The following is a 72089-nucleotide window of genomic DNA, read 5'->3' as shown; positions in this document are numbered from 1 at the left end:
AAAGATTACAAGCATGCTTACATATCTAAACTCCCCCTCAGCCTGATACCCCAAGGTTGGTTGCACAAGATGAAAGGATTGAATTGAGGAGAAGAACTCACTCAAAACGATCAAGTGTAACAGTACAGAGTACTGTTACATTTATAGACAATCCAAACCACTGAAACATCTCAGCTGACGTCACCAAGAAAGTGACATCTAACAACCTAACAAACACTATCTACTGATCTACACAACTACTGCTTTGCTAACTACTGATATTTCATTACATTTCGTGAGATGAATAAAACTGCTGCTGCATCGTTCTACTGTTGTGAACCCAGCAGTACTTGTCATGATCGGCAGTGCTTGACTCAAGGCAGCAGATTGAACAGCAGGGCTTTTGGTCTTCATCAGTCCTTGAATGGAACAACAGTTGTAGGTCAGCAGATGTTGATAGAAGCAGTACTTTGGAGTATAGCAGATGTTGGAGCCACAGTCAAGGGGAAAGCTTATAGTAAACAGTTGCTTATTGTGAGTCCGCTGTTGTGATCCGGTTTTGGCTTTCATTATCTATTCCTCTGGTAGGGTTCAATCCCAACAATCTCCCCCTGGAACAGATAATGCCAAAACCCTTCATTATTCTGGACCTTTATTTCTCATCAGTAGTTCCTGAGCTTGCCTCTTAAATTCTTCTTCAAAATTCTTGGAACTTGTGTCATCATCATCCCTACACAGTGTAAGTTCAAGGAGATCCTGCAAATCTTCAACACTAAGGCCTAGTGCATCTTTCCATGATATGTACTTCACTTCACCGTTGGTTCTGACCAGAGTCAATACGTGGGTCTTTTGATCAGATATCCACTTTAGTATTTTTAAACCTAATGGGTTTCTTGGGAGTGATTTATTCTTAGATGAGTTTGGAGATGATGGCCTTGTGAACACTTGCAGACTTTCAGACATTCTTTTGAAGGCCATCTCAATGACATTGTTAGCAGCAGCTATGTCTTCTGCAGTCTCTTTTTCGATCAGCTCTTGCCTTTCAAAGTCTGTCATGCCTGTCGAAGTGTTTGGTGATGCAGGCTTGGTTAATACCTTTTTAAAAAGGTTTTGAAGCTTTGTTGAGTTCTCTTCTTTTAGACCCATTTTCATGATGGCATCCTGTACTCAGCTTCCTTTTCTTTGACCTATTCTTCAGACAGTTGTTTTCCTTCTTCTTGGTTTGTCACAAGAATAGGATTGTCTGCTGATTTGAACATTGTTCTGAGGTTTTCTGTCTGCTGTTCAAGCTTCATCATTTGTTCAAGCTTCTTTGAAGTGCTTGAAACATTTATCTTTCTTTTCTTTAGCCTTTCATAGGCTTCATCAGTCTGCTGTTTTGACCATTTTGCTATGGCATCAGCAGTGTCTACTTTAGCATCTACCAATTCCTGTTTCCTCTTTTTATATTCAGAAGTAAGATCAGCAATTAGCTTTTTATATTTGTTCCAGTTTGGAGCTGTCTTCTTCTTACTTGGGTCACCTTTAATCCTTTCAATCCTGTTTGCTTCATGCTTCAGAGCCACTATTGGCCATTCTTCAAATTGGCTTTCTTCAGCTGGATAAAATTTTTCTTTCATGATATATGCAATAAGTTCTTTTCTTATCGCCTTTCTTTGATCTGTCTTTTCTTTGCTCAGAACTTGTGCATAATCTTCCATCAGCTTAACTTTTGTAAGTAGGAACTCCAATCTTTTAGAAATGGCTTCATCGCCTTGATCTTTACATTCGAGTTTAGCTCGAATCTTTGCTTGCCTTGCTTTCATTTCAAGATATTCATCCATGTCTTCTGGAACTATGAAGCCTATGAGAGAAGGAAATTTTCTTTTTGAAGGATCATCCTCGGTGTAGAATTGTTTCATCTCATTCTTTACAGCAACTAGTTCCAATGGATATTTTCCAGCAATAGGATCAAATTTTTCATCGGTGGCTTGAGTTGTTTCTCTTTTTCTTTTGTAAAGCTTTGTGGATGAAAAGGATTTTGCTTGTGACATAGGAATGGTGAGAGCAGTGGTGGATGATTGACTAACAGCAGTTGAAACAACTGGTGTTTCAACCGCTGTTGTCATTACAACTACTGATGTATCAGCAGATGTCTTCTGCTTTTGAGCAGGGTTGTGATGGCAGTTGTTTGAGTTGTGATGAGTGGCTGACTAACAGTAGTTGGAACAACAGGTGTTTCAACCACTGTTGTCATTACAACAGATGTCGTAACATTTATTGTCTTCTGCTTTTTGGCAGGAGGTGATGATGGGGTGGCTGTTTTTGATGGTGATGATGGTTTTGGTGCTGTAGACACAGATGGTGGTGGAGCAGTAGTTGTGGTGGTGTGTGTTGATACGGCAGTTTTGGTTTGGCTACTTTCTGGCTCAACATATATACCATCATCAATTCCCTTTTTCTTCCACTTGATCTTCTCCCCCTTTTTGGCATTATCTGAGAAGGGTTCGTTCATGAAGAGAACAGTGGAGGGAACTTTTCCAGAGGCACTTTGAATGTGAGCTTTGATAGCTTTGATATCTGCTTGGGTATCTTTGAATCTTGATTCCACCATATTTGTCAGCTTTTGAACATGTATAGCATGCTGCTGATCTGCCATCTACTTTTGTCTTTCCAGCAGTGGTTGGAACATGTTCCATAACTCATTTGCAGCAGGTGCCTGTTGAGCAGGTGCTTGAGCTGGAAGAGCAGTGGATTGGGCTTTCTGAGCTTTTAACAGCTGCTGCACCTTCTCCTTTATTTCAGCAACTGAGGTTTCCAGGTTTTCAACCCTGTCCGTCAATTCCTGGTATTTTGAATCATCACCTGAATTAACAGGATCATCCAAATCCCCACCAGCAGTGGTTTTACCAATGTATGACTTAGGAACAAAGTCCCAAAAATCAGCCATTGATGCCCCTTGTTCTTGGTACTGGGGACTTCTTTCTTCAGCACTTGATAACCTTTTGATGTTACCAGTAGTTAAAACAATCTTACTGGTGGTTCTCAGTGGTGCTATTGAAGAAATTGCCTTCAAGGGAGTCTTATGAATGTAACCATTGTCCAAATGCAAACCAGTGGGTTCAACATTTGTAGTGGCTGCTCCACTTGAACTACTGACAGGAATTACTTGTAATTCCTGCAGTGTAACCTCCTCAGTTGTTGCTGGGATAACAGAGATATCAACATCAGACCCAGTCACTTGTGGGAGTATACTCTCAGTGATAGGTGTTTGAGAGGAACTGGTTTGTGTCTGAGTAATACCAACTGTATGCAACAAAGGTATCATGGATTGTGGTAATATGGATGGTGAGGGTGAAGGGGTTGAAAGAGACATGTCCTTGGGATTAAGACTGTGGAAGATGGATCCGAATGGGTCCAGAGCTTCATATTGTGGGGTCCCTGTGCTTACAACCTGATCCTTTTGTGAGGATGCAGGAGGAGTTTGAGGCAAGGGTTGAGATCTTTCTTCCATCTGCTGTGAGGAAGTAGCAGCAGTGGTTATTTATGACTTTTGTGCTGTCACTGGCATTGACTCTGGGATCTCATCTTCCAGAAGTGCCTTTGTTTTGGGTTTGGTGGGCTTTCTGGATGTTTTCTTTTTGGTCTTTTTAGTGGTGGCAGGTGTGGGTTTCAAAACAGTGGGTGTGCTGCTTTGATCACCTGGAGCAGTGGGCTCAGCAGCAGATACCTGAGGAGCAGTTTCATCTGCTAAATTCTGCTCAGGCACCTCTGCTTTTGTTTTTATTGGTGCCAACATTCTAGAGAATGTTTCAGGTGTTAAACAGTTTATTTTAAAAGAAGCACCTTGTTTGGGCAATTCTGCATCTTTCTTTACAAATTTTTGTTCAAAATAGTAGCTTAGAAATCTTGGAAAGAGCAGAAATGCTTTATTATCAACGTTTTTCACCAAATCATCAAATATATCCTGGGAATAGTTAAAATTTTCATTATTTAAAATTGCATACCCCAGGCATTGAATTTTTTATGGTATTTCATTAAAAGACGTTGTTTTATTAGAAACATACATCAATAGAGTGTGAAACAAAAATCTGGGTGCAGAAGGGAAATAACCCTTTTGTAAGGTATCCCTTTTTGGTTGCTCTGCATAGCCCCTATTCATGAAATCCTTTTTCAACTCGGTTTTAGAAAATGAGGTTTTACCTTTCAAGTCATCGAGTTTGAAGATTTCAGAAATAGATTGTGGAGAGATTTGAATCTTCTTACCCTGTATCGAGGAGTTGATGGCTGTGACGATGTCTCCTTGTTTTTCAAGGGTGACATTTTTCCAGAACTCTCTCTGGGTTTGAAGATAAATGGGAGCGTCTGCTATTAACAAAGTTTTATACTTTGATGCAGATAAGGTATCAATGATGGAGTCGAAGGTGTTGTCAGTTGTGGGTTTTGTGAGTATACCCACATAATTGTGAGGGGCTTTGTAACGGATTTCTGTGGTTTCAGCGGCCATTTGAGTGGCGTCTGTTGGGGTGGAGGAAGAAGATGGTTTTGATTTTGACTTCGATTTTGGTTTCGTCATTTTTGATGAAGAAGATCGAAGAAAGTTTTTGTGAGAAAGAGTGGGAAACTGCTTTGAGAAGAGAATTTTGGAATTCAATTCGACAGTGTGAGCCCCTGTTTGGGTTTAATCAGGGTTTTATTTTAGGGAAAAAGTGAATGCTGATGTGGCAGCGGTTATAACGATCTGACGACTAAAAAGCTGACCACGTGTCAACACCTGATGAAAGAGTAAATAATGGAGGACAGTTGTTTTGACAGCCACTGATGGATCAACCATCAGTAGTTACAACGGTAACAAAATGAGGCAGTGGATGATTTTTACTATCAGTGGATATTATATCAGTAAATAGAACAATGATTTTGAACATCAGTGTTTTTCAAGATTTTCAAGGAGCAGGGGTTGACTTTCAGCAGTGGACAGACTTTAGAGAGCAGATGTTGAGGCACAACAGCATTTAAGGTACAACAGTGATAGAAAGCAATAATGAAGGTCATTAGTATAACAACTGTTTGTGCAGCAGTGTTTTGACTTTTGACAAATAATTTTAGCATCTGCTTGAACAGAAGTGGGTATTGATTTTTCCTTGTGTAAACACAATATCATGTCCAACATCTGTTTACCTTCAGAAATGCTATACTCAACAATTTACATTTTGGATGTAAATTCTCAACTTTAAATTGCCAGCAGTTATCTCAGAAATCTTTGTTCAAGGCTTTGCCACATGTTCATTTTCCCTGATAGTGGTTCAGCATCCCAGATGATGAAGACTTTTCTACCAAGGCTACTCAATTTGTGTCTAATTATTTGAAGTGGAACATGAGTATCTCAGTAGTTGAAAATCAATTTGCAATCAATTTTTGATCTGTGACAAACAAACTTGAGCTTAACATGACTTTGACATGTGTGCCATTTCCTTTTGATCAGATTTAGGGATAGAAATTTCACACAAAAATAAGGAAATTATATCCTGACCGGAGAGAAAACTTTTACTATCAAAAATGAGTAAAAGTCCAAAATATATTATTAAAAAAATGAAGTAATATATCTGGTTTTATTTGAGAAAAACACCTTAAGAAATAGTTAAAGGATGCTTTGAAAATCATCAAAAGGATCTGACAGCTTTTCAAATAAGAACATGATCATATCATTCTCAAGTTATTTTGACCATTGTTTAGGGTCATTTTCTTGACAATTGATTGTAAATTCTTCTTTTAAGGTCAATCACTGGAGATGCCAATGTTACCTGAACGATTCCTGTATTTGATGAAAGCACACAGTTGCATGATGACCACTGTTTACCCAACTTTGACCTCACAAGTGTTTTATACTTATACTCTTTTTCTTTTGGTTTCAAAAACTTTGAGATAAGCACACTTTTGAGTTTTGTTTATTTTCTTCTTCCCTTTTTACCCTTCCCATTCATAAGTAATAAATTACTTACTGGGAGGTTTTTATGAAAGAATCCTCAATCCAAAATCATTTTCAGCAATGTTTTGAGAGATCTGGCCACATTTGTACATGTTTTATTACCAATTCTCACATTACATATGATTTGGACTGTTTTGACCCCAGATTTTCTTCATGTGTTTTGACAGAGTTGATTTGGTCCTTTTTAGGATTCTCAACCTGCCTTGTAACACATAGGATTTCATGACTAAAGTTTTATTTCCCTCTTTCTAAGTTAGCAAAACACTAGTGTTTATTTTGAACATAGGTTTTGTTAACCTGAGGTTCATACTTTAGCATAAAACATGATGAAATCATCACAAATTCCATAACAACAGTTGAAATCAATTTTGAATGAATATAATCATATCATAGTTACCAGATCTGGGGACTATGAGTGATTTGTGCATGACATCACTAGTTGTATGAGATTTGTGAATCTTATGACATCTTGGTTGTTTTATAGAGTATCAGATTTATCATTTTGAACATGATTTCTCTTGCTCTGTTTTTCAACAAAATGCAATCAACCTTAGTATCAATAAATTTTTGAGCTGAACTGTTATGTCAAATTGATTGTTAGATCGAATTTGACTGTCCAGGCTCTGATACCAATTATTAGGATCGGAGGCTGTCATGATTGTGCTTGTTTGTGAGAATTTGACAAATCAATGAATATAAAGCAATGTAAAGTGCAGCGGAAATGGATACAAACTTTATAAACACAATCAAAGAAGAGAATAGTTTGATAAACACATGCTTTCTCATTAAATCGAATGAATACAATGAAAATCAAAAGATTACAAGCATGCTTACATATCTAAACTCCCCCTCAGCCTGATACCCCAAGGTTGGTTGCATAAGATGAAAGGATTGAATTGAGGAGAAGAACTCACTCAAAACGATCAAGTGTAACAGTACAGAGTACTGTTACATTTATAGACAATCCAAACCACGGAAGCATCTCAGCTGACGTCACCAAGAAAGTGACATCTAACAACCTAACAAACACTATTACTGATCTACACAACTACTGCTTTGCTAACTAATGATATTTCATTACATTTCATGAGATGAATAAAACTGCTGCTGCATCGTTCTACTGTTGTGAACCCAGCAGTACTTGTCATGATCGGCAGTGCTTGACTCAAGGCAGCAGATTGAACAGCAGGGCTTTTGGTCTTCATCAGTCCTTGAATGGAACAGCAGTTGTAGGTCAGCAGATGTTGATAGAAGCAGTACTTTAGAGTATAGCAGATGTTGGAGCCACAGTCAAGGGGAAAGCTTATAGTAAACAGTTGCTTATTGTGAGTCCGCTGTTGTGATCCGGTTTGGCTTTCATTATCTGTTCCTCTGGTAGGGTTCAATCCCAACATGTTGTTATGGTGGTGAGTGGTGGGTGAAGTGTGAGAGAGGTGGTGTGCCAAGGGATGAGTTGCAAGAGCTCCAAACACTCCTATTTATAGGCTGAACAGAAGCCCGGGCACGGCCCCGTGCCCGCTGGGCACGGCCCCGTGTCCATCTGACACTCTCTCTCTTCATTAATTGTAATTCGCAATTACAATAAATGCACCTGCAGCAACCTGACCACGCCCCCGTGTCTGCTGGGCACGGCCCCGTGGTGGGCAATAGAAGCTTCTATAGGTGTTAGGGCTGGATTTTTATTATAGGTGATCCTAACACGTGATCCTAACCAGTGATCCTTGTTTCTTTGGCAGACAGTGATCCTCAGCAGGACTTCAGGATCAGGATCATGGGACATTATAGGATCCTCATACTAATGATCATCTTCGCTTAATGCAATGTTATTTTTGCAGGAATATCTAGCAGGATACGCTCTAAGCAACATGATCAAGGGACGCGTCTTCACAATTATGGCAAGAGCTTAATCAGAGATAGACGTTGCACAGGATATGGAAACATGGCTTGATTCATGGGCAGCAATTTAGGCTAGATTGTCTTTTATTTCTAAAGGGGTAATGAGCTGATAATTAGTCCTTTTACCTAAAATAGGTCACCTACACTTGTATAAATACCACTTGTTAGGGCTAGATTTTTATCATAGGTGATCCTTACATATGATCCTAACCAGTGATCCTTGTTTCTTTGGCAGACAGTGATCCTCAGCGGAACTTCAGGATCAGGATCACGGGACATTACGGTGATCCTTATACTAACGGTCACCTTCGCTTACTATAATATTGTTTTGCAGGAACATCTAGCAGGATATGCTCTAAAGACCATGATCCAAGGACGCGTCTTCACAAATATGGCAAGAGCTAAATCGAAGAAAGACGTTGCACAGGATATGGAAACTAGGCTTGATTTATGGGCAGCAATTTAGGCTAGATTATCTTTATTTCTAAAGGGGTAATGAGCTGATATTTAGTCATTTTACCTAAAATAGGTCACCTACACATATATAAGTACCACTCTTCTTCATTCGGAAGGGGACACACGAACATACAAGGCAACTCTCACACACTTAGACACCAAAAGCAATAGTGATCCTTGTACTCAGCTCATTATCATCCAAAGTTGTAATCATATTTTTGTTATATTGAAGTTGGTGATCGGTAGTTGCCATCACCCGAGGTTTTTTATGCCGGAGATCATTCATTGATCAAGGGCTTTTTCCTCGTATAAATCATTGTGTCTTTGCATCTTCATCACAGAAGTGATCCTTTACTTTCATAATTAACCAAGCATCATACCCCGTTTTCATAAAGTTTGGTTACATTATCCTTGTGTGATTTTTGACCAAAACAGTTTGGCGCCCACCGTGGGGCAATTGGTGCTTCATTCATAAGAAAATCTTTTGTTCGAAATCATTTCAAAGAATTACATGGCTTCATCATTGAAGAACACGTCCACGGCGATGTCTGCGGTCACCTCATCACAGATCACCTTGCCTCCTCCACCGGCAGGATCTCAGAAAAATACTGAGAAGAGATCAACTCTCACTTTCTCTAAACCTCTATCTTCTTCTGCTATGAATTCTTCTATTCCCAGTACTAGTGATGTATTTGCTTTAATTTTGCAGATGAAGGATCGTATGCAGCGGCAAGATGAAACCAACGAAAGGATCCTCAGGGAAATTGGAGATCTCAAAAGACAAAAGAAAGCGGCAGAGGATCATTCTCCACTGATGCCCAAATCCTTGAGCTTCGATACTCCAATAATCACTTCCCAGCCATCAGGGATCCCGGACGTGCAAATCATAGGGGAGTCAAGAGGATCACGTCTCAACTCGGCAGCAATGACTCAGACATCAGATTCGCATTTTCAGCCAATAGGATCCTATCCTCAATACACGGGATCCTTCATGAATCCGGGAGCCTATCCGGGGGCACAGCAGTTTCAAGGATCCTACTTTGTTCCAGGATCATTCCAGGGCCAAGGATCCTCCTTTGTTCCAGGATCATCCCAGGTTCAAGGATCCTCCTTCGTTCCAGGATCATCCCAGATACCAGGATCCTTACAGATGCCAGGATCCCTAAAAAGTTTGCAAACAGGAAGTCTAGATGTCCATCAAGGGGACTTCATTCCAATGCAGACCATTGCTTCCACTGGTCCCTCCGTTGTTCCAGAATCCCAGCAATGTGGATTCCCTAACCTGAACCCAATGGGAGGTAACACTTTAAATAATTATCCTACTACTAACCTTGGATTCATGCAGGATACAGGTACCAATCATGTTATGGCCAGGGAACTACAGAAACTAAAGGACATGATCTCAAGTGTTCCGGGGGTAGTCAAGCCTATCCCAGAGATTGCAGATGGAAGCCACAAGGTATCTCGCTTCGCACCACCAATTTGTGATGCAGAGATACCCAAAAGGTTCCATATCCCTACCATGAAGCTGTATGATGGCACGACGGATCCAGAGGAGCATATAGCACAATACAGGGAGAGGATGGAGATCAATCCTATCCCAGAAAAATTGAAGGAAGCATGCCTATGTAAAGGATTTGGATCTACTCTTACTGGATCAGCCCTTAAATGGCTGCTAAGTCTTCCCCCTTACTCTATTACTTCATTTGCCAATTTAGTTAATTTATTCAATAACCAATTCTCTTGTAGTAGAAAATTTGAAAAATTAACTAGCGATTTATACAGGATAACTCAAAATCATAACGAATCGTTAAGGGATTATATAACTAAATTTAGTAAAGAATCCTTGGACATTCCCAACTTGGATATGGCTACGGCTGTTGAGGCCTTCAAAATGGGACTGCTTAGGGATTCATTATTCTATGATGATCTTGTTATGACACCATGCAGGAATTTAGATGAAGTAAGAACTCGAGCACTCAGGTTTATCCGGCTAGAGGATGACAAGAGGATCCAGGAAAGACAAGTAGAATCCTCAAAACAAGATAAGCAAGGACCCTCCTTCAAAAGCAACAAGTTCAAATCCTACCATAGAAACGAGAACAAGAATGTGCATGCTGTTGACCAAGAAGAGGACGATGAAGAATATCCTCCAATCTCAGAATATTGTTTTTCCGTTGATAATCATGAACTAATCCTTGCAATGCAGAATTTAGGTGAGAAAGCTAGGTGGCCCAGGAAGAATGATAAACCATCCGGGACTAAAGACAAGTCCAAATGGTGTGCATACCATGAGGATTTCGGGCATCTAACTGAAGATTGCATAGCCTTAAGAAAAGAAATTGGATACCTGCTAAGCAAGGGGCATCTAAAAGAATTATTGGGGAGAAAAAAGCAAAGGACCCAGGATCCTGAAAGGATCCCTGAAAAGGCTCCAGCACCTCCGGCAAACGCACAAGTGATTAACTTCATATCCGGAGGATCAGACATTTGTGGTACATCCTTCTCAGCGGCCAAAAGACATGCAAAAGAATCAAAAATGGATAATGGAGAAAGGCCTATTAGAACCTCAAGTGTCTCGGAAGGGAAGATGATAACATTTGATGAGGATGATCGCGTTAATGTTCAGGATCCTCACCATGATAGCCTAGTTATCACTCTCTTTATCTCTAACCACTTTGTCCGCAGGATCCTTATTGACGGAGGGAGCTCAGTGAACATTATCCAGCTTGATGTCTTGAAGAAGATGGGAATCCCAGAATCAGACATCATCCCAAGATCCTCCGTGCTTGTTGGATTCAGTGGAGAAACGAAGAAAACTCTGGGGGACATCAAACTCCCAATCTACGTGGAAGGATTACATAATTATCAAAAATTTTGTGTTATTGACTGTTTGTCTTGTTGCAACGTTATCCTTGGCAGGCCCTGGATACATGACATGAAAGCAGTTCCATCTACCTATCATCAATGTGTGAAGCTCCCTAGCCCATGGGGGATAATCAAGATCGACAGTGATCAGCAAGAGGCTAAGGATTGCTATACCTCATCCATGAAGCCAACCTCGAAGCCAAGGGAGCAATAGCAATTACAGTATCCTCCGAGGAATGTCTTGGAGGCAAGGGAACAAGATGTAGATGAAATCCTCTTGGATCCTAGTGATCCTGAATCAAAAATCTATATCGGATCAGGGATCCTTGGCAAGATGAAAGAAGACATGATATCCTTCCTCAAAAGAAGAAAATCTACCTTTGCTTGGAAACATGAAGATATGACAGGTATATCTAAGGATATTATTACTCACAAACTTGGCATTGACAGGTCTATCAAGCCAATCCATCAAAAAAGGAGGAAGTTTGCACCAGAAAGGAATGCCATTATCCAAGAAGAAGTAGAGAGACTACTTCGAGCAGGTATGATCAGAGAGGTAAAGTATCCAAAATGGTTAGCCAATGTGGTTGTTGTCCAAAAGAAAAACGGAAAGTGGAGGGTATGTGTCGATTTCACTGATTTGAATAAGGCATGTCCCAAGGATCCTTTCCCATTACCCCACATTGACTCCATGGTGGATGCAACAGCGGGGCATGAACTGTTAACCTTTATGGATGCATCATCTGGGTTCCAACAAATCCAGATGGAACCATCTGACCAAGAGGATACAGCCTTTATGACCCCAACCGGTTTATATTGTTATATTGCCATGCCTTTTGGACTAAGAAATGCAGGTGCAACATATCAAAGGCTGGTAAATATGATGTTCAAGGATCAAATTGGAAGAACTATGGAGGTGTACATAGATGATATGGTGGTCAAGTCAAAGAAAGCTGAGGATCACCTAAGGGACTTGGAAGAAGCATTCGATATCCTTGATAATTATAACATGAAACTTAATCCTTCAAAATGCCATTTTGGTGTTAAGGCAGGAAAGTTCTTAGGATACATGGTAACCCAGAGGGGCATTGAAGCAAGCCCGGAACAAATCAAAGCATTGATAAATATCAAATCTCCTGCCAATGCCAAGGATGTCCAAAGACTGACAGGCAGGATAGCAGCTTTGAACAGGTTCATATCGAAATCCTCAGAAAAATGCAAAGAATTCTACGATATCCTAAGGAAGAACAAGAAGTTTGAATGGACTGAGAAACATGAGAATGCTTTACAAGCCCTAAAAGAGTATATGTCCTCAGCACCAGCATTAGCAAAACCGGAAAAAGGAGATGTGTTATCCTTATATCTGGCGGTATCCTCAACCGCGGTAAGTGCTGTCCTTGTTAAGGATCACGAAGGTACACAATATCCTATCTACTATGTAAGTAAAAGTCTACTTGATGCCGAATCCAGGTACTCACACCTCGAAAAACTTATCCTTGCATTAATCATAGCATCCACTAAGTTAAGGCATTATTTTGAAACCCATACTATTGTTGTTAAAACTAATTTTCCAATTAAGAATGTCCTCAGGAAACCGGATATGTCAGGGAGAATGGCTAAGTGGGCAGTGAAGCTTAGTGCCCACGATATAAGATACGAACCAAGAACAGCCATTAAATCTCAAGCACTAGCTGACTTTGTGGCTGATTTCAGTAGTGATCTACAAAAGGAAGCAGAATTGGAGGTCCAGCAGCTGGATGAGACCAAGGATCCTTGGATACTACACACCGACGGATCCTCAAATATCAAAGGCACAGGGCTAGGGATCCTACTAAAATCGCCACAGGGGGACATAATACCCCACTCCATAGCCTGTGAGTTCCAAGCAACTAACAATGAGGCTGAATATGAAGCCTTAATCGCTGGCTTACAGATTGCTAAGGATATGGGGGTAAGATATCTCGAAGTATATGTAGATTCATTATTGATCACCAATCACTTTAATGGATCCTATGCTGTTAAAGGTGAAAAACTAACCAAATATCTAGAGATAGTCAAAGAATTGGCACTCTCTTTTGTTTCTTTTAGCTTAACACAGGTACCAAGGGAGGATAACACGGAAGCTGATGCATTGGCCAACCTAGGATCATCCTTAAAAATTCCAGAAGATATAAGTATCCCTATCATCCATATCCTGGCTCCTGCTATTGAAAATCAAGTAGCCATGGAAATAGAAGAGGATACTGCAATGATCCCTAGTGAAGAAGCCCAATCTTATTCAGGATCATGGATCTCACCAATCATGAAATACTTGCAAGACGGAGAGATTCCAATGGGAGAAAATCCTAGAGCTTTCAGGATCAAGGTATCTCAATTTACGATCTTAAATAATGTGCTATATAAATGATCCCTTGCAGGACCATATTTAAGATGTATTGAGGATCCTGAAATTGAAGAAGTGTTGAGAGACTTCCATGAAGGAGATTGTGGAAACCACACTGGGGGCAGGGCATTATTCTCAAGGATCCTTAGAACAGGATACTACTGGCCAACCATGAAAAGGGATGCTGTAGAATATGCTAGGAAATGTGATCCTTGTCAAAGACACAGCAATATCCTTCATCAACCAGCTGAATTACTACACCCCATACCATCCTCTTGGTCATTCATGAGATGGGGAATGGATATAGTTGGCAAGCTCCCTAAAGCACCTGGTGGAAAAGTATTTATGCTTGCCATGACTGATTATTTTTCTAAGTGGATAGAAGCTGAAGCCTTCGCCCAAGTCAGAGAAAAGGAAGTCATATCCTTCATCAAAAGAAATATTATAACTAGATTTGGCATTCCCTCTGAAATTGTATGTGATAATGGCTCCCAATTCATTGGAAGCAGAACCACTAACTTTTGTGACAGTTGGGGAATCAAGATGATAACATCAACACCAGTTCATCCACAAGCCAATGGTCAAGCAGAATCATCCAACAAGATCACCATCAACAATCTGAAGAAGAAGCTAGGATCCAAGAAGGGGAAATGGGCAGAGGAGTTACCTTATGTGCTATGGGCTGATAGAACAACTCCCAAGAATGCCACTGGTCAAACACCTTTTTCTTTAGTATTTGGGGCAGAAGCAGTGATCCCAACAGAGATGGTGATCCCAACTGCTAGAACAAGTGCTCGTGATCCTGAAGAAAATGCTACAATCCTAGTTCAGGATTTGGATACTATTGGGGAAAACAGGGATCTAGCTAGGATAAGGATGGCAAGCTACCAACAAAGGATGGCTGGTGCCTACAACAAGAATGTCAGGATAAGGAAGTTCCAAGTCGGAGATATGGTGTTGAGAAAAGCATTTCAAAATACTATCAATCCTGCTGACGGGAAGCTAGCACCAAAATGGGAAGGTCCCTACTTGATTGAAGCTGAAGCAGGAAAGGGGGCATACCGGTTGCTAACCATGGAAGGAAACTTGTTACCAAGAGCCTGGAATGCTGTTCACTTAAAGAAATATTTTATGTGAACATGATCCTTCCTGCATGTGATCCTTACATTGAAGTATCCTTGAAGGATCCTGGAGATATCGGTGATCCTTACTCTGGTAATATGCTTATCCTAAAACTATTGCATTTTCTTACTTTTTGCCTAAGGATAAGGATCATGTATCCTTCATCCTCTACTCACAAACCATTTGAGTTATGATAGTTCAGGTATCTTCAGCAAATCGTCAAAGATCTCCAAGAACACCACAGATCCTTGGGTCCAACCCCAGTTATCCTTGGGATTATCCCCAGTTTCCGCCAGCAGCGCACGATGATCCTGGTATAGTTCACGTCTTTGGGACCAGTACCCACTTTCGGGGCTGACAACCTCATCGTACTGGCTATATTTGGGATCCTACGTATAATGGTGGACGCACCATACATCCGTTCCTAAGGTTTCTAACGTTTTCACGTTAGCTAAGGTTTTGACATTTTCATGTCACTAAGTTTGGATAGTTGCCAGAAAGGGCCATACTCCAGTTTACATACGATCCTTTGGGCTTGTCCCCAGTTATCCTTTGGGCTTGTCCCCAGTTATCTTTTTGGGCTTGTCCCCAGTGATCCTCTGGGATCATCCTCAGTTATACTTTGGGCATGTCCCCAGTTACTAATTTATCTTTTACATTGGCTTAGTCCCAAGTTATATCTCACTTTTCAGGTTTTGGAAGTCTAAACATATAAGGATCCTTAATCCTTATTAATTATCAAAGTCTTATACTATGTTGTCTTGATTGAAGGTTAGGATCCTAACGTGGATCCTCAGGTATGATCCTTGACTATTTTTGATTATACTCTTTATCCTAACCAACCCTTATACTTTGACAACCGAACCTATGATCCTTGAACTGAAACGCTTTAAGAATTTTCAATATGAGGATATTTGATCCAGGATCATATCCTAAGATTATTTAACACTTTGTCAACTCTTGTCATTTTAACAAATATAGCAATTGAGAAATAAGAGGATAACAACACAAGATAAGCCAGAAAAGTTAAGTTATATTATTAAACAAAAGGATCATTAACCCTTTCAAAAAGTTGTCAAAATTGCCAACCCACATTTCTACCAGCAAAACGTGGCCCGTCCACATGGGTTGGCAAAGGGTGTCCATTGTCTATGCGGTCTTAGCATTTTTGCAGGAAAGTAAAAGCGGCAGGATCACAAAGGCTTCATCCCCCAAACAGAGGATCCCTCCACCTTTCGTAATCCTACCTATTGTCTAAAAGGATCCAGGATCCTTAACCCTAAGAAACTATTGTTTAAGTTACAGACCATAAATTGTTCCAAATACCACAACCACAAACAAACCTAAAAAAATTGGGCTCCGGCCTAGTCAACAATATCCATCATCGCCCAATCATGCAGCCTACTCCTTCGCTGCTCCATCTCCACCGGCTTCTCCATCCTGATCCTTATCAGCATCACCTCCCTCCAGCCTTGGGATATCCTCAGCATCCTCCTCATCATCCAAGTCCGCCAGCCTTGCCTTCCAACCTTCAACATCCCATGAGCTTTTGTCAAAGGTAGGATCCTGAGCCTCCTCGGCCATCTGAAGTTGTATCTTATACATAGCAATTGCCGCGGAGACCTTAGCATCTTGGGTGATCTCCTGCTTCTCGTTATCCATATCAGTCAGCCTCTGAGCAGCTTCATCCTTGGTGGCCTGGAGTTCCTTCTCAAGATCCGCTATCTTGAGATCCTTTAACACACCCATTTGCTGAAGATCGGCAATCTGGCTCTCCTGGTCCTCAACATTGCCAAGATAAGTTTCAATCTCAGCAAGTTTCTGCAACAGGAGAAGAAAAAGATAAGCATAGGATCAGATGATCCTCCAGAAAAGCAGGATACGCAGACAGGATATGATAGACGGATAACCAACAGGGGCAGTGATCCTTACCTCATTCACGTAGTCGAGGAATTGCTGACGGAGGAGGGGAAATCCTTGGAGATCTTCAGAGGTTTTCCTCTTTTTTCCCTTGCCCCGGATAGATGCTTTAGGAGCTGATGCTGAAGGACTGGCAGCAGGAGCCTTCTTCTTCTTTGAAGACGTGACATTAGCAAGATCACTTATCCCAAACTTGGAAGCGGATTTAACAGACCTGGCAGATTTTCCAGCACCTACACAATTCAAAAACAAGATAAGTCTCCTTGTTAAATTAAATACTTTTACATAAAACTTATTTTCTATAAAGATACTTACTTGACATTGTGGCAGATGCAGAGGATATTTCTTGAGAATCTTGGATAGTGATTTGGAAGCTTCTAACTTCAGGATCAAGCTTTTTGAAAGCTAACACTCTCTCTTTTGCAGCAGGGGTTAATTTCAGACGAGCAATGGAAATAGCTGCATATAAGACAAAGGAAAAAAGACATCAGTGATCCTCATCATATGAGACAGGACTGATAGTGATCCTTCGAGGATCCTCTACCCTACCATGAGTGGCCCATTCCTTGGGCAGATCCTTCCCATCCGGGATGGAATCCCTCTTAACAAAGAAAAACCGACGTTTCCAGTTGGTATCATTCTTAGTAACTTTGAAGATTGGGTGATCCTCCCCAGCTTTCCGTTTCAACAAATATCGGTGAGAACCGAAGGTGGTGAGATCGTAAAACTCAGCTAACTCCGCCATCCCCAGATCAATCCCTTCTTGCTCGATGATCCTCTCGAAGGTATAAAGAACCCTCCAGATCATCGGCATAGCTTGGATGTAAGAGATGCCGGTTAAGGAAAAGAAAGACTGGGTAAAGTCTGGAAAAGGATATGAGTAACCTATAGTAAACGGAGTAGCAGGAAAAGCCACCCAGACATCTGAGACAAAATCGCTCAAAGCAGTAGGATCAAAGGATTTAAAAACAACATTCGCCGGAAAGCAATGGCGAATCATGTCTATATGGACATCAGTAAAGCAGCACCTCTCCGTAGGAGAGTCCTTGATAATCCCCTGGCTTTTTAAGGGACTATCCTTCTTGGAATCCTTGTATGGAGAATTCCGGAGCAACATGTTTTGTGACGGAATAGAAACAGAGACGGAGTAGAAAAAACAGAGTAAAAGAAAGGAAGAAGGGAAAGAGAGAGGAAGAAGATACCTGAACAACCTTCGGTGCAGAATATAAAGGGAGTGTATCTCGAATTTAAATACAAACTGATCCTCACCCTATCTCCTATTTATAATCATGATCTGCAGGATTGTCACATCTGTGACGTAATGATCACAACGGCTAGTTCATGTGTAACGGCTAGTTAATCGGAATCGCCCGTTAGAGATAAGATCGAAGCAAAATATAACTCGTCTATTTACAATTAACTCCTTATATTTTGGGGGCAATTGTTAGGGCTAGATTTTTATCATAGGTGATCCTTACATATGATCCTAACCAGTGATCCTTGTTTCTTTGGCAGACAGTGATCCTCAGCGGAACTTCAGGATCAGGATCACGGGACATTACGGTGATCCTTATACTAACGGTCACCTTCGCTTACTATAATATTGTTTTGCAGGAACATCTAGCAGGATATGCTCTAAAGACCATGATCCAAGGACGCGTCTTCACAAATATGGCAAGAGCTAAATCGAAGAAAGACGTTGCACAGGATATGGAAACTAGGCTTGATTTATGGGCAGCAATTTAGGCTAGATTATCTTTATTTCTAAAGGGGTAATGAGCTGATATTTAGTCATTTTACCTAAAATAGGTCACCTACACATATATAAGTACCACTCTTCTTCATTCGGAAGGGGACACACGAACATACAAGGCAACTCTCACACACTTAGACACCAAAAGCAATAGTGATCCTTGTACTCAGCTCATTATCATCCAAAGTTGTAATCATATTTTTGTTATATTGAAGTTGGTGATCGGTAGTTGCCATCACCCGAGGTTTTTTATGCCGGAGATCATTCATTGATCAAGGGCTTTTTCCTCGTATAAATCATTGTGTCTTTGCATCTTCATCACAGAAGTGATCCTTTACTTTCATAATTAACCAAGCATCATACCCCGTTTTCATAAAGTTTGGTTACATTATCCTTGTGTGATTTTTGACCAAAACACCACTCTCCATCATTTGGAAGAGGGGACACGACATACAACGCAACTCTCACACACTTAGACACTCGAAACAATAGTGATCCTTGTACTCAGCTCATTATCATCCAAAGTTGTAACTATATTTTTCTTATATTGAAGTTGGTGATCGGTATTTGCCATCACCCGAGGTTTTTTATGCCGGAGATCATACATTGATCAAGGGCTTTTTCCTCGTATAAATCATTGTGTCTTTGCATCTTTATCACAGAAGTGATCCTTTACTTTCATAATTAACCAAGCATCATACCCCGTTTACATAAAGTTTGGTTACATTATCCTTGTGTGATTTTTGACCAAAACAGTTTGGCGCCCACCGTGGGGCAATTGGTGCTTCATTCACAAGAAAATCTTTTGTTCGAAATCATTTCAAAGAGTTACATGGCTTCATCATTGAAGAACACGTCCACGGCGATGTCTGCAGACACCTCATCACAGACCACTTTGCCTCCTCCACCGGCAGGATCTCAGAAAAATACTGAGAAGAGATCAACTCCCACTTTCTCTAAACCTCTATCTTCTTCTGCTATGAATTCTTCTATTCCCAGTACTAGTGATGTATTTGCTTTAATTTTGCAGATGAAGGATCGTATGCAGCGGCAGGATGAGACTAATGACAGGATCCTCAGGGAAATTGGAGACCTCAAAAGACAAAAGAAAGCGGCAGAGGATCATTCCCCACTGATGCCCAAATCCTTGAGCTTCGATACTCCAATGATCACTTCCCAGCCATCAGGGATCCCGGACGTGCAAATCATAGGGGAGTCAAGAGGATCACATCTCAAGTCGGCAGCAATGACTCAGACATCAGGCTCACATTTTCAGCCAGTGGGATCCTATCCTCAGTACATGGGATCCTTCATGAATTCAGGAGCCTATCCGGGGGCACAGCAGTTTCAAGGATCCTACCTTGTTCCAGGATCATTCCAGGGCCAAGGATCCTCCTTTGTTCCAGGATCATCCCAGGTTCAAGGATCCTCCTTCATTCCAGGATCATCCCAGACACCAGGATCCTTCCAGATACCAGGATCCCTAAAACGTTTGCAAACAGGAAGTCTAGATGTCCATCAAGGGGACTTCATTCCAATGCAGACCATTGCTTCCACTGGTCCCTCCGTTGTTCCAGAATCCCAGCAATATGGGTTCCCTAACTTGAACCCAATGGGAGGTAACACTTTAAATAATTATCCTACCACTAACCATGGATTCATGCAGGATACAGGTACCAATCATGCTATGGCCAGGGAGTTGCAGAAGCTAAAAGAGATGATCTCAAGTGTCCCAGGGGTAGTCAAGCCTATCCCAGAGATTGCAGATGGGAGCCACAAAGTATCTCGCTTTGCACCACCAATTTGTGATGCAGAGGTACCCAAAAGGTTCCATATCCCTACCATGAAGCTGTATGATGGCACAACGGATCCAGAGGAGCATATAGCACAATACAGGGAGAGGATGGAGATCAATCCTATCCCAGAAAAGTTGAAGGAAGCATATGTAAAGGATTTGGATCTACTCTTACTGGATCAGCTCTTAAGTGGCTGCTAAGTCTTCCCCCCTACTCTATTACTTCATTTGCTAATTTGGTTAATTTATTCAATAACCAATTCTCTTGTAGCAGAAAATTTGAAAAATTAACTAGTGATTTGTACAGGATAACCCAAAATCATAATGAATCATTAAGGGATTATATAACTAAATTTAGTAAAGAATCCTTGGACATTCCCAACTTGGATATGGCTACGGCTGTTGAAGCCTTCAAGATGGGACTGCTTAAGGATTCATTATTCTATGATGATCTTGTTATGACACCATGCAGGAATCTAGATGAAGTAAGAACTCGAGCACTCAGGTTCATCCGGCTAGAGGATGACAAGAGGATCCAGGAGAGACAAGTAGGATCCTCAAAACAGGAGAAGCAAGGATCCTCCTTCAAGAACAACAAATTCAAATCCTACCATAGAAATGAGAACAAGAATGTGCATGCTGTTGACCAAGAAGAGGATGATGAAGAATATCCTCCAATCTCAGAATATTGTTTTTCCGTTGATAATCATGAACTAATCCTTGCAATGCAGAATCTAGGTGAAAAAGCTAGGTGGCCCAGGAAGAATGATAAACCATCCGGGACTAAAGACAAGTCAAAATGGTGTGCATACCATGAGGATTTCGGGCATCTAACTGAAGATTGCATAGCCTTAAGAAAAGAAATTGGATACCTGCTAAGCAAGGGGCATCTAAAAGAATTATTGGGAAGAAAAAAGCAAAGGACTCAGGATCCTGAAAGGATCCCCGAAAAAGCTCCAGCACCTCCGGCAAATGCACAAGTGATCAACTTTATATCCGGAGGATCAGACATCTGTGGTACATCCTTCTCGGCGGCCAAAAGACATGCAAAAGAATCAAAAATGGATAATGGTGAAAGGCCTATTAGAACATCAAGTGTCTCAGAAGGGAAGATGATAACATTTGATGAGGATGATCGCATTAACATTCAGGATCCTCACCATGATAGTTTAGTTATCACTCTCTTTATCTCTAACCATTTTGTCCGCAGGATCCTTATTGATGGAGGGAGCTCAGTGAACATTATCCAGCTTGATGTTCTGAAGAAAATGGGTATCCCAGAATCAGACATCACACCGAGATCCTCCGTGCTTGTAGGATTCAGTGGAGAAACGAAGAAAACTCTGGGGGACATCAAACTCCCAATCTACGTGGAAGGGTTACATAATTATCAGAAATTTTGTGTTATTGACTGTTTATCTTGTTGCAACGTTATCCTTGGCAGGCCTTGGATACATGATATGAAAGCAGTCCCATCCACCTACCATCAATGTGTGAAGCTCCCTAGCCCATGGGGGATAATCAAGATCGACAGTGATCAGCAGGAGGCTAAGGATTGTTATACCTCATCTATGAAGCCAACCTCGAAGCCAAGGGAGCAATAGCAATTACAGTATCCTCCGAGGAATGTCTTGGAGGCAAGGGAACAAGATGTGGATGAAATCCTCTTGGATCCTAGTGATCCTGAATCAAAAATCTATATCGGATCAGGGATCCTTGGCAAGATGAAAGAAGACATGATATCCTTCCTCAAAAGAAGAAAATCTACCTTTGCTTGGAAACATGAAGATATGAAAGGTATATCTAAGGATATTATTACTCACAAACTTGGCATTGACAGGTCTATCAAACCAATCCATCAAAAAAGGAGGAAGTTTGCACCAGAAAGGAATGCCATTATCCAAGAAGAAGTAGAGAGACTACTTCGAGCAGCTTTGAACAGGTTCATATCGAAATCCTCAGAAAAATGCAAAGAATTCTACGATATCCTAAGGAAGAATAAGAAGTTTGAATGGACTGAGAAGCATGAGAACGCTTTACAAGCTCTTAAAGAATATATGTCCTCAGCACCAGCATTAACAAAACCGGAAAAAGGAGATGTGTTATCCTTATACCTGGCGGTATCCCCAACCGCTGTAAGTGCTGTCCTTGTCAAGGATCATGAAGGTACACAATATCCTATCTACTATGTAAGTAAAAGTTTACTTGATGCCGAATCCAGGTACTCACACCTCGAAAAACTTATTCTTGCATTAATCATGGCATCAACTAAGTTAAGGCATTATTTTGAAACCCATACTATTGTTGTTAAAACTAATTTTCCAATTAAGGATGTCCTCAGGAAACCGGAGATGTCAGGGAGAATGGCTAAGTGGGCAGTGAAGCTTAGTGCCCATGATATAAGATATGAACCAAGAACAGCCATTAAATCACAAGCCTTAGCCGACTTTGTGGCTGATTTCAGTAGTGATCTACAAAGAGAAGCAGAATTGGAGGTCCAACAGCTGGATGAGACCAAGGATCCTTGGATACTACACACTGATGGATCCTCAAATGTTAAGGGCACAGGGCTCGGGATACTACTAAAATCGCCACAGGGGGACATAATACCCCACTCCATAGCCTGTGAGTTCCAAGCAATTAACAATGAGGCTGAATATGAAGCCTTAATTGTTGGCTTACAAATTGCTAAGGATATGGGGGTAAAATATCTTAAAGTATATGTAGACTCATTATTGATCACCAATCACTTTAATGGATCCTATGCTGTTAAAGGTGAAAAACTAACCAAATATTTAGAGATAGTCAAAGAATTGGCACTCTCTTTTGTTGCTTTCAGCTTAACACAGGTACCAAGGGAGGATAACACGGAAGCTGATGCATTGGCCAACTTAGGATCATCCTTAAAAATTCCAGAAGACATAAGTATCCCTATCATCCACATCCTGGCTCCTGCTATTGAAAGTCAAGTGGCCATGGAAATAGAAGAGGATACTGCAGTAATCCCTAGTGAAGAAGCTCAATCTTATGCAGGATCATGGGTCTCACCAATCATGAAATACTTGCAAGACGGAGAGATTCCAATGGGAGAAAATCCTAGAGCTTTCAGGATCAAGGTATCTCAATTTACGATCTTAAATAATGTGCTATATAAATGATCCCTTGCAGGACCATATTTAAGATGTATTGAGGATCCTGAAATTGAAGAAGTGTTGAGAGACTTCCATGAAGGAGATTGTGGAAACCACACTGGGGGCAGGGCATTATTCTCAAGGATCCTTAGAACAGGATACTACTGGCCAACCATGAAAAGGGATGCTGTAGAATATGCTAGGAAATGTGATCCTTGTCAAAGACACAGCAATATCCTTCATCAACCAGCTGAATTACTACACCCCATACCATCCTCTTGGCCATTCATGAGATGGGGAATGGATATAGTTGGCAAGCTCCCTAAAGCACCTGGTGGAAAAGTATTTATGCTTGCCATGACTGATTATTTTTCTAAGTGGATAGAAGCTGAAGCCTTCGCCCAAGTCAGAGAAAAGGAAGTCATATCCTTCATCAAAAGAAATATTATAACTAGATTTGGCATTCCCTCTGAAATTGTATGTGATAATGGCTCCCAATTCATTGGAAGCAGAACCACTAACTTTTGTGACAGTTGGGGAATCAAGATGATAACATCAACACCAGTTCATCCACAAGCCAATGGTCAAGCAGAATCATCCAACAAGATCACCATCAACAATCTGAAGAAGAAGCTAGGATCCAAGAAGGGGAAATGGGCAGAGGAGTTACCTTATGTGCTATGGGCTGATAGAACAACTCCCAAGAATGCCACTGGTCAAACACCTTTTTCTTTAGTATTTGGGGCAGAAGCAGTGATCCCAACAGAGATGGTGATCCCAACTGCTAGAACAAGTGCTCGTGATCCTGAAGAAAATGCTGCAATCCTGGCTCAGGATTTGGACACTATTGAGGAAATCAGGGATCTGGCTAGGGTAAGGATGGCTAGCTACCAACAAAGAATGGCTGGTGCCTACAACAAAAATGTTAGGATAAGGAAGTTCCAAGTCGGAGATATGGTGTTGAGAAAAACATTCCAAAACACTATTAATCCTACTGACGGGAAGTTAGCACCAAAATGGGAAGGCCCTTACTTAATTGAAGCTAGAGCAGGAAAGGGGGCATACAGATTGCTAACTATGGAAGGAAACTTGTTACCAAGAGCCTGGAATGCTGTTCACTTAAAGAGATACTTTATGTGAACATGATCCTACAAGCATGTGATCCTCACACTGAAGTATCCTCGAAGGATCCCGATGATGTCAGTGATCCTTACTCTGGTAATGTCCTTATCTTAAAACATTTACATTTCCTTACTTTTTACCAAAGGATAAGGATCCTGTATCCTTCATCCTCTTCTCACGAAACATTTGAGTTATGATAGTTCAGGTATCTTCAGCATATCGTCAAAGATCTTCAAAAGCACCGCAGATCCTTGGGTCCAACCCCAGTTATCCTTGGGATTATCCCCAGTTTCCGCCAGCAGCGCACGATGATCCTGATATAGTTCACGTCTTTGGGACCAGTACCCACTTCCGGGGCTGACAACCTCATCGTACTGGCTATATTTAGGATCCTCCGTATAATGGTAGACGTACCATACATCCGTTCCTAAGGTTTCTAACGTTTTCACGTTAGCTAAGGTTTTGACATTTTCATGTCACTAAGTTTGGATAGTCGCCAGTAAGGGCCATACTCCAGTTTACATACGATCCTTTGGGCTTGTCCCCAGTTATCCTTTGGGCTTGTCCCCAGTGATCCTCCGGGATCATTCTCAGTTATCCTTTGGGCATGTCCCCAGTTACCAATTTATTTCTTACATTGGCTTAGTCCCAAGTTGTGCTTCGTTTTTCAGGATTGTCAAAGGTAAAACACATAAGGATCCTTAATCCTTATTATCCATCAAAATCTTATCTACGATTGTCTCGATTGAAGGTTAGGATCCTAACTTGGATCCTCAGGTATGATCCTTGACTATTTTGATTATACTCATTATCCTAACCGACCCTTATACTTTGACAACCAAACCTATGATCCTTGAACTAAAGTACTTTGAAAATTTTCAACATCAGGATATTTGATCTGGGATCATATCCTAAATCTGGATAACATATTTTCAACTCTTGCCACTTTAAACAAATATACTACAAAAACAATTGGAAACTAAAAAGATAAATAAAGGATAACAACACAGGATAAGCCAGAAAGATTAAGGTTATATTATTAACAAAATGATCTTTAACCCTTGCAAAAAGTTGTCAAAATTGCCAACCCACGTTTCTACCAGCAAAACGTGGCCCGTCCACATGGGTTGGCAAAGGGTGTCCATTGTCTATGCGGTCTTAGCAGGTGCAGGAAAGTAAAAGCAGCAGGATCACAAAGGCTTCATCCCCCAAACAGAGGATCCCTCCACCTTTTGTAATCCTACCTATTGTTCGAAGGATCCAAGATCCTTTACCCTAAAAACTATTGTCCAAAGATTACAGACCAATTGTTCACAAACCATCAACAACCACAAAAAAACCACTACCGATCCTAAAAAATTGGGCTCCGGCCTAGTCTCGAAATATCCATCATCGCCCAATCCAGCAGCTCACACCTTTGCTGCTCCATCACCACCAGCTTCTCCACCCTGATCCTTCTCAGCATCACCACCTTCCAGCATAGGGATCTCCTCATCCTCATCCTCCAGCTCCGCCAATCTTGCCTTCCAACCTTCCACATCCCATGAGCTCTTGTCAAAGGCAGGATCCTGAGCCTCCGCAGCCATTTGTAGTTGTATCTTGTACATAGCAGTCGCGGCAGAGACCTTGGCATCCTGGATGATCTCCTGCTTCTCGCCATCCATGTCAAGTAGCCTTTGAGCAGCCTCATCCTTGGCAGCCCGGAGCTCCTTCTCAAGATCGGCTATCTTGAGATCCTTTAACACGCCCATTTCTTGAAGGTCGGCGATTTGGCTCTCCTGATCCTCGACGTGGCCAAGGTAAGTCTCAATCTCAGCAAGTTTCTGCAAAAGAGAAAAAAGGTAAGGATCAGGTGATCCTCAAAAAGGCAGGATATTAGAGAAGGATAACCCACAGGGGCAATGATCCCTACCTCATTGACAAAGTCAAGGAACTGTTGGCGGATCAGGGGAAATCCTTGGAGATCCTCGGAAGTCTTCCTCTTCTTTCCCTTACCCCTAATGGATGCTTTAGGGGCTGAAGCGGAGGGACTGGCAGCAGAAGTCTTTCTCCTCGGAGACTTGACGTTGGTGAGATCATCTATCCCAAACTTGGAGGCAGACTTGGCAGATTTGGCAGACTTCCCAACACCTACACAATCAAAACAAGATAAGTTCCCTTACTAATTAAACAATCTAGCATATAACTTACTTTTTAACAAGGATACTTACTTGACATAGTGGCAGATATGGAGGATACTTCCTGTGAATCTTGGACGGTGACTTGGAAACTTCTGACCTCAGGATTGAGCTTTTTAAAAGCTAAGACTCTTTCTCTTGCAGCAGGGGTTAACTTAAGATAAGCAATGGATATAGCTGCACAAAAAATAAAAAAGACGTTAGTGATCCTCATCGTATGAGACAAGTCTGATAGTGATCCTTCCAGGATCCTCTACCCTACCATGAGTGGCCCATTCCTTGGGCAGATCCTTCCCATCTGGGATGGAATCCCTTCTAACAAAGAAAAAGCGACGCTTCCAGTTTGTGTCATTCTTAGTAACCTTGAAGACAGGGTGATCCTCCCCAGCTTTCCGTTTTAGCAGATATCGGCAAGAACCAAACGTGGTAAGATCATAAAGTGCAGCCAACTCTGCCATCCCCAAATCAATTCCTTTCTGCTCGATGATCCTCTCGAAGGTATACAAGACTCTCCAGATCATCGGCATGGCTTGGATATAGGAGATGCCGGTTAAGGAAAAGAAAGATTGGGTGAAGGATGGAAAAGGATACGAGTACCCTATGGTAAACGGAGTAGCAGGAAAGCCACCCAGACGTCTGAAACAAGTCGCTCAAAGCGGTAGGTGTGAAGGATTTGAAAACTGCGTTCGCCGGAAAGCAATGACGAATTCTGTCTACGTGAGCGTCAGTAAAGCAACACCTCTCCGTAGGAGAATCCTTGATGATCCCTTGGCTTTTTAGGGGACTACTCTTCTTGGAATCCTTGTGTGGAGAATTCCGGAGCAACATGCTTGTGACGGAACAGAAACAGAATAAAAGCAGAAAAAACAGAGCAAAGAGAAGGAAGAAAGGAAAGAGAGAAGAAGAGGATACCTGATCAGTCTTCGATAGCGATTATAAAGGGAAGATATCTCGAATTTAAATGCAAAGTGATCCTAACCCTATCTCCTATTTATAATCATGATTTGCAGGGATTGTCACATCCATGACGTAATGATCGCAACGGCTAGTTCAATATTAACGGCTAGTTATTCGGAGTTGTCCGTTGGAGATAAGATCAAAACAAAATACAACTCGTCAATTTACAATAAACTCCTTATATTTTGGGGGCAATTGTTAAGGCTGGATTTTTATTATAGGTGATCCTAACACGTGATCCTAACCAGTGATCCTTGTTTCTTTGGCAGACAGTGATCCTCAGCAGGACTTCAGGATCAGGATCATGGGACATTATAGGATCCTCATACTAATGATCATCTTCGCTTAATGCAATGTTATTTTTGCAGGAATATCTAGCAGGATACGCTCTAAGCAACATGATCAAGGGACGCGTCTTCACAATTATGGCAAGAGCTTAATCAGAGATAGACGTTGCACAGGATATGGAAACATGGCTTGATTCATGGGCAGCAATTTAGGCTAGATTGTCTTTTATTTCTAAAGGGGTAATGAGCTGATAATTAGTCCTTTTACCTAAAATAGGTCACCTACACTTGTATAAATACCACTCTCCATCATTTGGAAGAGGGGACACGACATACAACGCAACTCTCACACACTTAGACACTCGAAACAATAGTGATCCTTGTACTCAGCTCATTATCATCCAAAGTTGTAACTATATTTTTCTTATATTGAAGTTGGTGATCGGTAGTTGCCATCACCCGAGGTTTTTTATGCCGGAGATCATACATTGATCAAGGGCTTTTTCCTCGTATAAATCATTGTGTCTTTGCATCTTTATCACAGAAGTGATCCTTTACTTTCATAATTAACCAAGCATCATACCCCGTTTACATAAAGTTTGGTTACATTATCCTTGTGTGATTTTTGACCAAAACAATAGGTTTGTCTTTTCTGCTGCTTCTTGGGCAAGGCCCCGTGCTCGCTAAGCACGGGGCGTGTTCAGTCTTCTGGCTTCTTTGTTTTGCTTGGGGAGATGTTGTCGGGGGGTCGGGCATATCACTTTTGTTCCTTTTCTTGTATTTATGTTAGATTTTGCTGTCTTTTTGCTTCTTTTGTTATCTTGAGCTCATTTAATCCTGAAAATACAAAAGGAAGACAAAAGCATACTTTTTCCAACATTAGTACTAAAAAGGGGTTAGTTTTAAGCCACAATTGATGTAATTTATATGTTGCATTTTGTGCACATCATTCATTTAACTACTAAAACGAAATAACAAAATTATATAACAATAACAACAACTAAACTACGGAGAAAAATTAAAACGAATCGTAAAACAAAATATACAACAACAATTGACTTACCACCTCATGGTGGCCAGATGGCGTGCTTGCCACCTACTAACTCCTCGAAATCACCCACCGGTGATTCATACCATTTGTTGCCAAACGGTCCAAACTTCCTCACCTCCTCTTCCTTCTTCTTTTCTAGAGGTGACTTCTTCGCCTTCTTTTTCTTGACCGTCTTCTTCTTTGTTTCTCCAACCCTGCCAACCATAGCACATATCTTTTTGTTTGGATTCATGTCCTTTTTAGGACACTTATCCTTACCGAGTGGGTTAGTAAAATTTGGAAAAATATTTAAATTTAATTCCCGGTCCCCAAACTTCACGCTTACTGTTCCCGTTGCACAATTTATTATGGCATTAGCAGTTGCCAAGAACGGTCTACCCAAGATAACTACCGGTTGGGTGTCCTCAACACACCCAACATAGTCTACTACCAAAAAGTCAACTGGGTAGTAGCAATCATCTACCTTAACAATCACATCCTCCACCATCCCCTGTGGATGCGTGGAAGTCTGATCGGCCAATACCACGGGAGTATCAAATTTTTTCAATGGACCAAAATCATATTGGTCATACAAACTCTCGGGTAAAATGCTCACACAAGCTCTAAGATCGAGGAGAGCCCTCTCGATTTTAAATGTTCCAGTTTGAATCGGAATGAGAGGATCTCCTGGATCTTGAGCTTTTTGAGGAAGGGCACTCGATAAAACGGCACTCACATGAGATATCAAATCAACCGGTTTGGGTAATTTGTTGTGCCATTTTTCGATGCTTAACTCCTTTAAGCATTCCACATGAGCCGAAACCTTTTTAATGTCATCGAGTAACGGTAAATTAATTTTTGCTTGTTTAAATTTTCCCACCTCTCGTCCTTCGGTGGGTATTGTTTCTCAACTTTTAATGCATTAATTGGGTTATGTTGATTTAAACAATTTTCACAAAAAGCATTTTTAGTTATATTTTCAATTTTACTTTGTGAAGTCATTTCTTGTTCATTTTCACTTTCCGGCTCATCACTTATATCTTCCACTACACCATCAACGCACTGTGGTGGTGGAATGCTTTCAACACTACTACAAACCTCATCATTTGAAAGAATACTTACCGCGCTAATGCGTGCATTCCTCACGTTGCTTGTGCTAGAACCTTGATGCTTCGGGTTCACTATAGTGTCACTTGGAAGCTTTCCCATGATTCCCTTCATTTGAGCTATTTCCTCCGCGAGTTGGCCCATTTGCTTCTCCAACGCTTTATGAGATTTATCCCTCACTTCAATTTCTTTCCTTACTTCGGTTGTAAGGGTAGTCGTAGCATTCATGAGAGCGTCCATTTTAGAATTGAATGAGTCGTCACCTTGAGAGTTTGATGTACCACCCCCATTTCCACTTTGGTTGTAACCACGTTGATAATTACCTTCACGATTATGATATCCTTGGTTACCCCCTTGATTGTAATTCCTTTGGTAACCCCCTTGGTTACCACCTTGACGATTGTTATACGATGACCCACCTTGACCACCTTGATTACCCGATTGGAAATTCGGATTCATTTGATTCGAAGAATTACCATACCGGAAATTAGGGTGATTTCTCAGACCCGGATGGTAAGTGTTGGAGTTCATGTCATATTGCTTTCGATCCCCATACACTTCGTTTACCTCCTCGGTGTAATCACTCGTCCCCGTTGGACATTGCTCGGTTCTATGGCCAATGTCTCCACACTCCTCACACACCGCAAATTGTACCGCGTTCACCTCCTTTTTCTTCATATGAGCCATTTCCCGCTCTAAGGTAGAAATTCAATCTTTAGAATCAAGATCGGGAAGTGACCGGGAAATGGGATGTTTCTTAGCTCTATCGGCTGATTCCTTCTCTTTTGACCGTTTGCTCATCCGCTCCAAAAACTCCCAATCATCATCTTCATGATTGCTCAAGAGAGTCCCGTTGCTCGTTGATTCAAGGCGGTTCCATGTGTTGTCGTCTAGACCCCGTACAAAACACTTGACTAACTCCCACTTCTCTATTTGATGATGTGGGCACTTTCGCATCAACTCCTTAAATCTTGTGAATGCTTCATGCAACGGTTCACCCGATAGTTGGCGAAAAGACCTAATTTCATCACGAGCACCATCGGTCTTTGCCATCGAATAGTACTCATCCAGAAAAGCTTGTTGCATTTCTCCCCATGTTCGAATGCTATTTGCCGGAAGTGTAAGGAACCATTGCTTCGCTTTGTCCTTTAATAAAAATTGAAATAGTCGAAGCTTGACTTCCTCCAATGCAAAATTGTGCCCTCCGATTGTGTTACATATAGAGGAGAATTCCGCTAAATGCGTGTACGGTTCGTCGTTAGACCTTCCATTGAAATGAGGAATTATGTTGATGTAATGGGGTTTACAATCAAACATCCTCCTCTCACAAACAATTGGTGAATCATTCTCGGTGACCACCGGCCTAAAACGGTCATTCACTCCCTGTGGAGGTTGTTGACGACGATGCGGACCGTTAACTTCTTGATCAACCGGTCTTCGGTTGTCCCTTCGATCACCCCTTCTATCCCCACCTTGATTTCTACCTTGATTACCTCTTTGATTGCCACCTCCCACAAAACGAGGAATCCGGTTATGGTTAGCATTGTTGTTATTGTTGTAAAACCCATCATTCCGATTCCATTGATAATTGTTTCGTGGCTGACGATTGTTCTCGTACCCATTATTTCTTCCATTCCCATTCCCATACTCGTAATCATCATCCCCAACATAGTTGGCGTTATGGTAGCCAAATTCCTCATCTTCATACCCTCTTGCATTGTGGCCATTACCCTGATTCATATACCCCCAATCTTCGTCATCATTCGCCCGATCGTCATAATATCCTCCATCGTCCGAATTTTCCGTATGAACACTTACACGCTCCGGCGATTGATAACCGGGAACACTATATGGTTCGTCATCGGGGGTGGCGTTTCTCAAATCGTCTATGTTGAAGAATGGGTCTTCGTTCGCGGGATTGCCATGATCTCGGTTGCCTCGACGGTCGGAATTGACATTCCAGTCATCAAGGTTTAGGGGTAAGGATTGTTGTCGATGAAGGTTTTGGTGTTGGGGTGTTCTTTGGGTGTTATTGGGATTTTGGCTTTGAAAAAGTGGTGTGGGTGGTCCATTGTTATTGTTACCACCCGGTCGCTCTTGAGGTATAGGTTGAACGTTCTGGGCTAGTTTAAAGTTGCTTCGGTACTGAAATTGGTTCGAGTTAAGGTTTTGGTTTGAGTTTTGGTTTGCCATCGAATCGGTTTCAATGGTCGGTGTGAGTGGTGATGTTGTGGTGGTTTGATTAGATGCAAGTGTTGCCTCTAACCGACTTGCTAAATTTCACCTTGCAACTCTTTCAATTTCTGGTTCGTAGACTAAAGGTGAAGTCCTCCCGGAGTTCCGCGTATGCATGCACTACCTGTAACCTTCACAAGTAACACACCCCGCGTAACTAGGAAAAAGACAAGTACAAGAAAAGAAATTATGCAATTTAAATAGATAATCACACAAATTCAAACAATATCCAAACACAAAGCGCACACACTCCCCGGCAACGGCGCCAAAATTTGATCGGAGTGTCGCGCTCCGGTCAAAGATAATATTTATATACCCAAATTACCCTTAACAAATAGCTAGTGGTAGTGAGGGGTCGAACCACGAAGAGTATGTGGTTTGTGTATGGATTTGATTGAATAATGAAGGTTGTCACTATTATGAAGCTTGCTAAGATATATTTTTGTATTTTTGTTTAATTGGAAGATGTGAATTAGAATTACTAGAATGATTTAATGGATTAACTACTAGCGATTAACTAATTGCAAGAATTGAAAATGATTGATTGAACAATAATAAGAAAACAAGATTCACACCCAGTTTCAACTAATGCAAGACTTAGGGTTACTATGTATTTTAATTAGCTTTACTTGAAATAGTTCATATTAACGGGTCGCAATCACAAAGCTTAGGTGTCAATCGCTATCAACGTCGTAACCAACGGACCATGATACACTTCGTTACATTGGACTAGCAAATCCTACCAAAAGACAAGGCATAAATACGTGTATTCATTTCACAAAGTCAAATTTAATCATTCACTCGACAGTTTGCAAATTCAATACCAACGTAGGACAATTGTCTAAGATTCAAATGCAATTCAAGTTGTCACAAAACATAATAAACCCTAAACCTTACAAAAGTCTACACCGGGGTGAAACCTCCAAGAAATTAGCCGAGCATGATCGAAGAAACTTGATCACCGGATGTTGGGAGCGTCAATTGGATCATCGTGAAGCTTGAAGATGGATGGATGGATGGATGAAAGTTAGAGTTTTGATTGGTGATGATGGTGAATGGATGAGTGGATTGATGGATTGGTGAATTCTTGAAGCTAGGGTTTGGATTCAGTTGATAATGGTGATTTGTTCTTGATTCGGGATGATAGTAAGGATGGTTGGTGGAATGGTAGGTGATAGATGCTAGGTAATGGCTCCAAGACGATGTTTTCAAACTTTAAGAATGTGTAACTCCCGTTTCTTGGTCAAAATTGATGTTATAACTCGTCCCCAACTCAAAAATCAAGTTTTTCGCGAAGTGAGAATGCAGGTGGCGTCGCCGACGGCCATTTAGGGCGTCCCCGATGGCCCCTGGAAGTATCAGTTTTGCCCGACGGCTTAATTAGCTGTTTACGGAGGTTTCTGGCCGACGGAACAAACCAGAGACCATCGCCGATGGTCCTTTTGGGCGTCTCCGACGCTGCCTAGTTTTGCCAGTTTCGTCTGAAACTGTTTTCTTCATAACTTCTTCGTTATAACTCCGTTTTACTCACTGTTTTCGCCCACGTACTCGTAATTCAGCCCTCTATCATGCCATCTTATAATATATTCATTTTAAATTCATTAACATTCCCTACAACACATCCAATCTTCATGGTTAACACCAACTTGTTTTTTTAGTTTTTCATTTCTTGATCCCGGTTGACCCGATTCGCGTCCCGGTGCTCCGTTTAGCTCCCGATTAGCTCTTTAAACTCTTTTAGACCTGTAAAACACAAATCCCATTAAAAGTAGGCTATTCAAGATTAAAAGCTACGTAAAAACATCAACTTAGGCACAAACGATCACCGGTTTTCGACCACGTATCAATGACCGGTTGGGAGGACGTCTGCCTTCGTTGGAGCTTTGTGCTCCAAGGAAACCGGTGGATAGAGTCTTAATGCTTCACATAAACCTCCATGAAGATAAATGAGTCCCTCAAAGTCTTTAATAGTTAGAGTTTTCCAATTCCGGCCACCTCTTTTGTTTTGGATCTCTTTTCGGATCTTGTTCTCCGCACTCGGGTTTTGAGCAAGTTGCAATATGATGAATAAAGCTAAGACGAAAAAAGTTCTTACAACTTCTATTGATGATGGGATCCGCCCAAGAACAAGTTTAGTAGGTCCTGCAAACTTAAAGATGGTATTTAAGAACCATGGGTCAATTATTGGTACTTCCAACAGGTGAGTAATGGTGTTGGACATGTCCTCCTGATGAATAAAGTGTTGTCATCCAGAAGGGATTACCATTCTTGGTGTACTCAGGATTATTCTATCACACCTCACTTTTTGAGGGGATTAATGTTACTGATAAATATAATCTTAAGAGAAGAAAAAACTTCTATCATTCAAAAGATATACTCGTTCTTGAATTAAATTCTATGCGAGTGCAAAACTACAGTTTTTACCATGAGTATACCGGGCCTGATGATAGTTATGTCTGCGGTAATACAAGGAAGGGTGTATCGTTTCAAGATATGGTAAAGGAGGCGGTGTTGGATGCTGTAACGGATGCGTCGAGAAGTAGTGAGTATTTTGATAGGGTGCAGATGTTGGTAGCTAATGGGAATGAGTCGGTTTACGTGTTGGCGGAGTGTTGGAGGACTTTAAGCCCGAATTCTTGTCGCGCGTGTTTGGATAGTTTTGGATAATGAAGTTAACCAACCCAACCCGACCCGACCCGAAACCCATTCTGACCTGGACCCGTTTCAACCCGAACCCGTTCCGACCTGAACCGAACCAAAACAATCTTTTTTTGTAATTGACCCGTTTTGACCCGAACTCGTTTTGACCCATGACCCGACCCGACCCAACCCGACCCGAATCAACCTGTTTGCCGGTCTAAACAAGACCATCAACCCAAATACATCTTTTAGCTTTATGTATTTCTCATAAGTAAACTGTCAATGCTCATTTTGTTATTTGTGATAACTTCTTACATATTTTCGTAAATAAATTTGTTGTTTTTATTACTAAATAAACAGTGTATTAGGTGAAAACATGCAACTTATCTATGATTTGATTTCTACGAGATTAATACTCATGCTATTACTAATTCTTTCAAGTCATTCATAAAGACTGATAAAACAACAAAAAATGTGAACAATGGTGTAAATTGTCGACCCTGCGGCAACGCGCGGGTTTCCCACTAGTATTATGTAAATCCTTACAAGTGTAAGGTTATCATTTAGATATTTAGATAGTTATGTTCTTCCTCAAGTCTTTTCTAGCCATTCATTTATATTGAAACTGAAAATGTCACTATTAACCTCGTTGAGACCTTTAATTATTCATTAAAAATACACCATAATATATCTCACCTACATCATTCGTTAAGGTCATGGTCATCAAACTAGAAACGATATTGCATCCATTCATGCCAAATTCCTTTTAATAAAAATAAATTCAACATGTGAAACCATCAACCACCTTGGTTGATGGTTGTGATCGGGACCACCCTAACTTTCAAGCCATATTTCATTTGGAGTATAATGGAATCACTTGGACAAACCATATGACCCTCCACCAACTCCACACGATAATTACAAACGATTGCAGCCGCCACCATTTTCATCTGAACCATCCCCATTTCTTTACCCAAACACGTCCGCGGGCCAGCATGAAACGCAGGGAACTTGTACGACGGTTCATGCTTAATCCCAATCCCATTCACGCCTTTTGAAAACCATCTTTCCGGCTTAAACTCCATGCAATCATCCCCCCATAAACCTTCCATTCGTCCCATCGAGTAAAATGATAGAATTATCCTCGTCTCTTTATCAACAACATGACCGGTTGGGAGGACATCTGCCTTCGTTGGAGCTTTGTGCTCCAAGGCAACCGGTGGATAGAGTCTTAAGGCTTCACATAACCCTCCATGAAGATAAATGAGTCCCTCAAAGTCTTTTATAGTTAGAGTTTTCCAATTCCGGCCACCTGTTTTGTTTTGGATCTCTTTCCGGATCTTGTTCTCGACACTCGGGTTTTGAGCAAGGAGATAGAAGAACCAAGAAAGGGTTGTGCTTGTGGTGTCTCTCCCGGCTAGCATCAGGTTTAGTATGACGTCTCTTAGGAATTGTTTTGAGTCGCATGATGTCCCAATCTGTCCGCTAAACCCACTCTTCAAGGACGTTAACAACCCCGCCGACTCCTCGTCTTCCTTCTACATTTATACAAAGAAACAAACGTACCCTTTAGAATTTCATTAATAATGATGTGTTTGATAGTGTCTATGAAGGATGGAATTGTGACAAACATTTCTTCTATCCCAGAAGATAGAGAGCCTGCTTACGACCCTCACTACAAAACCTTTTCTAGACATGTAAACTATAATATTCACATAGCATAGATTGTGGCTCATGGCATTAAAATAACAAGAAACAAAAAAGTACTAAATAAAGTAGTAAACTACCTATAACATAAACTGAAAAACTATAGTAGTAAAAGCTAAAACAACATCACACAAGAACAAACTATACTAGTACAAGTTAACACAAACCCCTTTTAAAATATCTATAGTTCTATACTCTACCTCAAAAATAACTGCACCCAAAAGTTTAACAAAAGCAATAAAATAATATGTTGTATTGACTTGTATATAATTTGTTATAGCATTTTACCTCTTTTTGTGACAAACACATGTATATAAATTCATCAAAAGCTTTCCAAGCTTCACTTAGCTTCTTCTCCTTCCCAAACCCAAATCTCTTCTGCAACTTCCAAACTTTCTCCGGCAAAAAATGTCTCAACAGAAGAGCTTCTTCTGCATCCGTAAACGCCTTCTCACACGGAACAAACGGTAAATCAACCGACAAACTTTCAGGATCATAATCCAAAAGCAACACACAAATAGCATCGAAAGTAAACCTCTGAAATATTTCCTGTAAATCAGTCACATGATAATGGTCAAGAACCGGTAGAAGCCCTTTGTTTATCTTGTTCTTGATTGTCGTTTCCAGAATCGTGTGAAAATTCGGGTGTTTGAATAAAGACATTGTTGTTGTTTTCCTGTGGAGTTCCCATAACTCATGATCAGAGTTAAATATTCCATTTCCTAGGATATCGAATATTCTACGAAAATCGGGACCTTTAGGATAATTCTGGAAGTTTTTACTCAATATGTAGTGGATGTTCGCAGGGTCGGAGGTGAATAACATGTCTATATTGGCAAACTTAGGACCTTTGAGCAAGAATGTACCGTTACTAAGTTTGAGGAAATCGGTAGCGAAGTTATGGATATGGTGGATGTTAAGGAGGATCTCCGGCGTCATGCCGAGAAACGGCCAGTTAATAGGCAGGCCGTTTCTCCGGCGAAGAAATACGACGCCGGAAATCAACAGGAGGATGAAAGGGAGGAGGATATCGGTATAGTACCGGAGAGGAGCCATGTGTTTTGGAAGGATGAGGCTTGTGGTGTATGGTTTAGACAATAGTTGCATTAAATACTATGGTGCCTAACTTAGCCATACGACATGTGATTTTGTTTTTTCCTATAACGTGATCTCCTTTTTGATGTAGGGACCAGGGAGTGATATAATTGGTCGCTAAATTAGTTATTTTTTTGAACGGCGAACCGAATTAATCTCGAGCATCCTCGGGTACCCACTAGACCAAACGGAGTACTCCGATAGTAACCCGAGTCCACCATCAATTCCAGCGAAAACCTGGTAACCCACTCGCCCATAGGTGCAACAGCGAAATTACCGGTAAAAACCGTTTGGCTCAAGGATCGAACACAAATTTCCCTATGTCTCCTATCATTGCCCACCAATGGCTCACTCTGCACTAAATGAGAGTTGAAATTGCATCTCCCAAGAGAAATGCAAGCCTTCCACCACTTGATCTAGATATCATTGGCCGCTAAATTATTTAATGATCGTTAATGTCAGGATGTTTTTCCTTTAACGCTACCCGGTGTGGGCTAGCGCCATATGCCACATCACTCTTATGGCGCCCAACACCACTCTTGGGCATAATGGAAGGGCTTGTAAGACAAATCACGAGGGCTATCGAGGGAGATTTGGTGGGGGCCATGCATATCCAATCAGATCTTTAGTTTTTATGTTTTTTTCTATTTTTTATATAGTTAGAGGGGCCTTAATGAGGGTGCTATCCCACATCGTATAAGTTAATGATAGGGTCTCTCGCTTATTTGACGCTTCGTGATGCTGATGTGGCGTGAAGGACTTTGTCCGACACCACCCAGCCTAATTGGTAGTTATTAGGATAAAAAAAGAAAGTGATGTTATAGACACAATAAACCTAACCTAAAGTGATGGAGCGATTAACCTAACGTGGTAATGTTCGTCCATAAAGGATATATCACGTAAAATGATATACAAATTCAACATTATTTTACTAGTCCTTCGTTATTATGTTATTCTCAAACAACTCCATATGTTCAACTATTCTTTTGAATAAAGATTTATTACACAGTATTATGATATTATTTAGTTTCCTAACATAAATGACGTATAATTTTTTTCATAGGTAGAATAGTTTTCTTTGTATTGTTAACAAAAAGAAAATATTTACCAGAACCAAAGTTGATTCACAAGTGTGGTTTCACATAACAACTCTCTTAACTTTTTTTCGGCTAAAAGAGGGGTTACATGACCATTTTGTCATGTAATGTCTGACTATATGCTTAGTTAATTGCTAACATATTTATATGGATACATCATATATATATATATATATATATATATATATATAGGGAAGAGTTCATTGGGGAACACCAAAAAACTGGGGAACAGGGGAACATGGGTAATTTCGTCCAAAAAAAATAAAAAAGATTGCCTCCCCGGCTAACCAGAAACACTTTCACAAACACGGTGGCTCCAAACCTCCAACCGTTCAAAAACCCTAGAAATTCATCATCTCTCACCATCCCTTCTGTCATCATGTTTAATTCAGATTCAAACACTTAAATTCAACCTCACTATTCGATTTCCTCTTTTTCCTCTTCCTCTCAGATCTGAATGTGAAATTTGAGCAATATGATTATCAAGATTTGTATATGGATTTCAGTTTGACGGTACAGTTTTACATTTAAAATTTGAATAAACTTCATCTAATCGAATGAATTCATGTGCTCTTGTACAATTGCAGTGTAACGACTTGAGGTGAGTTCATTCATCAGCTTTTGTAATTGTTCTTGTTCTGTTCTTTGTTTTTTCAGTTTTATACGATTACAATCGGATTGATTTTTTGATTTTGTTTTTGATGACCTTTATAGTTTGGATGTTTAAACATTTCATACTTAAGATGAAGCATTGAAGGTATCTTTCATGAAGATTAGGTGTTCGATGTAATGCGTAAATGAAAAAAAATAGTTTGAAATATTGAAAATGATTTTACTTAATCTTCATTAATTATCAATTTTTTACTAGGTGGCTCATCTACTTTGTTGTACTAGGGCATTTAACATGGCTAATGGCCCACTGTATTAGGAGTTTACGAGAAAACACAAGGTATGATGAAGATTGTATTTGTTTATTCATACTAGTATAGTTGTAATGTAAGATAATATCTTACATGTATTCAACTTGATAGCTTAATAAATATGATTTGATGAAAATTATTACATTAAAATGGGCTGTATGTAGGAACAAAGATTTTACATTTATTAGTGTGTGAATGAGAGGAACTATTTGGTTTCGATCAACACATATAACCTTCTTCCACACCTGTAAGCAAGCGGATATTAATTTCATATAGTGAATTATTTTAAAATAATTGAAGCGATGGTTAAGGTGAAGAATATATGTGAATACCATTCCATCTACTAAAAGTTGCATTGTAAATACTGCAACTTTTAGTCCAAACGTTGGGTGCAGGACATAGATAGCATGCATATATAATATTCAAAACATGACTTTAGGGGCTGTTTGGCTAAGCTTATTTTAGTGACTTATTTACTTATTTACTTTTTGAAAAGTTAAAAGGTGTTTGGGTTAGCTTATTATGTGAGAGGAATAAGTAAATAAGTCATTCCATTATGATTTATTTGCTTTTCAAATAAGCAAATAAGTCATATCAATAAGCTTAGCCAAACAGCCCCTTAGTTTCCTTAAAAATCACAAAGTTAGGGAAAACCATACACACAACTGATAAAGAAAAATATGATTATTAAAATCACTTACATGAAGATTATACTGGCTTTTCCTACCTAGTATTTGTTATAATTTCCTCATCCATCCTAGATCTGGTCACCTGTAATACATAAACTTAATATGGTTTTATCATTTTTACAATAAAGATAGTTAGTTTTTAATGAAAAGTGACGTCTAATGGTAGATTAAAAATGCCAAAAGAAGGAGATTGTAAACTACGAGTAGCCACTGCATAGACTTTGGTTAGCAATCATCCAAATAGTTTTCTGATGCAAGCCCTTTGGTTAGGCCAAACAAATTTTGTGCATCGACTGTACATGTCTAAAAAAAAGATGAAGAAAAAGTAATCCATACTAAATAACTACACATACTTACAATTTTAACTAACATTTCTGTTCGTAGCCAATTTTCATAAACAAGTCAGTAGATCTCGTATTAGTGGGCTAATGACACTGCTTATTAGGTCTCTAGCATGTGACAACCCAATATTTACCAAACCGCGTCCGTAATCTTATAAGGCCGAGTGTAGTGAGTGATAATTGTAGTTCCTATTTAATTATATGGTATATGCAGTGCCCTCCTCTTTGTGTTCATTTTTTTTAATTTAGGGCAGCTTCTAACTGATGCGATTAAGATGTTTTTGGGTTTTGTTCATAGCTAAATGGGTCAAATCCTGGACTGGATAATGCTGGTATGGCGAGTGTACTTTTGATACGTGGAATACATGTTGAATTTTCAGCAGCAGGCTAAAAGATACATGTTAAATGAGCGTTTTCCTTGATCAACTAAACTCGATTGAAAATTATTTGATCAAACATGTTAAAATAATTTTTGTACGATAAACTTTAACATGTTAAATGAGAGTTTGCATTGATCAACTAGTTGCGATTCAACTTTATTTAACTAAATTATATATTGAATTTCGGCCTAGAGTTCAAAATACTTAAATAAAGTCTTGTGTGTAGTCTATGCGGGCCCAAAATAATAAAATAAATTAATTTAACATGTTAAAAAAATGTTTGCATTGATCAACTAAACTTGATTTGACTTTATTTGAACAAACATATTAAAATAAGTTTTGTACAATAAACATTAACATGATGAAAGGTTGACTTGTTCTACTAGGTTCTATTTAAAATTATTTGACCAAATTATATATGAAATTCTGGATAAGAGTTTAAAATACTAAAATAAAGTTTTGTATAGAGTTTATGCGGGCTCAAAATATTAATTTAAATTAATTTAACATGTTAAAGAAAAGTTTGCATTTATCAACTAAACTTGATTCGACTTTATTTGACCAAACATGTTAAAATAAGTTTATACAATAAACTTTAACACGTTAAATGAGAGTTTACCTTGATCTACAAGGTTCAATTTAACTTTATTTAACCAAATTATAAATTAAAATTAGATTAGAGTTTAAAATACTAAAATAAAGTTTTGTGTAGAGTTTATGGTGGCTAAAAATATTAAAATAAAAAAAATCTAACATGTTAAATGAGCGGTTACATTGATCAACTAAACTCGATTCGAATTTATTTGACCAAACATTTTAAGATAAGTTTTGTACGATAAACTTTAACATGTTAAATGAGAGTTTAAATTGATCAACTAGGTGTGATTCAACTTTATTTAACCAAACTATATATTGAATTTCGGCGTAGAGCCCAAAATATTAAAATAAAGTTTTGTGTGTAGTTTATGCGGGCTCAAAATATTAAAATAAATTAATTTAACACGTTAAAGAAAAGTTTGCATTTATCAACTAAACTTGATTCGACTTTATTTGATCAAACATGTTAAAATAAGTTTTGTATAATAAACTTTATCATGTTAAATGAGAGTTTGCCTTGATCTACTAGGTTCGATTTAACTTTATTTGACCAAATTATATATTAAATTTTGGATTAGACTACAAAATACTAAAATAAAGTTTTGTGTGGAGTTTATGCGGGCTTAAAATATTAAAATAAATAAATTTAACATGTTAAATGAACGTTTACATTGTTAAATGAACGTTTACATTGTTAAATGAACGTTTACATTGTTAAATGAACGTTTACATTGATCAACTAAACTTGATTGGAATTTATTTGCCCAAACATGTTAAAATAATTTTTGTACGATGAACTTTAACATGTTAAATGAGAGTTTGTGTTGACCAACTAGGTGGGATTCAACTTTATTTAACCAAATTTTATATTGAATTTCAGCCTAGAGTTCAAAATACTTAAATAAAGTTTTATGTGTAGTCTATGCGGGCTCAAAATACTAAAATAAATTAATTTAACATGTTAAAAAACGTTTGCATTGATCAACTAAACTTTATTTGACCAAATATATTAAAATAAGTTTTGTACAATAAACTTTAACATGATGAAAGGTTTTGTACAATAAACTTTAACATGATGAAAGGTTAACTTGTTCTACCAGGTTCGATTTAAATTTATTTGACCAGATTGTATATTAAATTCCGGATAAGAATTTAAAATACTAATATAAAGTTTTGTATTGAGTTTATACGGGCTCAAAATATTAAAATAAATTAATTTAACTTGTTAAAGAAAAGTTTGCATTGATCAACTAAACTTGATTCGACTTTATTTGACCAAACATGTTAAAATAAATTGTACAATAAACTTTAACACGATAAATGAGAGTTTTCCTTGATATACAAGGTTCGATTTTACTTTATTTGACCAAATTTTAAATTAAATTTTTTATTAGAGTTTAAAATACTATAATAAAGTTTTGTGTAGAGTTTATGCTGGCTAAAAATATTAAAATAAATAAATTTAACATGTTAAATGAGCGTTTACATTGATCGACTAAACTCGATTCGAATTTATTTTACCAAACATGTTAAGATAAGTTTTGTACGATAAACTTTAAAATGTTAAATAAGAGTTTGCATTGATCAATTAGGTGCGATTCAACTTTATTTAACCAAATTATATATTGAATTTCGGCGTAGAGTCCAAAATATTAAAATAAAGTTTTGTGTATAGTTTATGCGGGCTCAAATACTAAAATAAATTAATTTAGCATGTTAAAGAAAAGTTTGCTTTAATTAACTAAACTTGATTCAACTTTATTTAACCAAATATGTTAAAATAAGTTTTGTACAATAAACTTTAACACGTTAAATGAGAGTTTTCGTTAAAAGGTTCAATTTAACTTTATTTGACCAAATTTTAAATTAAATTTTGGATTAGAGTTTAAAATACTAAAATAAAGTTTTGTGTAGAGTTTATGTTGGCTAAAATATTAAAATAAATAAATCTAACATGTTAAATGAGCGTTTACATTCATCAACTAAACTCGACTCGAATTTATTTGACCAAACATGTTAAGATAAGTTTTGTTCGATAAACTTTAAATGTTAAATGAGAGTTTATGTTGATCAACTAGGTGCGATTCAACTTAATTTAACTAAATTATATATTGAGTTTCGGCCTAGAATTCAAAATACTTAAATGAAGTTTTGTGTGTAATTTATGCGGGCTCAAATAATAAAATAAATTAATTTAACATGTTAAAAAAACGTTTGCATTGATCAGCTAAACTTCATTTGAATTTATTTGAACAAACATATTAAGATAAGTTTTGTACAATAAATTTTAACATGATGAAAGGTTGACTTGTTCTACTAGATTCGATTTAAATTTATTTGATCAAATTATATATTAAATTCTGGATAAGAGTTTAAAATACTAAAATAAAGTTTTGTATGGAGTTTATGCGGGCACAAAATATTAAAATAAATTAATTTAACATGTTAAAGAAAAGTTTGCATTTATCAGCTAAACTTGATTCGACTTTATTTGACCAAACATGTTAAAATAAGTTTTATACAATAAACTTTAACACGTTAAATGAGAGTTTACCTTGATCTGCAAGGTTCAATTTAACTTTATCTAACCAAATTATAAATAAAAATTTGGATTAGAGTTTAAAATACTAAAATAAAGTTTTGTGTACAGTTTATGCTGGTTAAAAACATTAAAATAAAAAAATCTAACATGTTAAATGAGCGGTTACATTGATCAACTAAAGTCGATTCGAATTTATTTGACCAAACATTTTAAGATAAGTTTTGTACGATAAACCTTAACATGTTAAATGAGAGTTTAAATTGATCAACTAGGTGTGATTCAACTTTATAACCAAACTATATATTGAATTTCGGCGTAGAGTCCAAAATATTAAAATAAAGTTTTGTGTGTAGTTTATGCGGGCTCAAAATATTAAAATAAATTAATTTAACACGTTAAGGAAAGTTTGCATTTATCAACTAAACTTGATTCGACTTTATTTGATCAAGCATGTTAAAATAAGTTTTGTATAATAAACTTTATCATGTTAAATGTTAAATGAGAGTTTGCCTTGATCTACTAGGTTCGATTTAACTTTATTTGACCAAATTATATATTAAATTTTGGATTCGAGTACAAAATACTAAAATAAAGTTTTGTGTGGAGTTTATGCGGGCTTAAAATATTAAAATAAATAAATTTAACATGTTAAATGGGCGTTTACATTGATCAACTAAACTCGATTGGAATTTATTTGACCAAACATGTTAAAATAATTTTTGTACGATAAACTTTAACATGTTAAATGAGAGTTTGCGTTGATCAACTAGGTGCGATTCAACTTTATTTAACCAAATTATATATTGAATTTCAGCTTAGAGTTTAAAATACTTAAATAAAGTTTTGTGTGTAATCTATGCGGGCTCAAAATACTAAAATAAATTAATTTAACATGTTAAAAAAATATTTGAATTGGTCAACTAAACTTGATTTAACTTTATTTGACCAAATATATTAAAATAAGTTTTGTACAATAAACTTTAACATGTTAAACTTATTAGTTTTACATGTTAAACTTATTATCATTTATCATTTGACATCACTCTAATCACTGTAACATAACTTTACATGTTAAACTTATTAGTTTTACATGTTAAGTTTTTTTTAGTGAGTTTTATAACATTTAAAATTCATGTGGAACCACATCTAAATCAAAAGGTAGAAAAATTACAACATTATTTTAATTAATTTAGTACTAAATTACAAGGATGAAAAGAGAATCAACATATCAAAGTTATTAGAAAATGTAATAGCATATTCAAAATCAATATAGGTAATACTCATATCATTCATCCACATCTAAATTGTCATAAAAAAAGAGGTAAAAGGAATGCAATATCATTGATATTTGAAACGAATTTGGTACTACTTTGCAAAGATGAGAAGCATAGTAAGCACACAAATACAATTCATTCACTATTTCATTGCCACGATTCTGACAAAAACAATACTTATTTGACAGATATTTACAGAGTTGAAGGCCAATTATTTGGTGTAAAAATCAAATTGTATAAACTGCACCAGATATTTAGCATGAAGAAATCTACAAAAAAAAAGAGTGAGAAACTAACCTATTTTGAATTTGGAGTTGGTCGATCATCATCACGAGATTAATCTTCTGGTGGAGGAGTCCTTAACTCTCCGAGCATACTTTTCTCCATTTACTACTGTCTGTGGACTGTGGTCATCGGCGTTGAGTCCGAATTAACCGAATTTAGGTGTTTGATAATCGTACTTTTGAAACATTGATGAATTATGATCCTAATTTATGAAACATCAATGAAAATTTTCACTTGCTGATTTGCAACAACACCAGATCCAGATTTAGGTTTCCGATCATCAACATCAGCATTCGAATGAGAGCCACAAGATGCTAAATTAACAGAACAAGATCTAATAAATCAGACAACCAGTGTGGTTGTGATCCAATTGGGGGAAACGAACAACGAGCCCTAAATTCTTCTTTATCCCGAAATCATATTAATACTTTTGACGAATCTACCAGTAACAAATAATTACAATTTAAAAAAAATTGATGCTTACAACAACATGATTTTCAGACAAGCATTTAACATGCATAATTATGCGAAACATTTACCTGGTCGGTTTTACATGTAAAAATATCAATAATTTGATCCGTTTGCGTTCTTTTGATGCTAAAATCTACATCGAAACTTCAAATCAAACAAAAATTTTTCAATATGTATGTATGAATCAGTCGAAATGTTTCAGCAACATTCTGCTATAACCAATCATGCGTAATATAGGTTTTAGAATAAAAAAGCAAATTACATGATTGATTAATGAATCAGTTGTGCATAAGATTGAGGAATACATACATCTATTTGAAAACTGAAACTATCGTATCAATCTCTGATAAATAACTATCCGATTGAGATAAAATCGAACATGGATAAGGCTTCCCCGCTGTCTCCGGCGACCAGATTTGCGGAAGACCTCCGCTAGGGTTTCGCTGGTGGCAGTGGTGACTGTGGGAGACATTTGGATTGGATGTTCCCCTGTTCTTTTCTAATCATCTTTTTTTTAAATACCTAAGTTACCCCTCCGTGTAAAAGTAGCCTTTGTTTAATTAACTTAATCTCAGCCCTTGATTAAGTTAATCCAAGGGTGTTCCCCTGTTCCCCACTTTTTTGGTGTTCCCCAATGAACCCCACACTATATATATATATATATATATATATATATATGGGAGGGTTTAAATGAGAACGCTAAATATTGTGAGAACCGTGAGAATAAATAATAAATAAAAAAACCATGAAAACTTGGTCAAAAACAATTCAAATTCAAATTTTTTTTCTACACTTATCATTATTATTCGAATACAATGTTAGAAATTCAATTTACACGTTTAAATTTACGTGAATTCGTAAATAAAGAAAATTTACACATGTGTAAGTTTGCCATTTACACGTGTAAATCTGTTATATTTACACATGTGTAAAAAATCTAAAAAGAGTGATTTTGAAAGGAGAAATGAATTGTTTGATGTTACAAATTCTTGTTTTGATGATGTATCTTAATTACAATGAGGTTTGTATTAAAAAAATTGGTTTTGATTGCTTTTTTCATTCGTTCTCACGGTTCTCGCAATATTTAGCGTTCTCAAGATAACCCTCCCCTATATATATATATATATATATATATGTAGTATTAATTTGCAATATGGTTGTGTTGTACTTTATGCTTCATTTCTTTTTTGTGTTTATTAGTGTTGTGTCTTGCTTTATGGTGTTGTACGTTTGTTTCTCCTATAAAAGCCACCACCGTTATTTGGTCCTTTCATCGCCTGCCCCTCCACCTGTCAATCCTCGATTCCCGACGGACCTCTTCTCCAGCCAACCATTGTTACGTTGAGCTGTGTTTTCTTGTTTCTCTTTATGTTTGATAAACACTATTGTTAATCCATTAGGGCATGCGGGGTGGTCCGTGATGGATCCCCCGTCACGCGTTATTTTACCACGCACACCGCCGCCACTTGTTTTATCACTCGTGAAGTTTTCAACGAGTGGATTATATCATGCGTTGAAAGTTTGAAAAATTCGACCGTTGGCTTGGTTTATGACCGTTTTATAACGGTAAATTTCAAAAAAAAAAAAAAAAAAAAAAAAAAAAAAAAAACTGTAAACCCTTTATCTATTTATATCTCCATTTTAAACCATTTTACACACACCAATCTACATCTTTAAACCATTTTAAACTCATTTCACACAATCAACATCTTTCTCAAATGGAGTTCCCTACGGATTTGACGTTTCCGATGTCTAGCGATAGCGATACCGAGTCGTCTTCCGACAATGAGACGCTAAAATATTTTGTGTCGGTGTATAACGAACTTGATGCCGAGTTGTCCCGCCCAAAGAAGAAGATGGTAGACCGTGATCGTATACGTGCCAGCGAAGTGTTAATGAACGATTATTTTGTGGAAAATCCGCTCTACAATGCCGAAACGTTTAGAGATCGGTTTCGTTTACCAAAAGAATTATTTTTAAAGATTGTTGGAGACATCGAAGCAAGCGAGGAATGGTTTCAAGAACGTTACGATGCGAGGGGCAAACCAAGTTTCACGCTGATACAAAAATGCACGTCCGCCATTCGCCAACTAGCGACAGGTAACCCTCCCGATCAATATGATGAATACCTAGCTATGTCGGCCAGAACTTCACGTAAATGTTTGCAATTTTTTTGCAACGCGGTCATTAAGTTGTATGGTAAAGAGTTTTTACGCAAACCGACGAGCCACGACATCTCACGTATTTACGCCGCACATGAGGCTAGATGGCATTTTCCCGGGATGCTCGGTAGCATCGATTGTACACATATCGAGTGAAAAAAATTGTCCAAGAGTGTAACACCCCAACCTGAACAGGCTGACGTGTCACTCATACAGATATCAAAGCTAAAACCAATCCATAACGTTGAAAACAAAAGATCCTAATTACATTCATTACATTACAGAAATAAAAATAAATCTTTATCTTCACGACACTCTTCACTTATTCCCCGCGTTTCCCAAATTACCTGTCAAACAAATAAGACAAACACAAGAAAGAAACTACGGCTGAGCCAAAAAGTTGCTCAGTAACGGAGAAATCAACAGTAATAGTAAGGCACGCATACGGAAGCAAAACGGATTACTACCGACACTAACAAATCCCAAAAAGATGGCACTCTAACAAATACTTTTATAACTTGAATCCCAAAACTTATACTGAACAGGTAACAGATAGTGAACATAATCAGATGCATATAATCATATCATAACAGAGAGAAGACATACGTGATAACATATAGCAGTAAAACCAGTCACGTAATATAGAAGCACCCACGAGCCTAAACAGAGGCATGCGTGGCTATAGTCCATGCTCCGAGATGGTGCGTGTAGGCGTACAAACATTATTCCATCTCAACAGGAGTCAGGAGTCAGGAGGCAGAGCTAAGATCGATCTATTCGCCTCTAGGGGCCAGTGCTACACAAGCACAAACTAAAGAAGCCGTGAACTTTAGTTACGCACCGTCACGATGAGTGCCATGTCGTTGACGCCCCAATGACACGTAACTTATAATTGCTCGGGTGACAGAGTACAAAGCGTATCAGAAATAAAAGTATCTTGCCATAAGTCTAAAGGGAACATGCAATAATGAGCACAAAATCTAAGGTCTATTGCATGCTACAACAAATACCAATCATATAACAATACGAACCGAACCATCTAACGAAAACACCCGTACTACAAAGTAACGAATATAAATAAAATATTATGCTGATAAGGACAGGAATCCTTATCAACGAGTAACGAAAAATAAAAGTATACTACGATGAAAAGAAAACAGAATTCGTACCTTATATTAGCCAAGCAAAAGAATAAATCAAGTAGTCTTTAACGTATGAGAGAACCTACATTTAATCATTTTAAATTAATTCACCCAGCTCGTATTACCATGTCCCTTGACGGATTAATAATTCCCACGACTAAGATTTTCTTTAACGTATCATATTGCTTGTTAGTATCATTAAGGAAAAGATAACTTATTTTTTTTATTAGTATTCGACTTACACATGTTTCAAACTTGATAAACTATTTTTAAAATAATTTGGAAACCAAAAGACTCATACAATCATTTATATAATCTACTAAACTTGTAGTAGTTAACTGCGTAAAGTTAAGCTTATAACCCCATAAAAACATGTGCCATTAAAGACCAACACCCATTCATAAATCAACTTTTCTATAACTTACTTCTAGTCACATATATATTATTATATAACAAGTAAAAGATATTATGAGGTTAATTTATAAACTCCTTTTTCTACTACAACCTAAACCACCCATCTAATATATGCAAATATATTTACATATGTAAATTACAGTAAACAACTTTTAGCTCCATGATGTCTTTATTTTTATTGAATTAATTACAACCAACCATATACTCATGTAAGTGTGATATATGCTTATTCAATTCCTAGAACTAATATGTGTGGTTTCAGCCGAACAAGGAGTGAACAGAACTAAAACCACCCATGTAATGCAAAGTTTCCAAAACAATTTTGCTAAAATGATAATTAGTCTCCGGGAACAAATCCGTCCAAAACGTATATCGAATGACAATCAAGAGGGTCAGATCTTACCAGCATTTTGCCCCCCACGTTTGTAACTTTTTGCCATTTTCATCCAAACAACTAACTTAGTTTATTTTTTCTGTTACAACTAACTTAGTTTATTTTTTATGTTAAGTTGAATGATATTTGGATGAAAATAGCAACTATAAACCACATGGATGAAAATGCACTACTATAAAAATGATTTGTTTAGGCGGTGAAAATGAAGATTATAAGGGGTTTTTTGACCGCCTAAACAAATGTCGCAGGAAAAAATGTTTAATTAATTTCAGCGGTTAAAAACCCGGTCAAAATAATACAAATTCCGCCAAAAAACAAGCCAATAATTTGTGATTTTGTGTTTTTGAGCGGTGGTTTAACCGCCTAGAAAAAATAATTATGTTATCAATTAAAATAATTAAAATAATAGGAGAGCTCAAAATAATGCAATATGTTAGCTCAAAATAATGGTATGTTAGCTCAAAATAATGGGTAAGGAGAGCTCAAAATAATGGCTGCTTGGCTCAAAATAGTAGATAATGGATACACACCCAGAACTAAAACAATCAAAACTCATCAAACATCATAGAACCTCTTGATTACATAATGACTTCCAAAGTTTACAAAAGTTGTTCTAAACATAATAACTTCCAAAGTTGTTCAAATAACTACAATAACCTAACCCATCTTCCAATGTAGTTCAAATAACTATACTAACCTAACCCATCATGGTGTATTCAACCAACCTACACTCGTACTCTTAAAAAACCGCGTCATGATGTTTTCAACCAACATGTCGATTTCCTCTTGTGTTACGCTTGTTGTCTCGGTCCAAATCTAAAAAGAATCAAATATCATATATTAGTTAACTCGAAACACCAAAAAAGGTCCTTTATCATTTTTCAAAATAAGTATTATACAACCTTAAACTCGGATCGATAACCCCAACATACTAAAGTCAAGATAGGTAAATTCTAAAAGTAATACTTACATTGTTTGGAAAACGAAATCGCTTCTTTAAAACAAACTGGACCATAAACCAAATCACCATGAACCCACACTCCCAAGACCCGTCTTGTTGCTTACACTGCATTAAATTTAGAAGAAAAAATCAATTACTAAAATAATCACATAATTGTATAACATAAGAGTTAATAATACTGATAACATACTTGAACCATGGTCCATGTAAGTCCACTTCCAAAAGAAGATTCTATTGCTCTCGAAAGAGGATAATCATCTTTATCCTTGTTGGCCTTAACCGAAATCGTATCCAAAATCCAAACACTTCGTTCCTTGGGAGAAACGATAAACAAAACCCAATGGGCGCTAGAAAAAAGAAAGGTATAAAGTAGTGTAATAAAACAAAGAAAATTAACTTGAATACACTAAAAAACAATAACATATATATTACCTATAAAAAAAGGGTGCAAGAAAATATTTTGTGCCCTTTTTAAGTTTGTAGACACTTAACAAGTGTTCTTTTACACTTGCAAAATTTTCCTCACACTCTTTTCCAATTATTTTGTGGATATTGAAGTAGGCAACTTTAGGGTCTTCTGGAGCTATTTTATAAAATACCGCGTTATGCAAATATCTGATATCAAACAAGAAAAAAATTACAAGGTTAAAAATTCAGCTGTGTTAAAAAATAAATTTATTGTACGAAATAAAAATAATAAGAAAAAACTTACATTTGACACCAATGTAAAAAAGCTAGCCTCAAGCAACCCATTCGCCAAAAACTGTAACATCCCCTCATATTCGTTGGATTCAACTTCGATATCAAACAAAGTCTTGGGGTACATCTCCTTAAGCACATTAATCTCAATGCTCATCTTTCCATTAAAGAGATCCTTTAATCGTGCAACTCATAACTTAATATTTCCAGGCCGCTCTTCAACAAAGCATTGTGTATTTTTTGTTCAGCCTTTGACAACTTTGGAGAGGCCTCTTCTTCATCAAACTACATAATTAAACAAACACTTTTAAGAGTATATATACACACATACACACACAAATATAACATGTTCGAGTTGTTGATTACCATCGCATCGAGTCGTTCGGACATGTGTACATCATGTTGATCGGGAAAAAATGCGCCAGAAACAAACTACATTAATTGAAAAACTAATTATTTGTGCATTGTTTATATATATATATATATATATATATATATATATATAATGAGAATTTGAGTTGTTGATTACCTCGTCATCAAAATTTTTTATAGTAGTCGGATCAATATGATAATGTTAAGTTTGATTTAGTTCATCAGGTTGCTCAAACTACAACAAACGCAATTGTTGCAATATAAAATAAAATTAATATAAAATATATTTCAGAAGTAGGCAGACTATGGTACATCCAATATTCTCTGTCTTCCATCTGAAAATTAAAATAATCTAATAAGTAATATGCGATTAAACATGTACATGTTGTTAATATAGTACTCTAGGGTGGTGGATCCTAACCCACTTTTTAAATATTCTATCTCAAATGTATATATTTTAACGTGTTAACTATTTAAGAAAAAAAACGACAGCATTTCCCCTTAACTCCCCAAGTATGTGGATGAACCACAAACCCGAAGGAGTGGGGAAAACGCTGCCGAATTTTTCTTAATAGTTAACACGCTAAAATATATACACATCCTAGTGAGATAGAATATTTAAAAAAGCAGTCCCAAACGGGGACAATCTAAAATTTATCTCTATTAGATAAATTTTAGACGGGTAAGCTCTAAAAGGTTATTATCAATGCATGTATATTCATTTATATATATATATATATATGTGTGTGTGTGTGTGTGACACACAAGCGCATGCATATTATATACATCTACATCGACGGCATATGTATAAATATCATATATACATGTATACATACATATTATTATGCATAAAAAAATAAAATACATCAATAACAAAGATAATAAGAAACAAAAGTTCATACCTTTAACCTCTTGATTTGATATAATGAAGAATAAAAGCTAGAATAATTCAATTATCTACAATCAAATAACAACAAATAATTAATTAATACATATTGATCAAACAATTAATATATGTATATAGAAAAATACATATGATATATACCTGTTACTAAAGTAATCTTTGAATAGAATGAAGAATGACTTGAATTGAAGAAACAGGGGCTAGGCTAGGGTTTGCAGGGAGAAAAAAATAATTAAAGAGATGGGAAGAAAATCTAATAATTATTAATAGTAATCGTAGAGTTTTTTTATTATGAAATATGATAAAACCCTTTATTTGAGCCAGGTAGTTATGCTCGCACAAAAAAAACATATTTTTTTGAGCTATCATTTAGCCGAACTAAAAAAAATCATTTTTTATTTCAGCTAGGTTGTTATGCTAGCACAAAAAAAAAACATATTTTTTTGAGCTATAGTTTAAACCAGCTCAAAAAATCATTTTTTTTTTGCTATATAGCTCAAAAAAACTGCGTGTAAGTTTATTCTGATGAGTGTAAGTTTATTCTGATGATTTTTGGGCAGTTTATCTCTCTAACCGGTTAAATTAATATTTTGTGAGTTCAGAAAAATCATAATTTGTACTAGTGATGGCAAATGTGCTCAAACTCTTTTTAATTTCTTTTATTTAGTTAATTTTGTCACATATATAGTAAAAAAAAATATACATGCAATTTTTATATGAAAAAAAAATAATAGTTTTCTCACATATTTTTTTTATAAATTTTCATCCAACCACTAACTAAGTTAATTTTTTTTCTATTAAGGCGAAGGATGTTTTAAATTTTATAAATTAATACAGAAATTAATTTCCAATTGTTTATATAGATCAATTTATAAAATTAAATCTACTTAAACCTCTAATTTTTATAAAACTAAAATGCTTGTGACCTTATAGAAAAATGTCAAATAAACAAATATTATCATATGTATCAAGTTTTTAATTCATCTTCTACTCTTTTAAATTCGCTCCTAACGAAAAACAAAAGCGAGTGCCCCCATCAAACAACGTACCGTTGCCAAATCTTAAAATTACCCACCAAATAGTAAGTATAATGCCATCTAATATTTTGTGATAAACACTTTTCACGACGAGCTATTTTCTTGTTAAACTCTCAAAAACAGAATCGAAATATTCATGTTACTTAGAGAAAGAAAACAAAGTTCTATTGAACAAAAGACAACATATAATAACCTTGATACAAAAAATTAATTTATAAAATTTAAAACATCTTTCGTCTTAATAGAAAAAAATTAACTTAGTGGATGGATGAAAATTTATAAAAAAAAAATATGTGACAAAACTATTATTTTTGTTCGTATAAAAATTGCATGTATATTCTTTTTTATTATATATGTGACAAAATTAACTAAATAAAAGAAAGTAAAAAGAGTTTGAGCATATTTGCCATTTCCGTCCCTGTGGTTTATATTTGTCATTTTCATCCAAATATCTTTTTACTTAACAGAAAAAATAAACTAAGTTAGTGGTTTGGATGAAAATGGCAAAAAGTTACAAACGTGGGGGGCAAAATGGTACAAAAGTGTCATTTTGGACGAAAATGGCAAATGTGCCCAAACCTCAGGGGTGATTTTGGCAATTAACTCTAAATAAAATCTAGAACTTAATCAGTGGTCAAAAGGGTTGAACGAAAAATGTGGAGCAAGCAATTCAAGTTGAAAATCAAATATCTTTGATAATCACAAGACTTTAATACATACTCCTTTAATTTAAGAAAATAGTTATACATAATAATAAATAGATTAATATATTAACTAACTTATATAACCTCATTAACTTTGTGTCTATATTTCTGTTACTTAGAAAAAAAAAATATAACATCAAAATTCTAATTAGTTTACCATAAATATACTAACTTCGCGGTTTAACTAATTATTGTTACAAAATTTCTGAATATTACAAAGAGAGTTGCGAGGGGCGTATGTTAGGGGAGACATCAAAAGACCAACCATCATACTAGAAGCGGTGTCGACGAATGATTTATGGATTTGGCATTCGTATTTCGGTGTTCCAGGTTCAAACAACGACATCAATATGTTGCACACGTCGACGTTGTTTCAAACCGTAACGGATGGTATCGCACCTTCCACTCCTTTCTATGTTAACGGTCGACATTACAAATGAGGCTTTTTTCTTGTGGATGGTATCTACCCGTCATGGTCTGTTTTTGTGAAAGCTTCCACATTTCCTGTCGAGCCTAAATAAATCGTGTTCAAAAAGTTGCAAGAATCGGCAAGAAAAGATGTTGAGAGGGCATTTGGTGTTTTAAAGGGTAGATGGGGTATACTACACCGACCGGTTCGTGCGATGAACAAGAAAACAATACATAGCATAGTGTATGCATGTATCATATTGCACAATATGATGATCAAAGAAGACGGACGTGCAATATCCTCGGATTGGGTGCCGGATCCTCCTACACAAGTTCAAGTTCCACAAAATATCCAACAAGAATTGCGGAATGAAGAAACTCACTTTCGGTTGAGATACGATTTAATCGAACTAGTAGGTTCTCTAGGTTTGGAGTTTCATGGGTCGGACGAGGAGTAGGTTTATTTTTTTTAAATTGTAGCCTAAAATATTTCTAGTATGTTAAATTGTAGTAGCATGTTTTAATTTAAATTGAAATTTATAATTTTAGTGTTTTATTATTAATTTATAATTTTAGTGTTTTATTGTTAATTTAAAATAAAAAATTAAAAAAATTTGTGAGTGATGGAATTCTATCACTAGTGACCACCCCCACTACAATTCTATCACTAGTGATAGAATATTGGGTGATGACATTGCATGAGTTAATTGGATATTAGGAGTGATAGAATTCTATCACTAATGACCACCCCTCCTCCCCTTAGGGTTTTAAGGTATGTGTTAGCCTTTGTTGTTGAATTTCTAAGGAAACGCCGATTAATCTTAAATGTTTTGACAACAGTTTTGTTTATTGTTGTTGTTATGGCTAGGCTGACTGGCCGATGATGTTTCTTATCGAATTTGACAGAGGGGAAAGGTATGTAAATATTAACACCCTTCGTTCTACACCAATATAGAATGTTTTTTTTTGGGGGGGGGGGATTGTCAGCGTTTACAACATTTTGGATTCAGTGATGATGAGATCTCATCAGAGGTAATAAGCATGTGATGTTTTACTTTGGTAAGAATATTTTTGGCTTTTTAAAGATGGTTTGGTTGTTCGACGATGATGGTGTTTGGAAGTTTGGGTCTTTGTTTACACTGTTACTCGATGAAGATAATTGTGTTGTTAGAGAGAGGTAATCTGCCTGTAAGCATTTACCTTAATGCTATTGGTTCTGGTATTTGAAACTTTTGGGGTTTTGGCTGATGGTGGTTGTTGAAAGTCTGGGGCTTTGTATTCCTAGATCCACAGAACTTTGGTGTTTCTCGATGAAGATGAATGTTTTTCATCTGAGATAGGTAATCTGGATGTATGCACTTAGATTTATATTGTTGTTTTTAGTGTTTGAAACTTTGTATATTACCTGTTTTTTACAGTTTGCTTTCTCGATGAAGATTAATATGGGTTGTCCGAGAGATATGCATGATTGATGAAGGTGACTGTAATATTATCCGATAGATTTGGCAACGAATGTTTGTGTCTTCTATGATGTTGTTTCGTTGTTGGGCATGGTAACACATAGTGCAGCTATAATGGAGATATGAGCAGTCTTTTGGTTGTTGAATGTTGTGAAGACATACATTGATTGCTTGGAAAACGTTTGGTGGTTGTATTAAAATGGTTATTATGAGCCGAGGATTCACTTATGTGAATCATAGCAGGCTGTGTTGCAGTTGGTTTTGCAACTTCTGATTTATATATAGTATTAATTTGTAACTTGGTTATGCATGTTGGTGTTGTACTTTATGCTTGAGTTCTTTTTGTGAATATTGTTGTTGTGCCTTGCTTTATGGTATTGTACGTTTGTTTGATCAATCAAACCACCTATGTCGAGCTATGTAAAACATGCATACATGCATGTTGCTATGAATCTTTTTATGTACATAGTGTTGAAATCAAAAAATATATTGTGTGTATTGGCGATGGTGATGTCATATAATTGTTGTGGCAACTGAGGATGCTCTGTTTTATCTTAGCCTAAGTTTTTGTGATTGTACACATTCAAGTTGCAAATTGATAATTTAATACTATATAAATTGATATTTTTAAGGTCAATAGAGATGATGAATGAGTTGTTATTCTGCATTGCTGACACGTGCACATCCAATATGATATTTTGTACAAGTATTTTATCGAATCATCAACCATATTTGACTCGTTAAGTTTATACCCTAAGTCCAAGAACATAATAAAATGCAGTTCCCCAAGGGGCACAAGAAGGTGTTACACATAATCCTTTTGTCATATATGGCAGCTCGGAATGACAAAGTATTCAATAGCAAAACATCATCTATCCATAAGATACTTAAGGAAACAAAAGCAAACTCGTTATATAGGTAAAAAGTAGGGCGAAACTTCCATCTGTAGATTGGGTTGTATGGTGTAACATGATATGGTTTGTGCCATCGGCTTCTAGTTTCTTGTTGAAAGACTAGCCAGTTTTAACAAAGTTACCCTCCGCCGTTAATGAAAAGGAACTGTGTTCCGAATGAACAAACCTGTACAACAGATTAAGAAAATGACTTGTGCCTTAACAGATAATTCTGTCGTTGCAATTTTAACGAGTGATAGGCATTTTAACAATAAAAAATATACTGAAAAAATAAGACATGTTTTGAACTAAAACATTAGTGCATAGTGAAACAGTACATAATGTAGGAATCGTTCGCGTAATAAAATAAAATAAACAAATTTTATTAACTAATTACAATACAGAAATTAGAAAGCTAACAACTATTACAATTACAACTGAAATAAAAGACAATACAAGAAGGGGGTAGAAACAGAAGGGCTGAGTCACGTGTACACACGCTTCCCTTAAAACAAATTCCAAGTCTCCCAAGAGTACTCGTTTTGTTTCCCAGGGTACAACAGCCGGAGCAGTAGTACTGCCGGAGTTCGCCTACAACCTAAAGGTAACCTTGATGAATGTAAGAAGAAGATTAAAAGGATGTGTGGAGAGAATTGCAAGTGCTGTTATATTGCTGGGTTTTCTTGGTGTCCTCTACAACAAGGTATGGAGTTGTATTTATACAGCTCCTGGTTTGAAACAGCAAAAAACGAATTAAATGAGAGGTTTAAATTGCATTAAACGTCTTCAATGCAATTTAATACGTCATTTAATTCTCAGTCAAAGCCTATTAACTCGTCAGTTACGAAGCTGGACTGAAACTGCACTGTCATTCAATGCTGGAAGCTTCTGCGCGCGCAAGTCACCCTGGTGCGCGCGCGCCCAGGTCTGCACGCCCATGCGCGGTGCGTCCTCTTGGCTCACTGCAATGCGCGCATGCGCCACACCGGCTCAAGTCCATGCGCGCGTGTGCCACGTCACCTGTAAACCCATACGAGCGCGCCACACAGTCGCGCCGTATTGGCTCACTCTGCGCAACCGCGCGCCACTGTGCCATGTGTACTCGTGCGCGCATGCGCATGACTGCCATGTCATGCGCCGCATCACCTACCACTTGGTCCTTGCAACCCTTATGCTCCACCACGCGCACGCGGTCAAAAATACAAAGGCGGCTCTCAAGCGGCTCGTGGCAATGCGAGCGTGCGAAGTGCGCCATCAAAGCGCCTCATCGCCCACGCCGCGCGCGCGAGCGTGTGCGAGTGCGAGTTAGGGTGCTCCGCACCCTTCGCGAGGACACTAGTGTGTGCTTCCATGAAACAATAAGGATGGAGAGTTCCACCTTAAATACCCATTTAAGTTCCATCTCTCCTCCGATGTGGGACAAGGTGCTACTTTCCCTTTAGTTTCAGCATTGAATGTTCCAAACACCCAACTTTGAGCATCGATATCTCATTCATCTTAGCTCCGTTTTGGATGTAGTTTAGTTCGTTGCGAAGCTATTCTAACATAGAACACAAACCCACAAATAAATATATAAAACCCGCTCAATTTATTATATTTATTTCTAGTCCAAAATAGGAAAAATTCATTTTCCTATATTTGTGAAAAATGCTATTTTCACCTATTTTTCCAACAATCCCCCACATGAAAAATGCTATTTTCATCAAATTTCCAACAATCCGCCACATGTATGGAAATGGATTTTTTCCTTACACTTTTCAATGATAAACTTCGACAGTTGAGTATTGCAAGATAGGTAGGTTGTCACCTTTGAACCTTCTTTTGTGAAGCGCACTTAGCTTACTAGCGGTGTGTAGACGCGATGTCCTTGAACATACCCCCATTTGTGTAAACGAAAATACACTTCACACAATACTCTCCCTGGTTTGGCCAACTCCTCATTGTCGTGTCCTATTATGGTCCTGGAACACTAGCCTGGTTCTGCGAGAGCTCTAGGATTTGGCACCCCACAAATCCATTTGAAGCGACCCCACTTCTCTCTAACATAGGTGATCCGCTGAATCATTAAAAGCATCATGGTTATTTGATTTCCTGAAACCGTTAACCTTAATACGCTTAGCCTCACTTCAATGTCACTGATTGGAATGGACTAGGAAGTATATTTAACTCTTTTTTAGTTTTGTTTGGGGTACTCCCCCAAAGTGACTTCGTTTTGGTAATATGATTAAGTTGTCCTATTGAACTTAGATCTTGGGATCTCCAGTCAACTAAGTTAGGTTTCCCTCAAATTCCCATTTACCAGGGGCTTTAGTCCCATTCCTCTTGACGACGTTTCTACTAACTCTCTGCTTAAGCCTTTTGTAAACGGGTCTGCAATATTATCCTTTGATCTCACATAATCAATTGTGATAACACCCGTTGAGAGTAGTTGTCGTGCCGTGTTATGTCTACGTCGCATATGCCTTGATCTGCCATTGTACATCAAGCTTTGAGCTCTACCAATCGCTGATTGGCTATCACAATGTACACATATGGCTGGCAAAGGCTTTGGCCATCTTAGAATATATTCCACGAATTGACGTAGCCATTCCGCCTCCTCGCCTGACTTATCCAAGGCGATAAATTCAGATTACGTTGTGGACCTTGCTATGACCGTTTGCTTAGAAGACTTCCAAGCAATAGCAGCTCCTCCAAGTGTAAACACGTAACCACTTGTTGATTTGGAATCTTTATTATCCGATATCCAGTTTGCATCAGTGTATCCTTCGATCACTGCTGGTTGTCGGGTATAATGCAGTCCATAATCTCTTGTGTATCTTATGTATCTAAGCACCCTCGTGATAGACTTCCGATGATCCGCGCACGGATTGCTGGTGTATCTACTTAGCCTACTCACCGCGTAAGCCAAGTCGGGTCTAGTACATGTCATTATATACATTAGACTGCCAATAATTCTTGAATACTCTAACTGAGCAACTCCATCACCTTTATTTTTCTTGAGATGTTGGGAGGTATCAACTAGAGTTCGAGCTACACTCGTATCTCCCGAGTTGAATTTTTCAAGAATTTTATCCACATAGTGAGATTGACTTAACACAAGACCATCTTGGGTTCTTATGATCTTTACTCCAAGAATCACATCCGCTAAACCCATGTCTTTCATGTCAAATCTCGCTATCAACATGCTTTTAGTAGCTTTGATAATTTTATCATTACTCCCAATGATAAGCATATCGTCTACATAAAGGCATAAGATCCATAACCTTCATTTGTGTCTTTGAAATATACACATTTGTCGCACTCATTTATTTTGAAACCATTGTCAATCATGACATGATCAAACTTTTGGTGCCATTTTTTTGGTGCTCGCTTCAAGCCATACAAAGACTTGACGAGTTTACATACTTTACCCTCTTGACCTGAGGCGGAGAAACCTTCAGGTTGCTCCATGTAAATCTCTTCTTCTAAATCGCCATTTAGAAATGCGGTTTTAACGTCCATTTGGTGAACTTCCAAATTTCTTAAAGCCGCTATAGCAAGAACCAATCTAATCGAGGTTATGTGCGTCACAGGCGAGTAAGTAAAAGTAATCTAGACCTTCCTTTTGTCTAAATCCTTTCATCACCAACTTAGCCTTGTACTTATCAATACTTCCATCAGTTTTCATCTTCCTTTTGAATATCCAACGATATCCAAGTGGTTTGCAACCAGGTGGAAGATCTACTAACTCCCAAGTATGATTTTGCAATATAGAATCAATTTCATTCCTTATTGCTTCTTTCCATTGAGGTCCTTCTGAAGAGGAAACCGCTTCGTGATATGTATTGGGCTCACCCTCAACCATATACCTAATGAAGTCTGGACCGAAGGATTTTTCAACCCTTGGCCTTTTACTTCGCCTACGATCACTTTCTTCAACCTCAGGTCGTTCATGTGTCTTATCATGAACGACCTCATTAACTGGTGTAGATGAGCTTTCACCTACTTCAAATTAGGTGTTGATAACGTTGCATGTGTTTGTCTTCTTAAAGGAAACACATTTTCGAAGTAAGACACAATGTTAGGATTCACCTCCATGATAGTGTTTACGTGTACATCAGGATTCTTGGACTCATGTACAAGAAAGCGATGTGCACTACTTTGATGTGCATACCCAATAAATATGCAATCAACAGTTTTGGGTCCTATCCTAAGAGCCTTAGGAGGTGGTACAATCACCTTTGCTAGGCACCCCCACACTTTCAAGTATTTGTATGAAGGCTTCTTCCTTTTCCATAACTCATATGGAGTTTCGTCTCTCTTTTTTAGTGATATCTTATTCAAAAGATAATTAGCCGAGAGAATGGCTTCCCCCACATTTCCTGGCTCACCCCAGAACTTATCAACATGGCGTTCATCATTTCTTTCAATATGCGGTTCTTTCGTTCCGCCACGCCATTTGATTGTGGAGAATAAGGAGGTGTACACTCATGTACAATGCCACTTTTTGCGCATAAATCGGCAAAAGGTGCAACATATTCGCCTCCTCGGTCGCTTCGCAAAGCTTTTATCTTCTTTTGAAGTTGATTCTCAACTTTATTTTTATACAAGATAAATTTACTTATTGCTTCATCTTTACTTTTTAGTAAATATACATTGCGATATTTAGTACTATCGTCAATAAACGTGATGAAGTACTTATTTCCACCTCTTGTGGGTACCGCTTTTAAATCACAAATATCGGTGTGAATTAAATCAAGGGGTTCGGTTATTCGTTCAACCGATTTCGATGATGATCTTGTAGGTTTGGATTCTACGCAAGTTTCACATTTATAGTGTGAATCAATATGGAATGTTGGTATACAATTTAAATTGATTAAACGGTGTATTGAAATAAAATTGACGTGACCTAATCTACCATGCCATTTATTCGAATCAGAAAACTCAAGCATATAAGTAGAAATAGTAGCAATTTTATTCATGCTCTTGACAACCATTACATTCAATTTGAACATACCATTTTGGGCATAGCCCTTGCCTACATACATTCCTCGTTTAGTTAGTACAAATTGATCGCTCTCAAAAACTAAACGAAATCCAAACTTATTAAGCAACCATCCCGAGACTAGATTCTTGCACACGTCTGGGACATACAACACGTTGCTTAGAGTGAGCTCCTTCCCCGAAGTCCACTTCAAGATCACCGTTCCTTCACCCATGATGTCAGCGGTGGCTGCATTTCCCATATACAGCTTCTCTTCTCCAGAAAGCGCCTTGAAGGTGGTAAAGAGGCTTTTGTCTGCACAAACATGACGGGTCGCGCCCGTATCAACCCACCATCCTTTTGGAGTGTTGGTCACAGTATTGACCTCATCCATCATTGCGCTTTTGTCGGAAATCATTGCCACCAAAGGCATTCCGTCTTCATCCACCATGTGCGCACGCTCACGCTTTGGTTTCTTGCATTGGTTAGCCCGATGCCCCAGCTCGTCACAGTTGTAACAAGTCCTTTGGAACGTCTGAGCTTTCTTTTTCACAACCCCTTTCTTTGGTCCAAGGTTGCTAGCCTTTGCTTTCCCTTTGTCCTTTTTCCCCTTGCCCTTCGCGCCCTTAGAGGATTTCCCATGCTCAACCAAATTTGCGCTAGCACTAGTCTGTGCAAGGCTGCGTTTTAGGGCAATTCTATTGTCCTCTTCAATCCGAAGACGAACAATAAGGTCCTCTATAGTCATCTCCTTTCGTTTGTGTTTAAGATAATTCTTAAAATCAACCCAACTAAGAGGTAACTTTTCAATCATCGCTGCCACTTGGAATGTCTCGCTAAGTGTCATGCCTTCCGCAGAGATGTCATGTAGTATAATTCGGAATTCTTGGACTTGATTCATAACTGTTTTAGAATCAACCATTTTGAAATCCAAGAAATGGGCTACCACAAATTTCTTTGTGCCAGCATCCTCCGTTTTGTACTTCTTGTCCAAGGCATCCCAAAGGTCTTTGGAAGTCTTGACGTTGTAGTACACATTATACAATGCATCTGATAGGCCGTTTAACACATAGCCGCGACATATGATATCCGAATGCTTCCACGCATCTACCGCGCACTGTCTTTGTGCGTCGGTCTCCCCTTCCACAGGTTGGGGAGCGATTTCCATTAAGAACCTCGCAAGGTTCATGGTGGTCAGATAGAAGAACATCTTCTGCTGCCACCTCTTAAAGTGTAGACCCGAGAACTTCCCGGGTCGTTCAGCGTGATTGGCCACTGTGGACGCTCCCACAGTGGTGGCGTTGAGGGGGGTTCCCATCACAACATTCGTGTTGTTAACGTTGACGTTTTCGTTCGACATGCTGAAAATTAAAATTTTAAAGTTTAGTCAAAAAATTATGATTTACGCAAAAATCAGAAGTAAACTATTAAATTTTAATTTTACCACAAAATTACTGTTTTGGCTTCTAAGTCCAACTTTGAAGACCAAAAACAGAAATTTTATAATTTTTAGAACTTACTGATTGGCTTCTAAGTCCAACTTTGAAGACCAAATCAGAAAGTTTTAGCAATTTTTATGACAAGTCTGAATTTAACCAAAATGGTTTTCAACCAAAGTCGCTCCTTTGAAGATGAAAACAAAAACAAATCTGTTTTTAAAACACAAACTGAGTGAAATCAAAACTGGTTTGAATCACAAACAGAATGGTTTTGATTACACGAACGGTTTTAAAAATTTGTTTTAAGATTGTAGGAACCGTTCGCGTAATAAAATAAAATAAACAAATTTTATTAACTAATTACAATACAGAAATTAGAAAGCTAACAACTATTACAATTACAACTGAAATAAAAGACAATACAGGAAGGGGGTAGAAACAGAAGGCCTGAGTCACGTGTACACACGCTTCCCTTAAAACAAATTCCGAGTCTCCCAAGAGTACTCGTTTTGTTTCCCAGGGTACAACAGCCGGAGCAGTAGTACTGCCGGAGTTCGCCTACAACCTGAAGGTTACCTTGATGAATGTAAGAAGAAGATTAAAAGGATGTGTGGAGAGAATTACAAGTGTTGTTGTATTGTTGGGTTTTCTTGGTGTCCTCTACAGCAAGGTACGGAGCTGTATTTATACAGCTCCTGGTTTGAAACAGCAAAAAACGAATTAAATGAGAGGTTTAAATTGCATTAAACGTCTTCAATGCAATTTAATACGTCATTTAATTCTCAGTCAAAGCCTATTAACTCGTCAGTTACGAAGCTGGACTGAAACTGCACTGTCATTCAATGCTGGAAGCTTCTGCGCGCGCAAGTCACCCTGGTGCGCGCGCGCCCAGGTCTACACGCCCATGCGCGGTGCGTCCTCTTGGCTCACTGCAATGCGCACATGCGCCACACCGGCTCAAGTCCATGCGCGCGTGCGCCACGTCACCTGTGAACCCATACGAGCGCTCCACACAGTCGCGCCGTATTGGCTCACTCTGGTGCGCTGCGCACGACACAGCAGGACCTAAGCACCATGCGAAACCGCGCGCCTCCGTGCCATGTGTACTCGCGCGCGCATGCGCATGACTGCCACGTCATGCGTCGCATCACCTACCACTTGGTCCTTGCAACCCTTGTGCTCCACCACGCGCACGCGGTCAAAAATACAAAGGCGGCTCTCAAGCGTCTCGCGGCGATGCGAGCGTGCAAAGTGCGCCATCAAAGCGCCACATTGCGCCTCATCGCCCATGCCGTGCGCGCGCGCGCGCGAGCGTGTGCGAGTTAGGGTGCTCCGCACCATTCGCGAGGACACTAGTGTGTGCTTCCATGAAACAATAAGGATGGAGAGTTCCACCTTAAATACCCATTTAAGTTCCATCTCTCCTACGATGTGGGACAAGTTGCTACTTTCCCTTTAGTTTCAGCATTGAATGTTCCAAACACCCAACTTTGAGCATCGATATCTCATTCATCTTAGCTCCATTTTGGACGTGGTTTAGTTCGTTGCGAAGCTATTCCAACATAGAACACAAACCCACAAATAAATATATAAAACCCGCTCATTTTATTATATTTATTTCTAGTCCAAAATAGGAAAAAATCATTTTCCTATATTTGTGAAAAATGCTATTTTCACCTATTTTTCCAACACATAAGACATCAATATCAGTATACCATAAAGATACTAATTATCCTGTCACATTTAATCAATAATGCACTCATAAACACAGTTTTAGGCTTGTAAAACCATTGATAATTACCAAAGATCAGTGTTAGTGTTCTAGTGACGTTATCAAGAAATATTGATCGAAAGAATGGTTTATGTAATGGAACTCGATTACAGGTCCTATCACAAGGTGATCAGGTTATTGAGGCACTCATATTATCCGGAAGTAATATGGCACTCGAATGTTTATCCCTAGATTTCATTTAACACCGCAAATAGAATGATTCCGTTTAAATCGAAAAGAAGACAGTTTCCTCTCTCCCTATGTTTTGCCATAACGATAAATAAAAGGAGGACAATTTCTATGTAACGTTGGTTTGTTTTTAAAGGAATCGGTTTTTACACATTACCAATTACTGCATCATTTATGGTAAAAAAATGGGTTACTGGATTTTATCACCCTTAACTATTGGCTATTGGCCGCTGCCACCTCCAACTATCACTTTGACATCCGCCACTTTCAAGCATGGTTGTAAAACAAGGTTTCCAAGGCCGAGTACTCCCCGAGTAGTCGCTACAAGGTAGGCTGCCGAGGCGACTTTCTTTGACTCCGCCTAATTACTCGGAATCGGTCAAACTCGGTCAACATCCACCAAAATCGTATCTAGTAGGTCAACTCGGGCCGAGTTTGACTTAAAAATAATAAAACATAATTTCTATACTTATCGTATTAAAGAATGAATAGCATTTTCACGTATTTTGTTATAGATATTAGTAAATTTATGTTATTTGACATATATTTAATTTCCAAAAACTAATTTCTTTATAATTTAACATGTCCGAGTACTCCCCGAGTACTCTCCGCCTAGGCCGAGTACTCTCAACTCCCCGGTTGACCGACTAGGGAGCGCCTAGCGACTTTTGCAACCATGCTTTCAAGTTAACACTTAGTGTGTTCTGTCACCAAGTTGTTAACTAATCACTAACTTTTGATCATGTTACTATACTTTTGGGGTATCTTAAGATCCCTAAAGCCTTTTTAAGATCCCTATGACACCCCCAAAAGTACAGTAACATGATCAAAAGTTAGTGACCAGTTAACGATTTGGTGACAGAACACGCTAAGTGTTAACTTGGGGGTGACATACGTCAAAGTGATAATTGGGGGTGTCGAGGGCCAATATTGATAAAATCTAATAATCCGAAAAAATTTCAGTTACATATGTGTGAACTCTACTAGGGGTGAGGAAAAGGAAAAACCCGACCCTACCCGACCTGACCCGAGAACCGATCAAACATAAAATACAGAACCGATTTACTACCCAAATATAGGGTCGCTTTCGGTCCATAGGTCCAAGTAGGGTTTCACCATAAAAAGAACCGAGAACCGACCCGACACGACCCGATTTTATATGAAAAATTGAAACCGATCTAAATACCTAGATACTTGAGTTCGAGTCAGGTTAGGTATATTTTCGGTTCAGTTCTCGATTATTTTCGGTCTGGACCTAAAGTTACTCACCCCCTACCCCTAGACTCTACCGATTGTATGTCAAGGGGAGAATAAACCAAAAAAGTACTCAACAGAAGCCTTCTCACCGGCGACTGCCATCGATCTGTTGCTTCATTCTTCTCCGACGGTCTTTTACGTCTTGTAGGTATTTGTAAATCTCTATCTATAACTCTCCATTTCTTCCCCAATTTCTCAATATCCCCCTTCATTTTGAGTTTTAACTTCTAAATACCTTGAACATGAAGTAGACACTAGTAGTAGAAGCATATAACATATTCAATTTCATGTTTGCGTTTTATGAATACGTTTTCTCGACAGTTGATTACCGGAACCCTAAATATCGTGTAGTTAAACCCTAATTTGTAAATCACTGTACCAAAACAGTTAAAAACCCTAGAAATCGATATTGACTAGAAGAACAGTAGATTCGCTAGTAATCGATTGAGTTTTTACCTGATTGTGGCGATAATCTTATATGTGTTTCAGCTTTATGTAATTTCCTAGCTACAAATCTCTATTGTTTTTGCAAATTTTCAGTATATCTTGGTTATTTTTGAGTTTTAACTTCTATAAAGTTGGAATATGAAGTAGTAGAAGCATATAACATATTTAATTTCATGTTTTTTTGTTTTATGTTTAGGTTTGTTCGATAGTTGATTGCTGAAACCCTAAAAATTGTGTTGTTAAACCCTAATGTGTGAAATACTGTTAAAAAACCCTAGATGTTGAACATCAGCTTGCTATATGTTCTCCAATATCGACTAGAAGTAGATTAGCTGAAAATCGGTTGCCTTTTTACATGTTAGAAGCGACGATGTGATACGTGTTGCAGGTTTATCTAAATCTCTAGCTACATGTCTCTATTGCTTTTGCAATTTTTCAATATATCTTTGTTAGTTTTGAGATTTAACTTCTAAAAACTTGAAACATGAAGTAGTAGAAGCCTTGGTTTAAAAAAGCGCGAAGCGCTCCGAAGCGTTTTGGTTCCAAAAGCTTTAAGCGAAGCTTCAAGCGCGAAGCGAGAGCTTCACGTATACGAAGCGCTCCATATTATATATAATGTTAATTTTATATATATGTATAAAAGATAGCTATCCATATTAAATATATGTATTTTATAATGTTAATTTTGTACTTCTATGCATAAATTAAAAAGTTTAAGGACCAAATGTAAACTACTGAAGATAGAGGGGGTTAAATGTTTAAATAGACAAACTATCTTTACACTTTTTAAGTAAAAAGTTTGAAGTTTCAGGGACTGAATGTAAACTAATGAAAGATAGAGGGGTTGAATGTTTAAAAACCTTAACTTATAAAAACCCTAAAAGCCTAAAAAGATACGCAGCCGCATCTCTCTTCTTCTTCCTTGTTTCCGGCTGAAAGCAACTCTGTCGCCGGAATTTGTCGCCGGATTTCACATAGGAAGTCGCTATATCGTCGATATAAGGTCGATATGTACCTTGTAAAGACTGTTGGGCTTAAAAATGGCCCAAATGGTGATCTGATTGGCTGGAGCGTCGCTTCACAACTTCATCGCTTCGCCGCTTAAAGCTCGCTTCACTTCGCTTCACGTAATGTAACGCTTCAGAGCCAAAAAAGCGTTTTTTCCAGCGCTTCATCGCTTCAAGCGCGCTTTTTTAAACACAGGTAGAAGCATATAACATACTGAATCTCATGTTTTTATGTTTAGGTTTTTTAGATATTGTGTTGTTAAACCCTGATTTGTGAATTATTGATTTACTGTAAAAAAAACCCTAGACATCGGTTATTAGCTTGTTATTTGTTCTCCGACTTCGACTAGAAGAATAGTAGGTTAGCTGGTAATCATAGGACTTTTCACATGATTAGAGCGTTCTTAAGAATGACGGTTGATCTGCTGAAGCTATATATGTTCGTATCTTTGTAGGTTATATGTTGAACTTGGTATTAGTACTAAAGTTTTGTTACAAATGCCATTGCAGGTTCTGGAGGATATAATAGTCTGGCAATCTGATCTTATATCAACTGCGATAATATGCAGGTAAGTATGGTTTATATTAATACTTGTTTTCAGCTTATCATCTTCTTACCAACAACAAACATATTATTGCCATTGATCTCTTTGTTTGGGGTTGCCTGTTTATCTGACTAGTTCATAGCTAAAGTTTTAATAGGTATTGTTGATTTATTGATTCTGTGGGTCAATTTTCTTTTATTGGTTTCTTTATTATTATGTTTAAGTTTAACTTAACGGCTTAAACTCACTCTCCAAACAATGTAATATTTATCTGTCTTTCCATTTATTTTGATAGTTTTAATAAAGAAATTTCTGAATAATGGTGTATTGGCAGGCTAGTGACAGGTTTAATATCAACTCCCAACTTGAGCACCTGCAAGCTAAGTATGTAGGAACAGGGCATGCAGACATGAGCAGATTGTAAGTTTTTTTTCTTCCTTTTTTTCATATATTTTTTATAAATAATTATCAGATATGTAATTTTTACTTCTTCTTTAACCTAAACATGTTTTTTTGGTTTTATTTTCTTTAAGTGAGTGGGCGGTTAATATTCAGAGAGACAGCTATGCGTCATACGTTGGCCATTATCCCATGCTCGCTTATTTTGCGATAGCGGAAAACGAGTCTATCGGGAGAGAGCGCTACAATTTCATGCAGGTGAACTTCATCATCAACTTTTTATAATTCTTTTATAGAGTTAATTACACAAATAGTCCTTGTGGTTTAGCGCGAATCACAGGTTTGGGTATCAACTTTTTTTAGTAACAACTTTGGGGCTTGTGATTTTAGTTTGTAACCAGTTTGGGTATTAACACTAACTTCCGTTAGTTTTTCTGTTAAATTTGTGTAGAATGACTAAAAGGGTGTTTTGGTCATTTCCTCTTAATTTAACAAAAAATTTAACAAAAGTTAGTGTTAATACCCAAACACGTTACAAACTGAACTCACAAGCCCTAAAGTTGTTACTGAAAAAAGTAGATACCCAAACCTTTGATTCGCGCTAAACCACAGGGACTATTTGTGTAATTAACTCTTTTTTTATATTTCCTTGCTTTCTTTTTTGAAAATTCTACATGCTAGGTAGGATTATCTTTCAAAACAGGATCATTCAGTTCTTTTGATTCTGCAAAAACACATATGATTTTTATATTTGTTTTGTTCGATTTTTAAAATAATGTATGTTTCAATTTCTTGTGATTATTTGCAGGTGGTTTAATTTTGTTTTACTTTTTTCGTTTTGCAGAAAATGCTGTTGCCGTGTGGACTTCCACCAGAAAGAGAAGAGGATTAAAGGGCGGTTTATTCTACATATGTGGAGGTTTAGGCTGTGTTTATGAGTGCATTATTGACTAAATGTGACAGGATAATTAGTATCTTTATGGTATACTGATATTGATGTCTTATGTACTGTTTCACTATGCACTAATGTTTTAGTTGAAAACATGTTTTTTTCAGTGTATTTTTTGTTGTTAAAATGCCAATCACTCGTTAACATTGCAATGACGGAATTATCTGTTTAGGCACAAGTCATTTTTTTAATCTGTTGTACATGTTTGTTCATTCTGAACACAGTTCCTTTTCATTAACGGCGGAGGGTAACTTAAAACGGGCTAGTCTTCCAACAAGAAACTAGAAGCCGATGGCACAAACCATATCATGTTACACTATACAACCCAATCTACGGATGTAAATTTTGCCCTACTTTTTACCTATATAACGAGTTTGCTTTTGTTTCCTCAAGTATCTTATGGATAGATGATGCTTTGCTATTGAATACTTTGTCATTCCGAGCGTGCCATATATGACAAAAGGATTATCTGTAACACCTTCTTGTGCCCCTTGGGGAACTGCATTTGTATGGGGATTTCGTATATTTCAACAGCCGAGCTACAGAGAGGGGTGGGGCAGCTTGCATCAGGCGCAAACTTGAAGCCATAAGATTTCGCTAAGTCACATGAGGCAAGTAGATGGTTTGCTAATTCAGCAATTCCCCACGAGTAACACACAAATTGGAAATAATGTCAACACCTGTCTTAGAGAGGGCCTCCATCGATCCTGTTTTTCGCAGCCCTACATTACAAAGTAATTACTCTAAAATTGAATCAAGTTTACCGAATCATGAGAACATAACTGTTGGTCATCTTGATGTCATTCGAGTTCCTTCCCAAGCAAATGAATCGAAGTTCCATTTGAGGAAGTTCCATTCCAGACCCATTTATCTTTATTTTCTAAGATAGTCACATGGTTGAGAACATCTACGCGTTGGTTCAATTCCCATTACTCCTGCTCATGTTGTAGAGATCGCTTCCAGAACCATTTCCGCGATATAGAGTTCTCATTATGAACACAATTATACATTATCTATGAAAACTTCCATGAATTACCTTTTTTTTCAATTGTAAGAATGTCATCAATAGATAAATGGATTTAAACTCTGAAATAGTAAAATCTCAAGATCATGATTGAGATCACTGAAAGTTTATCAGATCATGAAATTCTAGGATCGAATCATAATTAAATCATGAGGAGGGTAAAAAAAACCCGACCAGATTGCCATATGATCATCTTCAACGGAGCTCACAGACCCCCAAACCTCTCCTCCCTCATCTTTCCCCCCCGGTGTTGCTTGGCTGTCGCCCTCATACACCACCACTTTTTTTCTCCTTCTCAAGAACTCTTTCATCACCCTCTCACAAACAC

General features: G+C 37.9%; 5 protein-coding genes across 6 annotated transcripts in view; 1 reads left to right on the top strand and 4 right to left on the bottom strand.

Annotated features, from left to right (window-relative positions):
- LOC110902113 (cytochrome P450 94A1-like) overlaps positions 1-1802 on the bottom strand; it is a 6430-nt gene extending 4628 nt beyond the window's left edge. Inside the window, exon 1 of the mRNA XM_022148847.1 lies at positions 1363-1802. Within this exon, the coding sequence (XP_022004539.1) occupies positions 1363-1802 (440 nt within the window). The remainder of the gene's footprint in view (positions 1-1362) is intronic.
- A 27076-nt stretch (positions 1803-28878) lies between these two features.
- On the bottom strand, positions 28879-30188 carry LOC110902112. Its single transcript, XM_022148846.1, has 2 exons — positions 29831-30188; positions 28879-29729 (listed from the first exon to the last, which is right to left on the bottom strand). Exons 1-2 carry the CDS (start codon positions 30186-30188, stop codon positions 28879-28881), a joined length of 1209 nt encoding a protein of 402 aa, XP_022004538.1.
- Positions 30189-35457: 5269 nt separating this feature from the next.
- LOC110899957 (alkane hydroxylase MAH1) lies at positions 35458-37622 on the bottom strand. The gene is made up of 2 exons (XM_022146854.2): positions 36819-37622; positions 35458-36361 (listed from the first exon to the last, which is right to left on the bottom strand). The coding sequence occupies exons 1-2, from the start codon at positions 37584-37586 to the stop codon at positions 35621-35623; spliced, it is 1509 nt and encodes a 502-aa protein (XP_022002546.1). The 5' UTR covers positions 37587-37622; the 3' UTR covers positions 35458-35620.
- A 13416-nt stretch (positions 37623-51038) lies between these two features.
- On the bottom strand, positions 51039-52150 carry LOC110902111. The gene is made up of 5 exons (XM_022148845.1): positions 52014-52150; positions 51727-51909; positions 51485-51641; positions 51304-51399; positions 51039-51149 (listed from the first exon to the last, which is right to left on the bottom strand). Exons 1-5 carry the CDS (start codon positions 52148-52150, stop codon positions 51039-51041), a joined length of 684 nt encoding a protein of 227 aa, XP_022004537.1.
- A 15241-nt stretch (positions 52151-67391) lies between these two features.
- LOC110899956 (uncharacterized protein At4g14342) lies at positions 67392-70848 on the top strand. Of its 2 annotated transcripts, none has more exons than XM_022146853.2 (5): positions 67392-67538; positions 69355-69413; positions 69724-69809; positions 69923-70046; positions 70633-70848. In XM_022146853.2, exons 2-5 carry the CDS (start codon positions 69408-69410, stop codon positions 70678-70680), a joined length of 264 nt encoding a protein of 87 aa, XP_022002545.1. In that variant the 5' UTR covers positions 67392-67538; positions 69355-69407; the 3' UTR covers positions 70681-70848. The 2 variants fall into 2 exon arrangements, with proteins under 2 accessions (XP_022002545.1, XP_035837576.1); XM_035981683.1 differs by having other exon boundaries at positions 67403-67534.
- Positions 70849-72089: the final 1241 nt, after the last annotated feature.

The sequence above is a fragment of the Helianthus annuus genome, chromosome 13 (assembly GCF_002127325.2).
Source record: "Helianthus annuus cultivar XRQ/B chromosome 13, HanXRQr2.0-SUNRISE, whole genome shotgun sequence".
Lineage (NCBI taxonomy): Eukaryota > Viridiplantae > Streptophyta > Magnoliopsida > Asterales > Asteraceae > Helianthus > Helianthus annuus.
The sequence above is the reverse complement of the archived record's forward strand: the minus strand, read 5'-3'. Positions and strand labels throughout refer to the sequence as shown.

Coding starts and splice junctions, on each gene's coding strand:
- LOC110902112 (XM_022148846.1), bottom strand. CDS start 30,188: ATGGACGCTCTCATGAATGCTACGACTACCCTTACAACCGAAGTAAGG. Junction 29,730..29,830: donor ACAAGAAATGACTTCACAAA/GTAAAATTGAAA, acceptor TACCCACCGAAG/GACGAGAGGTGGGAAAATTT.
- LOC110899956 (XM_022146853.2), top strand. Junction 69,810..69,922: donor CATGCAGACATGAGCAGATT/GTAAGTTTTTTT, acceptor ATTTTCTTTAAG/TGAGTGGGCGGTTAATATTC. Junction 70,047..70,632: donor AGCGCTACAATTTCATGCAG/GTGAACTTCATC, acceptor TTCGTTTTGCAG/AAAATGCTGTTGCCGTGTGG.
- LOC110902111 (XM_022148845.1), bottom strand. CDS start 52,150: ATGAGCATTGAGATTAATGTGCTTAAGGAGATGTACCCCAAGACTTTG. Junction 51,400..51,484: donor TTACATGGACCATGGTTCAA/GTATGTTATCAG, acceptor AATTTAATGCAG/TGTAAGCAACAAGACGGGTC. Junction 51,150..51,303: donor GATTTCGTTTTCCAAACAAT/GTAAGTATTACT, acceptor GATTCTTTTTAG/ATTTGGACCGAGACAACAAG.
- LOC110899957 (XM_022146854.2), bottom strand. CDS start 37,586: ATGGCTCCTCTCCGGTACTATACCGATATCCTCCTCCCTTTCATCCTC. Junction 36,362..36,818: donor TGTGTTTGTCACAAAAAGAG/GTAAAATGCTAT, acceptor GTATAAATGTAG/AAGGAAGACGAGGAGTCGGC.